The sequence below is a fragment of the Amborella trichopoda genome, chromosome 6 (assembly GCF_054954075.1).
Source record: "Amborella trichopoda isolate Santa Cruz 75 chromosome 6, AtrichopodaSantaCruz75HAP2 v2.0, whole genome shotgun sequence".
NCBI lineage: Eukaryota > Viridiplantae > Streptophyta > Magnoliopsida > Amborellales > Amborellaceae > Amborella > Amborella trichopoda.
In genome coordinates this window covers 10,523,419-10,588,172 of record NC_142341.1, presented here as the reverse complement: position 1 = coordinate 10,588,172, position 64,754 = coordinate 10,523,419, and the positions used below count along the sequence as shown (strand labels likewise).

At 35.1% G+C, this 64,754-nt stretch overlaps 2 protein-coding genes and 1 long non-coding RNA gene across 8 annotated transcripts; 2 read left to right on the top strand and 1 right to left on the bottom strand.

Annotated features, from left to right (window-relative positions):
* Positions 1–21,039: 21,039 nt before the first annotated feature.
* LOC18438066 (SUMO-activating enzyme subunit 1B-1) lies at positions 21,040–43,443 on the top strand. 6 transcript variants are annotated; one of them, XM_011626573.3, is made up of 11 exons: positions 21,040–21,127; positions 23,953–24,050; positions 26,984–27,035; positions 28,545–28,740; positions 30,442–30,521; positions 40,067–40,183; positions 40,640–40,690; positions 41,019–41,085; positions 41,251–41,354; positions 41,433–41,537; positions 42,964–43,443. In XM_011626573.3, the coding sequence occupies exons 2-11, from the start codon at positions 23,968–23,970 to the stop codon at positions 43,066–43,068; spliced, it is 960 nt and encodes a 319-aa protein (XP_011624875.1). In that variant the 5' UTR covers positions 21,040–21,127; positions 23,953–23,967; the 3' UTR covers positions 43,069–43,443. The 6 variants fall into 6 exon arrangements, with proteins under 6 accessions (XP_011624875.1, XP_088725835.1, XP_011624873.1 ...); XM_088869709.1 differs by having other exon boundaries at positions 21,040–21,172; XM_011626571.3 differs by having other exon boundaries at positions 21,040–21,200.
* Positions 43,444–54,032: 10,589 nt separating this feature from the next.
* On the bottom strand, positions 54,033–55,311 carry LOC148781559 (uncharacterized). Its single transcript, XR_016057733.1, has 2 exons — positions 55,181–55,311; positions 54,033–54,448 (listed from the first exon to the last, which is right to left on the bottom strand). It is a non-coding gene; the product is annotated as an uncharacterized LOC148781559 (long non-coding RNA).
* On the top strand, positions 54,286–62,667 carry LOC110007628 (uncharacterized). The gene is made up of 3 exons (XM_020669865.2): positions 54,286–55,463; positions 59,599–59,670; positions 61,770–62,667. The coding sequence occupies exon 1, from the start codon at positions 54,286–54,288 to the stop codon at positions 55,387–55,389; it is 1,104 nt and encodes a 367-aa protein (XP_020525524.1). The 3' UTR covers positions 55,390–55,463; positions 59,599–59,670; positions 61,770–62,667.
* Positions 62,668–64,754: the final 2,087 nt, after the last annotated feature.

Sequence of the window (64,754 nt, the reverse complement as noted above, 5' to 3'; positions counted from 1 at the left end):
TTATGTAATCCATGATCGAATTTTATGTAATCCATGATTGAATTTTTTGAAAATTTGTGATTTTTTTTTTTTAATCCATGATCGAATTTTTTTTTGTAATCCATGATAGAATTTTTTGAAAATTTGTGATTTTTTTTTTAATCCATGATCGATTTTTTTGAAAATTTGTTTTTTTTTTTTTTAATCCATATTATTCAAAGAGAAAATAAGAGAGATGATGATTCTGAGGCCACCCTATCCCAGCCATATTATTCACATATCGAGTCCCAACAGCAACAGTGTAGGGATGAGCACGAAATACTGTAAATTAAATGCTGAATGGCGGTTCATGCAGGGAAAGAACGTATCAATATTCCCATATTCATTCAAAAACATGAAAATTCTTAATGGAGTACCCTCATTTTTTATTGAATTCCTAAAAAACAATATTTATAATGAATTTTAATAATTTTTTCGAATTTTTTTTAAGCTTTATTCTGACCAATTCACCAGATTTCCGATTCGGATCGCCTATTCGCCGATCCGGATCGATTTTTTGGAAGCCCGATCCGAGTCACCGATCCGTTTTTTAAACCATTGCTTTGTATAATCTAAAGTTATAAATATCTCTTACCTAATGATAGAGAAGTAGACATGCAACTTGGGCCATTTGATGTTCTGGTGGGTCCCATACATCAATTGATTGGATGGCGATGAGCTTATTGGAACCATGAATTATCTAAGGTCCCATGGATGGTTATGGATTATCTAGGGTCATACATACTTTGCACTCAAATTTTGGAGATAATAAGCTATTTTTGCATACAAAACTTTTGAGTTTCTTTTGGAACCTTTCGTGAGATGAATTTTCGGGTGAATTTTAAAACATTAACTAAAATTTCTTGATAGTATTTTGGAGGAAAAGAAACTTACTACGAATATAAAAGGACAGAGGTGAAAAGGAAAAAAGAAATGTACAATTAAAAGAAAATGCACCGTAGAATAATAATATAGTTTTTCTATTCGTCAAAAAATAAAAAAATTATAGTTTCCCTGTACTTCCAATAATTTAAGAATTTCCCATATTTGAAGTAGTTTTAAGTGTAGTTTTGCTATACTCCTAATAATTTAAGGATTTCCCACATTTGAAGTAGTTTTAAGTACGTAAATTTAGATATATACACCCTTTTTAACATAATACATGATAAAATGTCGAGCTAACCTTAGTAAAGTATCAGTTTTCTCTTTCATATCTCACCACATGTTTGCATAAATTTTTAAAAATAAATACACAAACTGGGTTTGACAAGGACGACATTGTTGCTAATAGTTAGGGTGGCAATGGTACTACATCATAACGTATTGAGTTTCTTGTTAAAAATAAGAAACCTCTTCCCTGCTAAATCACATTAAAAAATAAAAATGCAAAAAATAAGAATATGCCCGAGAACCACAAATATTCCTTGGGGAATAGAATGACATGGACACTCAATGGCTCTAGGCATATCTTCAATAGATGAATCATGTACTACTACCATGGCTAATACTGATATCGCTAGTGGTATTGTCGAATCGTACCATGGCTAACACGGATATCATTAGTGGTATTGTCGGATCGTGGCTCCCACCCAGATAGTCCCTATGGAAAAATTGGTATATATATCAATTTTCCAACTTAGTTGTAGCTTGGATGTCCACATAATTATAAAAAATTTGGATCTCATCTAATCAAGTTGCAAAATGCATGCTTTGTATTGTTTGAACAACCACAAGCCCTTCACTTAAAGAGCAAAAGCTTTTGTACTAAGGCAGACCCAACAATGCCACCCCTCTCTCTTATCCCTTGCCCACATGACAAATATGTGATCCACCCTGATAACCCATTAATATTACCTCGATGAATGTATCATGGTTTTGGAGATTTTGAAGATGAGATTTAAAGGGGAAAAATGGGCCAAGAAAGATGGGGATGAGGAATTGAAGTGTGAGAGAATTTTGATCTCTTAATGATGTATATTTTCTGTGAAACTTAAAAAATCGTTATGGACATATTTGGGGATCAAAATAACAAGTATGTGAGCATTGTTGGGTATGTGTGGCCATTAAATGCCCTATGAGTGTTTGTAATTAAACTTTTGATATAAATGAACATGAACTCAGTAGGAATATAGTTTTTGTGTAGATCATACTAAGCAAACGATGTTTGCTGTTACCCGACTGATCTTGACGTGCTAAGCCAATCAGTTGGAAAAAACCCATGTTACTTGAGCATAGAGATTAAATCAATAAGAGTTATAATAAGTCATCACTTATAAGGTCGAAGTATGCCCAAATGAGTGAGCCGAGGGACTGTGTAGCTCTTGTGTGTGACGAAGGCCTTCATAAACGGGGGCCAAAGCCTCATTCGCGTACCATCACACGGCATGCATATATGATGGCCGTTTTAGGAAAGCGAATCACCTTTCATAGTGAAGCTTGTGCATGTGCGAGATATTACCCGTATACACCATGGAGCTGTGGTTGCATCAAGTCTAGGTGATATTGATATGTATATAGGGGAGAATTTGAAATCTACAACTGAGATTACGACATCTTGCCTATTTGTTAGACTTTGGTGACTCACTAATAAGCCACTACATAGACTGTGGGGTCATGGGCAATACTGGGTCGGTTTGAGAAAGCAAGTATAGACCGTAGTTCATAGTAGAAGGTGAAGTGCCTCAATGTTTAAGTACTTATTCCTAGACCATATGAATCAATTTCTCATCAAAAGTATTGAATTATATTTGTTATAATGATATTTGATTTTTAGAATTGTTATTTGAATTTTTTTAAACATATCTAGGTATTTTATTTTATGAAAATTGAATTTATAAAAATAAAGATATTGATTTTATATTGATTTAAATATTTAAATGAGATTTTATAAAAATTTTAAAATCGTTATTTTTAAATAATTTAATATTGCATAGGATGCCCAATATTACATATGAGCCCACCATAGCAATTCGGTGGGGCCCATGGAAGCCACCATAGTGGGGCACGCCCCACCCCATTCACTTTCTATTTTATTGAATCATGGCTTGAAGAAAAAGATATTATATTTTGGAAAGTTTGATTTTATATAATGTTAAAATCAAACTGCGGAAAAGTGTGGGGAGGTTTGCATGTGAAAGTTGCAAGTATAATATTATTATTCATATTTGAATTAATTGATAGGAAAATAGTTTAAAAAATTAGAGATAAATGGTCTAACACCTTCCATATGATCTTGATGACATATGTATGGAATTGAAGGCTCATATCTCTCATCCCACAAGTCACCAAGATCAATGGTACATGTTCAATCTTATAAGAAAATGCAAGTCATGAAAAACCCTAAGAAACCTCAAACCCCTTGAAGCACTATGAAAAATGAGATGCCCTCTCTCATATCTCTACACATTAATCTCTCTCTTCTCTCTCTCTTGTCTCTCTCTCTCTAAACCCATAGAGGGGCACACCTCACCTAGTAGTCTCCCTCTGAAGATCACAAGAGGGGCCACGCCCCACATATTGACTGTCTCTCTCTCTCTCTCATAGCTAAGATAAGGGGGCATGCCCCAAATAGTAGAAGATCTCTCTCATTTCCCATCTCACACATAGCTTAAAGGGTTAAGGGTTTAGTAATGTGATACAGTCTCTCACAACCAGGTTATCAATGGGTTAAAGGCTTAGTTTGAGATCTAAGTTTTGAAATAAGTTATCGTTCCATTTGAGGGTTGGGCCTAATTGCTTTCCCGTGTTTAAGATTGAAGGTTGAGTATTATCACATGGCATTGAAAGGTGGTGACTCGGTGCAAGATGTAATAAGCCCGATTAAGGTAATCTCCAACACTCTTTTTCTTGTTTCTCACCATGTTTATTTCTTATATATTTTGTTATTATCAAGAATCTTACTATGTTTTTTTTAATTGATAAAAGAGTAGTTTTAGTGACATCAAGTTTTAGATCCAAAGTTTGTTTTTCTTTTTCTTTTTTTTTAAGTCAATTTATTATAATGGACTACTTGTGAGTGTTATAAACCGAAAAAGAAAAAAAAATGTGAAGAAAAAGAAGGAAAACAGATAATATATACTCTGGCTAGATCACATAAGTCGCACTTTCAAGTATAGAAGGCAAACATACTGAATTAGAGATATGATGAATTGCTGGTGGAGCTGAATGACGGGTCATGATTTATATAATCCACCCCAAACATTTAAAAAAAGGCTATGATGATGATGATGATGAATTGCTAGTGGAAGATTGTCGAAACAAACCATATGCATCAACACTCAAATTTTATCTTGAAAATCAAAACAATACACAACTGCATGAAGGGTATAAAGCAAACATGATGAATCGTTTATATAGTTTAGAAAATAAAATGCGTGGGATTGGAAGATATAAGTAAATATCTTGTCTATGCCATGGTTCATTACTTCAGTAGGGCGCAGATATATACATTTCATCCTTTTAGATACTTTTCAGACCCATTGCCGATACTACAATCCTACTAATCTAGCGGCTACTTAAAATTATATAGAAAGAAAAAGTAAGATAAATTTTGGGCTTTCATGTATAAAACTCAGCTGCTGGAGGAGTAAGTTTGCCTTTTTGGATTCTGAAACCAATTTTAATTCATTAATTATTTATTTATGGATTAAGATGTCTTTTTGTCTTACTAAAATCCAAAGGAAAAGCCATTTAGGAGTTGGCGGATGCAAGAGCCTGTTGATTCACTAACGTCCATCTCTATGATGGGCGTTGTAAAAAACTCACAAGGCTAAATGAATTTAAACGGTGTATAAATTTTTCATAAAAAAATCACATTTTAAATATTGAAACTTCTATTTTATTTTTATATTCATGATCATCTTAACCTAAATCATGAACCTCTAAAATTTTAGATGAAAAATCTATTTTTAAGGTAGGTTTAAGTGGCAGCCTATATATGCATAATATGAGTCGGCTAACTCATAGAAACCCCAAAATACAGATATAACAATAGATTGTATATTAATTGTTGCAAAATATGTAAAATTTTATTGTAGGAAAAGACTTGAGAGTTGAGTGAAAGATTAGAGTGTCTTATGAGTTTGGTTGGGAGGAGGCGTTTTCATCTCATTTATAAAAGTTAGAAGGGGTTCACGGGTTGTACACAGACCCGAGGGTCTAATGGAACTATAATATGCGTAGGAGAGGGTCTACGTTCTATGTCCCTCTAAATATTTAATTAAAAGTAATTTAATCAAGAATATACTTTTTTTTTTTGTTTCATTTTAATTTTATTGAGTATTAATCTTATAGCTAGTTAACATTCTGTGCATCATTTTTTACTTTTTGATAAGCGAAATACTAATGTATAAATTTTTATTTTAATATTTCCTATTAGGCATAATTAGAATATTAAAGCTCTTTCTAAATTTTTATTAAGTCTTCTTTATTTTTTGTTGACTCCTATTTCTTATAGTGTTTTCTTGAGTACAACTTTTATTTTTTTTGGTCTCACCAGTGGGGAGAGGGCCCTAGGAATTGAACCTGGGACGTAGCGTTGCAAATTGTAAAGCGCTAACCAGTTAAGCCCGGGCTCTTTTTCTCTTCTTGAGTAAGACTTGTCTTTGGATAAATTTGAAGTCATATATTAGCAGTTTGGAGTGTAAGTGAGAAAACCTGCTTTATATAACTCCATATGCTGCTGGACATTTGAGTAAAGTCTTGTATTTTGAGTCATAAGTGAAATTTTTTTGTATTCCTATGCCTTGGACAATGCATCTATATGCTCCATTGCAATAGAAAAAGAAGAGGCTAAAAGGACTCGTGTGATCTAGCCAGAGTATACAATACTTTTTTTTTTTTTTCAATTCTTTTTTTTTCTTCATGGCATAGATCACTTACAAGAAATCCTTTTACAATATATCAATTTCAAATAAAATAAAATAATACAATAGGATCTCAAGAACTTGAAGTCATTCAAAACCATACTTTTCATTAGCAAATAAAAGACATAACCTATGCCTGAAAATAAAAGATATAATAAATAAATATAGAAGAAACAAAAGAGGATGTCAGAGATTATGTCAACCAGGCTTCTTACACCCCATACCGAATCATCACCTTCCTATGGCACGGGGATCTAATGGTCAACCTTCAATCTCAATCGGGAAATCAAGTTTGGACAAACCACACAATTGGAACATAAATTTCTTTGATCACAAACTCAAACTCTAAGTGAATCCCCTTAGCAATTTAGTTTGAGAGAGATACTTCTCTTTTTTACCACAACTCTAGTTTAAAATCCAAAAGAGATACGAGAGATCATGAGAGAATTGAGAGAACCACCATGAGATAACACAAATCCTTCTCTCAAGCTTCAAAACTTGAACACCAAATAAGACATACGCCATAGGTGTGGGGTGCCACCCATGATGGCACATAATGGGCCCCACCAAAAATGCAATGGTGGGCCCAAAGACCTCTCGAGCCTCCCATGTATTTTAAGTTATTTTTTATAATTTAAAAAATACACAACATTATTATTTGAATATTTAAATCATCATAAAATCAATATCTCTATTTTTATAAATCCAAATTTGATAAATAAAATATCTAGATATTTAAAAAATTTAAAATAATAATTCCAAAAGTAAAATATAATTAAAAAAAACAAAATTAAAACCTTGATGGGAAAAAAATCCATACGGTATAGGAATAAATATCCATTGGGGCACTCCACATCCAACCGCAAACTATGAACCACACATGCTATTTCAAACCGACCCAACATTGCCCATGACCTACAATTTATGCAGGGGATAATTAGTGGTTCACCAAAATCTAACTAATGAGCAAAGGATCGCAGTCCCAATATATGGTTTCAAGTGCCACTGAAGACGAAACACAAGGTCATCCTGACCTGATGCAATCCATAACTTGATGGTGCACGGGGGTATCTCTCGCACCTACCCACGCTTCACCCTGAAAGGTGATACGCTTTCTCGAAAATGGCTATCGATAGGCATGCCGTGTGATGACACAAATGATGAGGTTTTTGGCCCTGTCCCTGAGGGCCTCCAACATAGATAAGGGTCACGCAGTCCGTCAGCTCACTCATCTAGGGGTACTCCAACCTCATCAAGGGATAACCTATATAACCCTCATTGATACGATTCTCAGAGCCCAGGCCACATGGGTTTTTCCCAACCAAATCGACCTAGCACATCAAGCATGTTTCAGTATCAGCAAGCATTGTTTGCTTAGTATGGTTCACAAGAGACCATATTCCCACTAAGTTTATGTTCCACTGTATATTTTACAAGCACTCATAAAGTCTTTAATGGCCACACTCGCTCAACAAATACTACATTAGTGTTCCCTCTATCTAAAAAAACATGTCTGAATTATATAAGGGTGCGGTTTGTAGAGGGTCTAGGCTCTAAACAATCAAATTAGGGCCTATCTTCAAATAATGTCGAGAAATGTAGTTTCAACACTGGAAATCTTTGTGTTATACTTAAAATATATTTCCATCATTATTTATAAAGTTTAAAGCTTAAAAAATAGTGTAGATCGACATGTCTATGAAAACTTTGAAAATCTTGAAAATTGACGGTCAAAAAATGCGTTACAAAATACACTATTTCCAAAATTTTAAATCCATTTTTTTTTCATGTCCATGTATCTTGATGTTGAGATGATCAACTTGAGGATATTTGGGCATCAAAACAACCTCTTCTACTTAAAGTTTCGAGATAGGCTCTAATTTGATCGTTTAGAGCCTTGGTTCTATATAAACTTTTCCCATTATATAATTGTTCAAAACTTTTTGAATTAACCCTAAAGAACTTAGGCTGTTTTAGTAATATATCCCACTTATGTAGCTCAAGCCTAATAATAATAAACCTGGTTGTTCAGGGATAGGTCAAATTACCAAAATTCTCTTACATGTTCAAGTTTTGAGCTCTCAAGGGTAATTGCCTGTGATAATTTTTCAAAATATTTTACAAACAGGTGTATTGATGAAATGAAACTTAAAATAATTTATGCTTATGTCCCCTTAAGGTACTGTTAACACAAATCCCCTAAATATTTGCTTTTTGTTCATGTGCCTTTTTTTCCCTTTTTATTTTCCCAAATTACCTCTTGACGCAGTATAAAATTACCGGCAAATATCACCCAAAGAAATAATCGCGTTTAAGAGAAAAATAAAAATCATAAAGGAAATCGCAAAAAAAAAAAACAAAACGTGTTGATATAAGTATTTTGATATGGTCCCACAAACAAATGAGAAGAAAAAAACACCCACAAAGAGCCATCTCTCTCACTCTACACGAACTCAAAGATCAATTTTTTTTCATTCATCAAAAATCAATTTATTTACAATGGCATCGTATAAAAAGGATTTCGTACTGCATAACTCCTTTATTTCCTAATAGAAAAGGAAAACTCCTTATCCTATATTTCTTTGTTCCAAATCATAAACCCATCATAATCTCTATTCCAACCCAAACCAAATAATACGTACTTATCCCTAATAGAAAGATACCATCATCAACCTTACACACCCTATTCCAAAGCAAAATATAAACCTTCCTAAACTAACTTTATCTATATATTAACAACCTAATTAACTCCTATCAACAAAGACAATAACCTCCTTATAAAAAAACGAAATACCACCGTACTTATCTTTTATAAAAGAAAGGCTCCAACTTTCCTAAATAAATCCCCCAACTAAAAAGTGTGAATATTTTCCTAAATAAATCCCACCAAAAATATGGTTCTAATTTCCTAAAGAAATTGTACTTTATGATATAAAAAAAATATGCCAAAAAAATAGATTTAATCAAACTAACTTAAAAATCTTATTTTTAATAATTAACGCCAACAAATAAAAATAAAAAGTCTACCCAACCTCTAAAAATAAAGTTAACAAAATTAATAAAATTAAATTAAAATTTTGTAGCAACTAGATTTTGATCAGCATTATCTCTCGACTTATAGGAATTGAGAAAGTGTTGATTTAGGACTTTCAATGTCTATAGTTAAAACTCGTCAAAATCACTTCCGACGTTGATGATCTGAAGTCATTTCAATGAAATTTAGTTTTGGACCATGAAGGTCGAAGTCATAATAAAGGAGCTTGAGTTTAGACCTTCAAGGTTCAAAAGTAGCTAAAAATAATAATAACTTCGAACATTTATGGTCCAAAGTCAATCAAAAGAAAAAAAAAAAAAGGAACTTCCCAAATCATACTAAATGAATTATTCAATCATCCTAAAATCATGGTCAATTCAAACCTTGACGTGGGCATATTTTGGAAAAAAAAAATTATATAAATGTAAAATACAAAATTTTTAAAAATAACATGATCTCAAACCCATATTTTTATATAAGATTGCAGTAATCTATTTCGTCTATTTTATTTGGATGATATATACTCAATACTTGTTACGATTGGTGATAGTCAAAATCACCACACCTATATTTTATTTACGAAGTTAGGAGTATTATGAGAAAAGAAAAACGGGCTTCCCTGGGTAAACAAGAACAAAGCCCAAGTGATCTTAATAAAATATGGCTAAGGAAGACATAATACCCATCCTTTTGAGGGTCACTCTTTTGGGGGCTATGGGAATGGATTTCCAAAGATGGAGATTAGTCTTCGAAATATAGATAGTATTCCCATGAGTTTTGGGTTGGTAAGACTTCTACTTTTAAAGATAGATAAAATCCCTTCGTTGCACTCAATGTTATCTTTTTGGTAGTGGTGGGAAATAAGGTATTGATCGACGGTGTTGCTCGGTCGAGAAAGTGAGTGTAGAAAGGAAGATCAATGATGGCCTTTTACTGATGTTTAGAGATAGGTATCATCTCTTGTAACCCAAAACTGTAATCTTCATTGAGATAATGAATTTCTAATTGCCAAGATCGGGGATGTAGCCCTACGGGCTGAACTACGTAAATCGTGTGTTATGGTGGTGTGCATTTTTATGTTTGATTTATTTATCGCAATCAATTTATAATTGTATTCGTCTATTTCATATTTATACGATCTTGGGTGGGATCCCAGTACTTGGGATTCTCGATTATGTAAGCTAGGGTTCCTGAGAACTTTGTTGGGTTTATGTGGCCTTTAAAGGCATTATGAGTGTATATTGAAATACTTTTATTATAGTGCAACATAAACTCAGTGGAAGTGTGGTCACTCGAGGACCATACTAAACGATTGTTTATACCAGACTGTGCTTATTGATCTAGGCCAGTCGGTTGGAAAACCCAAGGTACCTGGGCATAAAAAATTAATCGATGAAAGTTCTGGGTTAGCCCTTAATGAGGTCGAAGCTTATGCCTGGATGAGAGAACTGAATGACTGTATGACCCTTGTGTGTGATGCTAGGCTTAATGAGGTGGGGGCCAAAACGTCATCCATGTTTCATTACACGGCATGCATATTGATAGATCGTTCGGGAAAGTCAGATATCCACCTTTCGGTGAAGCGTATGCATGTGCGAGAGATACCTCTATGCGCCATAAAGCCGTGGTCGCATCAGGTCGTTGTGACCTTGATTCGTCTTTAGGGGAGAACTTGCAATCCACAAACTGAGATTGCTACCCCTTGATTTATCGACCTAACTTTGGTGACCCGCTAATGAACCCCTGCTGGGACTGTTGGTCATGGAAAACACTGGGTAGGTTCGATAAAGCTAGTGTGGTCTGTAGTCCACAGTTGAAGGTGGAGTACCCCATTATTACAGATTGAATTCCTAAAACCATATGGATTATTTTCCCATCAAATTAATTTAATTGTTTTCATTTTATTATTGAAATGATTTTAGTTTTATTATTTGAATTTTTATAAATCTCTCAATATTTAATTATGATTTTTTGACATATAAAAATACAGTTATTGATTTTACAAAGTTGTAAAAATTCAAACATATATTAATTCGTTTTATTTAATTTAATATTTTTTTATATAGAATTCCATGAGGGCCCAAATGTGGGTGGGGGCCCACATGTGCCACAAAGGGGTGGCATGCCCCAGCCTTTGGATTCTCTTTAATAGCTTTGTGTTCAAGACTTTAAGTTAATGTAAGTTTGATTTGTAGCATGGGGTCAAATCGTGGAAGGGAAATATTGACCATGGCTTTATTTGTTTTATAGCAAGTTTGCTTTAAAGGGATATTGTCAATTTGAATAGATGGTGAATATTGACCTTATCTTTTTTATATTTGGTATTATTTATGTACTTGATAATATTTGACATATCTTTATGGAATATATGACATGGATCATGCAATTTTATGGAATGCATGATATTTATTTTATTTAAATATATTAATGGGAAAATGGTTTAAGGAAAGGGCGATAATAGTTCAAACACCTTCCATAATGTTGATGGCCCATCTATGGAATGGATAGCTCAGATCTCTCACACCACGAGTCCCCTTGATCAACGGTTTGGATTCAATCTCATGAAAGAGGCAACCTATGGGAAAACCCTAAACCTAAATATCTACTATAAATAGGGGTGCTCTACCCCAATCTCTACACACCACCTCTCTCTCCCCCCCATAACCTCTCTCTCACCTCTCTCTCTCCTAGTGGGGGCACACCCCACTCTCTTTCCTCCATATTTCTCTCTCTAAATTTTTTCTCTCAAATACCTTAAGCAGTACTCTCTCTCCTCTCTAAAACCTAAGTTAATTTTAAGGGTTAGAAAAATTAGAGGGGGGCCTAAGTTGGGGATTAAGGTTTAGTAGAGATTTTAAAGGGTGGTTACCTAGTTTGGCCGAAATCAGCTATCCCGGTTCGAGGTTGAAGCTAGACCACAAACCCCGCGCCATTGGATATGGTGACTCGATACGGGGTGTAAAAAGCCCGGTTTAGGTAATCTCCGACATCTTTTGTTTTGTTTGTTTATTCTTTTATTTTATATTCTCAAGCACAATATTAGGTTGTATGAATGACATCAAGTAATTGAGATTTATTTTATTGATGAGTTATTTATTTTTGGAATTTCTATTGTTTGTAATAAGATCATCTATGAGTGATCTTATTGCCAAAATTATAAAAGGTGATTATTATTATTTTTAAACAAAAGTTGCATTTCCCTTGCAAAAGATCACATAGGTCTTTCTTTCATTGGTATCTAGTTTTACTTGATTGCCATTAGGAATTTTTTCTTATTTTTGCTTGAGAATAGAAATATATGGCTGCTTGTACTTCATTTTTGAGATCATGAAAATTGAAAGGTTTTATGGGACCAACTTTGCTTCATGGAAAAGAAAAATCAAATTTGTGCTCTATGAAGAAAACTTGCATGAAATACTCTTTGAGGACTGACCTCGTCGTCCAACTAACGACTCATCTCAAATAATCAAAGATGAGTGCACCAATTGGAAGAGGAAGAACTTGAGATGCAAGCAAATTCTTTTATGTGCCATGACTGACATGTATGCTTCTGAGAACGAGTTAACCTATACTGCAAGTGAGATTTTTGATAAACTTGAAAAGAGAGTATGTTGAACCCTCTCTCACAAAGCAAACTATGGCTATGAGAAGGTACAATGATTTAAAAATGGTAGAAGGTACCAAATTTGCAGATCATGTGCACGTATTTCCTGCGCTAGTCAGAGATTTGAAAGATACAAGTATGAAGCCCAATGAATCTATGCAAGTGATTCATTTAATGAATTCTCTTTTTAATTTAATGGAGCAAAGAGAGACTCAAACTTGTTTTATTTGCAAGAAGGTGGGTTACATAAACAATAGTTGTCGGTTCAACAAGTCTTGTGGAACTAACAATGAATTGACATGTATGGTTTTCGAGTCCATGCTAGCTGACCTCAAGGGAGCTTCTTGGTATATTGACTCGGGGGGCTATGACCCATGTCACAAACACCAAGGAAGGTTATCGTTCTTTCACTCCCATGGGTCCAGGACAGTAGCATATTTATATGGGAGGACATTAGAAGATTAATGTACTTGGAGTTTGAGATTTTGAGCTAAAATTGAAGAGTGAGAGCACCTTAATCCTAAAGTAAGCACTTCATGCTCCTGATATGAGGAAGTGCTCGTTTTCGATTCTTAAGATGTCTATGGCTAGATTCATAACCACATTCATTGGGGAAAAAGTAGTGGTCAAGAAGGGAAAAGATGTGATCATGACTGGACGACTTGTATAAGGGTTATTTACTATTGAAATAAAAGAGAACGTTGCTTATGTCTCGTCCCCTAAGGAATTAGATACTACCCTCTGACATATGAGGTTAGGACACATTAATATTAAACGAATGGAAAGATTAAAAATGGACAAGATTCTTCAAAATTATAAGGGAGACTTATCGAAAGTGTGCGAGTCTTGTGTTCAAGGAAAACTAATAAGGAATAATACCATCAGGGCAAAAAGAGCTACTAGCATATTAGAAATCATTCATAGTGATATATGTGGACCTATGAATGTGACCACTAAAAGTGGAAAAAGATATTTTATCTCTTTTATAGACGACCACTCGCGATATGACAATGTGTACCTTATTCATGCAAAATCAGAAGCCCTAGAAAAATTCAAAGAATATAAGGCCCAAATAGAGAATCAAACCAACTTGAAAATTAAAATCCTTAGAACCGATAGAGGGGGGGAATATTCATCTGACCTTTTCAAAGAATTGTGCATTGAAAATGAGATCATCCATCAGTACGTCATGCCTTATAATCCTGAACAAAATGGTGTAGCTGAGAGAAGAAATATGACCTTAGTGAAAATGGTAAGGAGTATGATGGGGCATGCAAATCTCTCATTGGAGTTTTGGGGAGAAGCCATATTAACGGCATGTTATATCCTTAATCAGACTCCCACAAAAGCTGTCCCACTTACACCTCACAAATTTTTCATAGGTCGTACTCCCTCCCTTGAACACCTGAAAGTTTGGGGTTGCTCAGCCCATGTCCTTATCCCACATCAAAATAGAACCAAATTGTAACTTAAACTGCCAAATCCATTTTCATTAGTTACCCAGATCATGGTAAGGGGTATCGATTCTACAACCTTGAAACATGTACGGTTATTGAAAGCCGTGATGCTCATTTTTTCGAGGAAAAGTTCATTGAAACAAGGGTGAGTAGAAAACAAGCCAACTTTTATGAGGAGGCCAATAACAAGGATGTAGTTCGAGATCCTGAACCTAAAACTTCTAAACCAACCCAAATTGTTCCTGAACTCCCTAAAGAAAATGAACTTTTACCTGAACCAAGACGAAATAACTGAGTCAGTAGACCACCTCTTTACCTATAACATTTTGTCTACCTTGGAGAATATTTTGATAAGGTTGGGGAAGATCCAGATGTAGAACCTATAACTCACCCTGAAGCCTTGACTTGTCCTGAAAAGGAATTTTGGGTAGAAGCCATAAAAGATGAGTATGCTTCCATTAACCAAAATCATGTATGGGAATTAGTACCTTTACCTCAAAAATGTAAGGCCATTGGTTGTAAGTGGATTTTCAAGAAAAGTTGAACTCTAAAGGGAAAATAGAAAAATACAAAGCTAGGTTGGTTGCAAAGGACTTCACCCAGAAAGAATAGATAGATTATGAGGAAACTTTTTCTTTTGTTGCCAGATTTCCATCCATCTGAATCTTTATAGCTGTAGCAACCCATTTTGACTTTGAAGTTCATCAAATGGGTGTCAAAACAGTCATTTTAAATGGGGATTTAGAAGAAGAAATTTACATTACCTAACCTGAGGTATTTGAGGAGAAATGGAAAGATAACTTAGTATGCAAGCTTAATAAATCCCTTTATGGCATGAAACAAGCATCGCGATAGTGGTATATAAAATTTCTGGAGACCTTTGCTTTTGCAGGGTTCTCCACAAATAATGATAATTATTACATATATCAAAAGATCAGTGGGAGTGATGTGGTCTTTATATCATTATATGTAGATGATATGTTAATTGTTAGTAGCTCAATTGCCCCAGTAGTGAAGACGAAAAATTTTCTTGCACAACATTTTGATATGAAGGATCTTGGATAAGCTTTATATGTATTGGGCATCAAGATAATAAGAAACAAGAGAGAGAAGACTATCAAACTTTCCCAGGCAACGTACTGTAAGAGAATTATGAAAAAGTTTGATATGAGTATGTGTAAGCCCATGTCTACCTTAATTAACAAAAAGACGAAGCTTAGTAATAAGATATGTCCTACCGAATGATTGGATATAAGAACCATGGAGAGAGTGTCATACAAGAGAGCAGTTGGGTCCCTTATGTATGCCATGACGAGAACAAGGCCTGACTTGTCCTTCGTCATGAGTCTGGTGAGCAGTTTTCAAAGTAATCCAGGAGAGGAGCATTGGAAAGCTGTAAAAAGAATTATCAAATATTTAAAAGAGACCATGAACTATGCGCTCACATATAAGGGGGGAACTGAAATAACAATAGAAGGATATTCAGATGCAAGCTATCTCGTGGATCTAGATGATGCGAAATCTACATCTGGGTATGTGTTTATGCTTGGAGGTGGTGCGGTTTCTTGGAAGTCAAATAAATAAGATATTTGTGGCCTTGTCCACCATGGAATCCGAGTACGTGGCATGTTGTCTAGCAGTCAAGGAGGCCGTGCAGATTAAGAAGTTTATTAATCAACTTAATTTTCATCCAGTACGTTGTGAGGCAGTGCGAATTTTTTGCGATAACACTGCGACTATTTGTGTCTCTAAGGAGTCTCGTTTTCATAAGAACATATTAAGCCTTACCTTTATCACTTGAGAAATGAGGTGAGATTGAAAGACATCGAGATCAGCTACATATCTACATATTTGATTATTGCAGACCCTTTAATTAAGGGAGTTTTTCCTAATATTTTTGTAAGACATGTGAGAGAGATGAGAATTAGAGAAAGTGAGGAAGAGATAATGTAAGGCCTTCAAAGGCCAAGTGGGAGATGTTGGATTTATGTGGCCTTTAAAGGCCTTATACATGTGTATTGAAATATTTTTATTATAGTGAAACATAAACTCAGTGGGAGTGTGGTCCCTTAAGGACCATACTAAACGATTGCTTATACCAGACTGTGCTTATCGATCTAGGCTAGTCGGTTGGAGAACCCAAGGTACTTGGGCATAAAGAATTAATCGATGAGGGTTTTGAGTTAGCCCTTGATGAGGTCGGAGCTTATGCCTAGATGAGAGAACTGAGGGACTGTGTGACCCTTGTGTGTGATGGTAGGTCTAATGAGACGGGGACCAAAACCTCATCCATGTTTCATTACACGGTATATATATTGATAGATCATTCAAGAATGCCAGATATCCAACTTTAGGTGAAGCGTATGCGTGTACGAGAGATACCCTTATGCGCCATAGAGCCGTGGTCACATTAGGTCGTAGTGAAGTTGACTCGTCTCTAGGGGAGAACCTGTAATCCACAAACTGGGATTGCAACCCCTTGATTCATCGACTTAACTTTGGTGACCCGCTAATGAGCCCCTGTTAGGACTGTGGGTCATGAAAAATACTGGGTCGATTCGATAAAGCTAATGTGATCTGTAGTCTACAGTTGAAGGTGGAGTACCCCATTATTACAAATTGAATTCCTAAAATCATATTGATTATTTTCCCATCATATTAATTTAATTATGTTCATTTTATTATGGAAATGATTTTAGTTTTATTATTTGAATTTTTATGAATCTCTCAATATTTAATTATGATTTTTTGACTTATAAAAATACAGTTATTGATTTTATAAAGTTGAAAAATTCAAATTTATATTAATTCATTTTATTTAATTTAATTTTTATAGAATTCCATGGGGGCCCAAAGTGCACATGGGCCCATCATGTGGCATGTGGGTGGGGGCCCACATGTGCCACAAAGGGGTGGCATGCCCCACCCTTTGGATTCTCTTTAATTGCTTTGTGTTCAAGACTTTAAGTTAAGGTAAGTTTGATTTGTAGCATGTGGTCAAATCTTGGAAGGGAAATATTGACCATGACTTTATTTGTTTTATAGCAAGTTTGCTTTAAAGGGATATGGTCAATTTGAATAGATAGTGAATATGACCTTATCTTTTTTATATTTGGTATTATTTATGTACTTGATAATATTTGACATATCCTTATGGAATATATAACATGGATCATGCAATTTTATGGAATGCATGATATTTATTTTATTTAAATATATTGATGGAAACATGGTTTAAGGAAAGGGCGATAATGGTTCAAGCACCTTCTATAATGTTGATGGCCCATCTATGGAATGGATGTCTCAGATCTCTCACACCACAAGTCACTTTGATCAACAGTCTGGATTCAATCTCATGAAAGAGGCAAACTATGGAAAAACCCTTAGAAACCCTAAACCTAAAGAGACACTATAAATAGGGGTGCTCTCCCCCAATCTTTACACACAACCTCTCGCTCTCCCCCATAACCTCTCTCTCACCTCTCTCTCTCTCTCTCTTAGAGGGGCACACCCTACTCTCTCTCCTCCATATTTCTCTCTCTAAATTTTCTCTCTCCAAAACCTTAGGTAACACCCTCTCTCCTCTCTAGACCTAAGTTAATTTGAAGGGTTGGAAAAATTTGAAAAGGGCTTAAGTTAATTTTGGGGATTAAGGTTTAGTAAATATTTTATTTGGTGGTTACCTAGTTTGGCCAAAATCAGCTATCCCAGTTTGAGATTGAAGCTAGACCACAGATCCCACGCCATTAGATGTAGTAACTCGGTGTGGGGTGTAAAAAGCCCGGTTGAGGTAATTCTTCGGCATCTTTTCATTTATTTGTTTGTTTATTTATTTTATATTTTCAAGCACAGTATTAAGTTGTACGAATGACATCAAGTAGTTGAGATTTATTTTATTGACGAGTTATTTATTTTTGGAATATTTATTGTTTGTAATAAAATCATTTGTGAGTTATCTTGTTGCCAAAATTATAAGGGGTGATTATCATTTAAAAAAAAAAAATTGTATTCCCCGGCAAAAAATCACATAGGTCTTTCTTTCAAACTCTACATGTGGTATCAGAGCACAAGGTATGTACAGGGCTAATATTTGTATTAAGAAAATAGTAAGCGGTGAAGTTTGATGGATGCATGGTTTGAGGTGGAGAAATATGGAGGCAAAGTGTTTGTGAAAAATTCACAATGGAGGCAAGCGAGAAGAAATCAATAAATTTATTTAATGAAGGTAAGTAAGATGAACTTGGTGATTTTTCTATCAAGGTGGAGATTGTTAAGCTTGGTAACAGTCAAAATCACTACACCTATATTCTATTTACAAAAATTGAGAATATTATGAGAAAAGAAAAATAGGCTTCCTTGGTAAACAAGAAAGAAACTCAAGTGATCTCAATAAAAGAGGGTTAAGGAAGACATAATACCCATCATTTTAAGGGTCACCCCTTTGAGGGTTATGATAATAGATCTCAAAAGCTGGATATTGGTCTTTGAGATAGAGGCGGTATTCCCATGAGTTTTGGGTTAGTAAGGCTTTCACTTCTAGAGAGGAAAAAGTGATTTTTTTTTCTGTAGCAGTGAGAAAGAAGGCATTGATTGATGGAGTTGCTCAATCAAGAGATCGAGTTTAGAAGGGAAGATCAGTGGTCTTTTACCGATATTTAGAGATATGTATAATCTTTTGTAACCCAAAGCTGTAATCTTCATTGAGATGATAAATTTCTACTTGCCAAGGCCGTAGATGTAGCCTTACGAGGTGAACCACGTAAATCTTGCGTTGTGGTGGTGTGTTTTTTATATTTGCTGTATATAACGCACTCAATTTGTAGTTGTATTCATCTATTTCGCATTTAGCCAATCATGTACACGATATTGGGTGGGACCTCGATACTTGGGATTCCCGGTTCCGCAAGCAAGAGGTTCTCGAGATCCCTACAACACTATCTTAAAAGATATGTCATGTTTTGTTACTATTTTAATATGTAAAATCTATAATATCTAATTAATAATATATAGTACATAACTTTAACCTTGCTTTTACAAATATGGTTGCAACCTAAAAATCAAGCTTTGGTTTAAATGTTTAGTAGTTCACTTTAACAATGCTACATTTCAAGTTCAAACATTATTAAAAAAAAGAAGAAGTGAGTACGTAGCATCATAAAAGCAACACTATGGGGAATTGGGGAAAACTCTTTCCAACACCTATAGACGAAAATGAATAGTGATTTCGTCTACCCTCTTTACCATCCAAATTTTATTGCACGGACACAGTTGTTCGGAGTGTTTTAATTTTCAATTTTTTTTTACAAATCTAAATTACTTGACTTTTGGAGCGTATGTACATCTTAGTGAGGCGCATTTAATAAAAATATGAAAAAAATAATTCGTAAAATATAAATTAACCAAAATACCCTCAAAAATTTATAGGGGTATTTTGGTTAATTTATATTTATGAATTATTATTACTTTTTTTTCATATTTTTATTAGGTGCGTCTCACTAAGATGTACACACGCTCCAAATTTCAGATCATTATGTTTAGTAAAAAAAAAAGAAAAAAAAGAAAATTGAAACACTATCAGACAACTATGACCGCACGATGAACTTTGGATGGTGATGATGGTATGCGAAATCACTGTTTATTTTCACCTATAGGCGTTTTGTTGTATCCTCTGGGGAATTGGGGATTGTAAACTGTGAGACCATTTTCCTTAATTACAAAAAGGGCACAAATATCTCTAACTCTCTAATTTCAAATGTCTATGATTTTGTATAATGTCGATGCTCTAAACAATCAAAGTAAAGCGCACATTTAGATAATGTTGAGAAATGTAGTCTCAATAGTGGAAATTTATAAAATGAAAAAAGAGTGCAGATTGAGCAGATCTATGAAAACTTAAAAATCTTGAAAATTGACGGTCCAAAAATGCATTACAAGATGCACTATTTATAACACTTGAAATTCATTTTTTTCTCATGTTTATGCATCTTGAGGTTGACATGATCAATTTTAAGATATTTGGGCATCAAAACCACCATTTCCAGTGAAATTTTTTATGTGTATTCTAATTTGATTGTTTAGAGCCTTGCACTTATATAAACTTTTTCCATTGCAAATTGTACAACTTGGGGTGAGTCATGAACTTCAAATTTTTGAATTTTGAATATAATATATGTATAACTACTAGATTGAAATTTGATGGAAAAAAAGTGATTGTGACCTCATTATACCAAAAATTGAAATAAAAGCCTACAATCAAATTAGAGACTACCTTAAAATTTCATTAGAAGAGGTTGTTTTGATGCCCAAATATCATCAAATTAATCATCTCGACATCAAGATGCATAAACATGAGAAAAAAAAAATAGATTTATAGTTTTGGAAATAGTGCATCTTGTAACACATTTTCGACCAACAATTTTCAAATTTTCAAGTTTTCATAGATCCGCTCGATCTACGTTATTTTTGAAGGTTTAGATTTTATAATTAAAGATAAAAATATATTTTAAGGCTATCACAAAAATTTCCAGAATTGAAACCATATTTCTCGATACTATTTGAAGGTGCGATTCACTTTGATTGTTTAGAGCCTCGGCTCTTTGCAAACTGCACCCAAAAGTAAATTGTACCTTTACATTATTCCAATAAGGTTGCAGGTGGCATTAAGATGCATCCCTAGATGTAGAGGTAAGGCATACCTTCAAATTTTATCATGGTATATAATTTTGATGTAAAATGTTCTTAGGATTATCTCAAAATCTATTTTTATATCTAATTATAAAATTTTAAAATTAAAAAATGTTTAAAATCAAGTAGATATATAAATATATAAAAATCTTGAAAATGAACGGCATAGATAATATGTTGTAAAATGTATTATTTTTAATATTTAAATTTATTTTATTTTTCATAGTGACATATGTCAATGTCGAGGGGTTTTTCAACGTGAAAACACCTTTTTCGATAGATTTATGGATTTTTGAGGGGCATCCGTAGTTATACATTAGGTACTAAGGTAGCTCCTGAATTAAACTTTTTCCTTCCAATAAATATGAGCCCTTCTTTGTCGGAGCTTGAATTATTAGGCTGCAAAGAGAGTGAGAGAGAGGGGCGAGAAACCATGGCAATTCAAATGTAGCCATGAACAAATATCGTAAGTGCCCAAAAAAAGTTACTCTCTTCCCGCTTTGCTGAAACTGTAAGAGCCTCCTTAATCTTGACTGCAAGTGAGTAATTGCTACTGAGTGTTTTCTTTTTTTTCATCTTTCTCATTCCTCTTTATGTTATTCTAATTGATGGTTTCTTTTTTCTTTTTCGTTTCTGGTTGTGATTACTGGTTTTCCATTATTCCTTTTTGTTGGCGGATCATTTTTATGGTTGATTTACAGGGTTTTGATGGTTCCTTTGATATTTATGCACCAGTTGTGTTTCATAAGGAGGTGCTTCATGCTATGGAATTAATAACTTCGGGTTTAGCGTTTTATTTTGATTAGTTTAATTTGTTTGCTTGAGAAAATGCCTGCTTTTATTGTGGGGATTAGTTTTGAGGGAAGTTTGTACCAGAATAGTTCATCAATTGTTCAATTCATGGTCCATATTTTATTTCTCTGTGAAACTAACTTGGGTAATGTATTGTTCAACTTAGTTTATTCACTATTCAGTTGTGAGTTTTGGAAACGGATGATGGTTTGAATTTGTCTTCTATTACTATCCATATTTATCAGGGTTTAAATAACAGGGGCTGCCCAGTTGTTTTATCTAGGGTTTCTAATAATCATAATTAGTCTTATGCATCTGAACTGGTATTAACTGTACCTGCATACCCAATTGCATTTGGTTAGACTTATGGCATAATTATTGAAACTTTTATTGAGAAAGCAGTTAGATCTTGGTGGAAGAAAGTCATCGCAGATTTTACATTATATTATCTGATTCTTTCGGAGGTGGCAGATGGGTCGTGGAGTTTTTTTTTTTTTCTTATATAGGTCTAGTGCGTAGGAGACTGGTAGTAGGAGCGTCTCATTTCTAACTTGTGCTTTTTGCAGTTGGCTTCTTTTCCTGAGTAATTTATATTAGATAAATATTATTTAAGGGGGTCAAACCCCTTAACAAATTCATTAGAGGGGTCAAAAGATCCTAATGACCATTAAAGGATTTATTTTTTAATTTTCATTTCACTCAAATACCTCATCAAAGCCCTCATTTAGAGTTGGAAACGCTGAACAAGCATGAATGAACAAACGGGGTAACATGTTATTTGGTTGGGTTCCTATATAGGTCAAGTTACTCAAATGCCCGTGCTTGTTCAGGTTTCCCAACCCCACCCTAATTAGGGGCAATTAGGGTATTTTGGGGACATTTTTTGAGGAGGCACTTAAGTATAGTGAAAATTAAGAAGTAAATTGTCTAGTACTGATTGGGATATTTTGACCATGATTTTGTAAGGGTTTATGGCTCCTTAAATGATATATTTGCTTTTTATTACCTATAGGTTATAAATCATATTATTGAAAGCGTTGGTGGGCTCCAGAAGGAGATGCAGAAAGCAAATGTTTCTTATGCAAGACATTGTTGTTTGGGAGTATGATTAGTAGCTTCTGCTTGTCACTCATCAGTATAATATTAGGATTCAAACGGTTGGCCAACTAATTATAAATAATGTTACTCTTGAATCATCATCATTTGAGCCTTTTCCCAACTATTTGGGGTAAGCTAATGCTACTCTAGAGTGATTAATTTATATTGTATGAGTATTGATCAAAAAAGAAAACCTATATTATATGGATTTATACTTATTTCCAGCATTAATACAACGGGTGGAGTATCTGCTCAAGCCTCTCGCTAACTCAGCAAATGCACACACACATACACATGCACAATAGTTTCATCATAGAAATCATTGTCATCCATTTGTCTGCTGTCCTTCAAAATTATCACAATCAGCGTTGTGGATGCTGTTCGAATTCCAAATCTTCTCACTGTGAATCGTGAAGAAAAAATTTACCCTCTATGTTGTCTCTTCAGCATCTAATCATTCCTAACCAGCATTCTATGTTACATGCATTACTTCTTTAATTTTTTCTATCGCTTTCAGTCTCAACACAAAAGATTCTCCTAGAACACTTTGAGGCTGTGTGCATTTATTTGGTTCAAATTGGAGAGTTCACTTTCCCTGAATGATTTTGTTTGTGTAAGCAGATAGCAACAGTTCTATGAAGTCTGGACATAAGTTATATAAGTTGGTAGAACTACCAATCAAACTAGGATTCACCAATCAGTTAGCATGAATTTATTCTAGTAACACTAAAATGCTTATGCTTAATAGGGATAGTTCTCCATATAAAGTTTTGAAGTAGTTATGGCCTTTATCTAGGTATTGCATAGGCATTGGAGTACGGCGACATTTTTACCTTTTTTCAGTGTGTCATTCTGCTTTCGAGGCATGGATGTTCTGCTGTGGCCCCCAACACCTGATCTCAGAGCCAAGAGTCTGAACAGCTAGAATTTATTTAATATAATATAGGGAATTACTATGATTTGTTAATCTACAATGCTCTTTGTTTTCATGTTAGAAAATTGGCAATAAACTTGCAGATTCATCTGTATGTGATGTTTTTTATTTATGAATAGGCCATGTTCTGTATATTGCACAATTTTGTTTTTTTGTATCTTAAGCTTGCTATTGTGCTTCTTTTCCGATGTTATGGTGCTTTAAGTCATAGGCACTAGGATTTTGTTTGTTTATTTAGATATGCATGGACTAAGTTTTTCCTTATGCACACTTTCTCAAACTTATATCCTATCAAAATCTTTGTTCCTCATTGGAGTTGGTTTTTTGTTTTTTGCATTGAAATATACTTATTCCTTGCTGGAGTTTGACCTTCTTTTTACTACATAAAATTCAATTTCTTTATTATCCAAAACTCCCTCTTGATTTTCCTTTACATCATAATGATTAAAAATATGAGTTGATTTCAGGTACTTGGAGTCATTATGGGCAAGGAGGAGTTGACTGCTCAAGAAACTGCATTATATGATCGTCAGATTCGTATATGGGGGGTTGATGCCCAAAGGAGGTATGTTGATGTTCTCTGTTTATGCCATAATATTGAAACATTTGAAGTAGTCGACTGTAACTTACCACTTCTAGATGGCATTTGAACTATACATTTTACCTTAGTTGGGTGATGTGGGAGCCAGAGTGGGACACTGTCAGGTTCCAAAAGTTTGAAGTTTTGAAGCGCTTAAAAATGGGTCAGACATTGCATATTTGTATGTGTGTTGTATGTGTACAGAAACTCAAAGAGAGCTTGCTTGGCTCAACACTTTCACAACTACCCTTTTCAACTCTGCTGCGGATTCCATGAAGTTCCTCCCATTTAGCTGCTTCAATCAAGAATTTAATTTTTGAAAGTTGAAATTTAAAATTATAAAACCCGAAAACTTCGGCTGCTATGAAATATATAAAGTGAGTTGCCACATCCATGCTTTAATACCCGAGTGCATTGGCAACTTGGCATCTTCATCGTGATATCTACTAGTATAGGGGCCTGATTCACTGCTACTTCTTTCCCATTCATCAATTTTGAAATCAAGTTCCAACCAAGGATTTCTTATCTAGTGTTGGTTGTTTGATCTTGATCAACCATTACTCAACTGTGCATTGTTGCTCATATATTCCATGTTGATTGGGTCTTCCTTTGTTAGGGGCCGTTTGGGTCCCTGGAAATCTATTACAGGAAAATAGATTACAAGGAAATATGAGATTTACACTGTTTGGGTACACTTTAATAATAAAGAAATGAAAATAGATTACCCGAGATTTCCCAGAAAATCATAACCCATTACTAGCAGACCTGGTAAGCCCTACTCTCTTTCTCTCTCGCCTCTCTCTCTCAGCCCCTTCCCCCGAACGCATGAAATTGCCTCGCCCCTAATTCCCCTTGTTAGGGTTTTTAAGATCCCTTGTTTCTCTGCAACTAAAAGCTTGAGCTTTGCATCCATGGCAATGTTCTTCCAGAGCCAGAACCCTTACTGCTTCTTCCCAAATCTCCGAGCTCTTGGCCGCCATTAAAATACTAGAAAGAACAGATATAACCTGCTTTAACAGGGAACTCTTGATTTCTCTCTCTTTAGCAAATCGATCAAGCTTAGTCAAGATTTCAGAAGAAACCATGACTCCAACAATGCCTTGGATCTAGCGTGATTCGACAAGGCCTAAACTACAAATAAGATGGTTCGATTGGATTAGGGTTAGGGTTCCGATTCGATTCCATCCAAATTTTAATAAGGCATTTAAGAATAACCAAAGTGACAGGGTATAGCCATTGTTACAATTTTTTAAAATTTTCACGCACCAATATGTCACAGTCTCCAGCTATTCTTCGTGAGAACTATTTGTACTGAATTTCAAAGAACCCATGTTTGGAAAATAAATATTTGAGATGATTTACCACTCACATATAATCCATGGTTTTGGATGCAACACATCAATGTTCGATGGTCAAATAATATAACATGGGACATCCATTTTGTGGTCCAGATGACAGACAATGGAGATTTACTGTGGCCTCGGCAAATATCCGGTTGTATTTTTTGTTTGAAGGACTTTGGTCAGTTGCAGGGCAAGTATTGTTGCCATTGTCGAGCCATTTTTGGATGCTCGATCGAGTGTAGGTGACGCCAGTGCATAGGCTCATTGATGATTTCATTATATCCAATGAAATTGGGCGATTAAAGAACGTTGGGACTGTGATGCGTAGGTTATTCTTCGTCGCCACTGTTCCAGAGAGAAGATTATGAAGATGGGTGCTGTAAAATTGAGATAGAAATAATGGGTTATGGTCAGAGAGGGGATTTTGGTGATTGGTTCATGCAGATTTTAGAGAGAGAAATTGGTTGGAAGAGAGAAAATTTGAAGATGAGTGCCTATAAATTTGATGATGAGTGCCTATAAATTTGAGAGTTTATGGTTTGCAGATTTTAGAGAGAGAAATTGGTTGGAAGAGAAAAAATTTGATGTGCCTGTAAATTTGAGAGTTTATGGCCCGAGTGAGAAGGAATAAACTTTTAAGATGGCAAAAAAACCGCCTTACTGCCCCAATAAAATTAAGACAGTATATTTTATCCAAAATAGTGATAATGCATTTCCCATATTTCTTCTAGACATAGCCAAACAGTAGCAATGTATTTTCCAAGCTGCATCTAGATACTACCCAAGCAGTAACAATCCATTTGCAGGTAATATATTACGTTAGTAATATATTACGCCAGTAATATATTTCCTAGACAATATATTTCCAGGTACCCAAACAACCCCTTACAATTCTTTTATAGTCATCTCATCCCTAACCTATAGTGCATGAACCTGAGTGTTCCAATTTCCTTGACGGAGGCATGTCTCTGCTGCTCAAATGAATGAATTGGAAAGTGCTTTAGTTCTGCTCTTTATTGGACAATGGACATATCGCGCCGAAGATGCTTTGACCTTTAGGGGTTTGAAACTCTTGCACTTTTTTACCGTTTTTTGTGAAAACCTCAGGGGCAAATGATCAAGAAACAATGGATAGGCAATGTAGGATCTTTCAAGCTCCTGTGATCTGGATATGCATTCTGATTTAGGAATTAGGAAACAATAAAGAACTTGAAATTCAATTACACAATTATCTAATTGTATGTACTTCTGGGGTTTGCGGAGTTAAAAGTCTTTTGCTGCTCTCTCTTCATATGCACTTACTTAAAAGTCTTTTGCTGCTCTCTCTTCATATGCACTTACTTGTGCTAAGGTGGGCACATAATTTTCCATTGAAATTTGTTTTATTTTATGCTTTTTGGGTAATATTTTTACCTTGGGAGTCTCTCATGCCATTATTGCTAATCCCATAACATTTGTGTTAAATGCAACCCTTTCTTCGAAGCATTGCTCTTTAATTTTGGTTTTATATCTCTATGGTATTTTATCTGTTTAGTTTTTGTTCATTTTGTTGAATTATTGGCTGTTCTTTTTTAGACTAAGCAAGTCACATATCTTGGTTGCTGGGATGACGGGCACGATTGTTGAGGTAATTACTTGCTTTGAGATTTTTACCTTTCTTCAATATAATGCAAGCTTTTACTTTTCAGCTGTCCAACTTAAGATATACTGTTGGTTCGATCAACCATTTTTTTATTAAGTTCATTCTCATTTTAAGAAGGTAATAGAATGGAGATGGAATGTACACCTATGGTGAGAGGATGATTCCAATGCTACGAGTTTAAGTATTCCTTTCAGTGATAGGAGGGGTTTGTTTTTTTTCCCCTCCCATGTAAGAATCGTTGTTATCTTCTGCTTAAGCTTTTCCTTCACAGTATTCAGGTCGATCCATTTTTCAGTAGTAAGTTTCAGTCTTGTTTACCTACATGGTGGCTGTTGTGCACGCTTGATTATAACTTGTGCTGCAATCCCCTTTTCCGAGTTTCATGTCTTAGTTCCTTGATGAGTTCATGTTAGGTTTTCTGCTGAAATGCAAAGCCTTGTTCATTAAGGTTGTCTGAGGATTTTAGGTCTTAGGGTGACACAAATAGCCCAATCGCCATCATCAGTCCCAACTTGTCGACTCCTGGAGATTAAAGAAAAAAGTATCTGCTGCCTTCCTCTTTGGGTATCTGTATGTGTTAATGTTTTACTGTGTTATACTGGGAGAGCAGTCCTCCTTTATGCTTAATGGGATGATGTGGTAGTCTTGGAGACTTCTAACTTCTGAAGTAAATCTCTTGCCACATCTTGCCTATATGACACTTGGAAATAGGGAAGAGATCACTGTCCTGGAGTTACTTCGATTACCCTTAGATGGTTGGGAGTTACTAATGGAAGCACCATTGTATTGAGCATCAAGGACCCCTTTGGCAGCTTAGTTCATAGAGTTCCAGTTCATAGTTTCGGAACTTTACCTGATTTGTAGAACTTCCCCCCCTTCCCCCAGTTGATAATCTGGACTCAAACGGATGACAGTTTGGCGGGCCTTGCATCTTAACCAGAAGGTGAAGATATCAAATTTTCAGAAGCATGAGGCAATTAGCAACATCTGTACTTGTTATGCATTATTGCATTATTATAATTAATCCAATATCTGTCATAGAGAATGTAAATCATTGTGGTTTATTGTATTTCTCCCATTCACTGTTGCTAATTCCATTATTTGTTTGGGTTTTCCCTGGAATCACTTCTGTGGGTGGAGATGAACTCATACTTTGGTCATTTAATACTGTGATAAGAAATGCAAAACATTGTGGTTAATTACATTTTTCCTGTTTGCTGTTGCTTGTTCCATTGTGGGGTTGGTTTTGCCTAGGGAACCACTTCTGTAGAAAAGATGAACTCATTCTTTTTGTGGCTTAATAGCTTGATATGTCTTGACTATTGATATAACCTTCTTGATATGGATAAGTACTTCATAATATATTTGAAGTAGCATCATCATAATATATAAAAAAAAGAAAGGAAAAAGGTTATCATCAGCTATTTATTCCAATTAAGTCATCTGAAAATGTATGTAAAGTGTTCCTGCTGTTGCCTTCTTTTGTTCCTGTAGTTCTGCAAGAATATTGTCTTAGCTGGAATTGGCAGTGTCGTCTTGTTGGATGACCGCTTGGTCACAAGAGAAGCACTCTCTGTGAACTTCTTGGTTCCGAACGACGAGGAAAAGTTAAAGGGGAGGTCGCTTGCAGAAGTTTGTTGTAATTCTTTGAAGGATTTCAACTCGATGGTCCATGTTTCAGTGGAGAAAGGTGAGTCAAAGTATATTACTGGGGGCTCATCCCCATATGGACACAAACACATATGCACACACTAGTATACCTTTTATATGAGGAGGCTGTGTGGTCTTCTGTTGATCCTGTTTTGTTTTTAATCTTATTGTTTGTTATATTTGTTTTTTCCCACCATTCCTGTTCATTTAAGTAGTTGGTCAGTGATTGCTATAGCACATTGAAATAAATATTCCATGGTTCACCGTAATTTTATCTTTTGTCCCGTAAAACATTCGTTACCAGAAATCTAACCCTTTAATAAGTTTCTTGGGAATTGGAAAATTGTTTCATTCGGGCTGGACCGCATGACTTCATATGCAGTCCAAAAAGTGTAAAGCAACCATCTTAAAGATGGATGCAAGTAAGTGTTCCATCTAAAAACAATGGAAACTAACCGTCCAATTGTTTTCTTACTAGAATTATTATTTTTAGTTTTAAAATTTACTTATTTTTTTATATTCATGGTCTCCATGTTAGAGATTATATGTACTTAAAAATTAAGTCCAAAAATCCATCTCAAAAATAAATTTATTAATAGGCCCGCATTTCTACATATGCGGGTTTGGTCGCATAGAAACCAGGTTCAATAAATTTATTCGGAATTTCAGACATTTCAATGCAGACCTGTCTTTAATAAAGTTTCAGTTGAATTATTGTTTCACACAATTTTTGTAGATAAATTGAGGTACTCATTTTCCTTTTTTGGTTTGATGTGAGTGGATCCCAACATGTCGAATTGATAGGACCTTATGAGGTGGCTCTACCATGTTACCTTCCACTATTCTGTCTGAACTATCCAGATTTGTGAGTGCCGTGAATTTTCAGTATTTTCATTGATGATTGTGACATGATGCCCGTGTTACTAAGTAGTGCTGTGCGTTTTCTTGATCAATTTACATATCAAGCTTGTTTAAAATGAGTATAGAAGTTCTTTCATTTGTGAATGAAGGTAGGTGGCTATCGGTTAAAAAATGTGTGGGAATAGGTTTCATTTTCAAAAAAAATGGCTAATGATTCAGATGAAGGGACTCTATATGAGTAAGCTACCTTGCTAAAGATACTGGATAGGCATCTGTCATGTGCTAGTGTGCATACACATTTCTATTGCATTATCATCGAACTTTCTTTCTCATAGACTGTTTTTCTCTTTGCATTGATGGTGTGATGAGTATTTTTGCTAAGAATTGTGTGAATTGAGGGTTGTCTCGAGGAAAACCTTTAAAATGGAAGATCTAGGTCACTTAAGTATGTTTTTTTACAACATTGAGATATCGAGAAGCTGGGATTGTATAATCCGTTATTTCATCAGCAGCAAAAGTAATGATCTGCTTGCTAGATTCCGAAATGCAGGATTCCCAGTCTGTCAATCTATGCAAGCAAGGACCTTATTTATGTGAGGCGCTGTTGTACCACATGATTTGGATATGCTTCTCCCACTGGTTCACGGGGGGGCCACAATATTCCACTCTGTTTTGTGTGTGTGTGTGTGTATGAGAGAGAGAGAGAGAGAGAGAGAGAGAGAGAGAGAGAGAGAGATGCAATTCAAATGTGCCTTTTCACTTTTATAATTTTCAATAATTTACGCTTTCAAATTTATAATTTAGGCTTTTATCTTCCACTACTATGGGGCTTGTATTAACAAGAAAATAAGATTATAATATATTTGAACCATTTTGTTAGGGGATTTGTCAGCTTTGGATGGAGAAATTTTGGACAAGTTTGATGCTGTAGTCATTGGACGTGCCTCATTTGCAACAAAAGTATGGAAAATTTGTTGTCTTTTTCCTCATTTGTATGCATCTATGATGGTTTTATATGCAATCAACCTTATCAAGGAAATTCCTATGTTGACATAATATGCTTGGAATCTGTGCCTCTTGCAATTTTTCATTTTTTATGTTCCAAACATAAATATAATCTGGTTCTTGATTTGAGTTCATGGTAGGATGGTTGGTCTGACATTATTGTTCATCCTTGTAAGTTGTAATTTTACACCTTTCTTTGGACATCCCATTGTATCTGTGCATGACATCATATCATGGTTTAAGGCAGTCATACATGTTTCTATTGGAACCTTTGGTTGAAATACTTAATCTTGGTTCTTGTTTTTCGAAAATTAGGAAGTCCTCTTTCTTTTCCCATTTTAATGGTCATTCTCCCTAAAGCAATTGGGTTTAGTTTCCTACATTTGGAAGCTGGATTCTGATGTGAATTATTTCTCTTGACACTTGGTGCCAATGTTTTGGAGACCTTTATATTATTTATTTATTTAATTAGTTGTGTAACATCCAATGTTTAAGAAGGCGGATGCGGCTGCCTAGACGGGTGCCCAGATACAAAGGCGGCCTACATCGGGTGGAGGGGCGGTCCTTGCAGTTTGATGGATCCCCACACCTCCCCCCTTCTATTGTATATAGAATTGGCATTTTTTTATTTAATAAGTAAGTTTTGCATATATGTATTAATATATGTGTGTGTCTGTATATATATAGTATCTTATTCTGGAAGAACCATTGTCAACTGGAATATTGATGGAATGTCGGATCATCAAATATTAGATACAATGCGACATATGACTATGTATGCTACAACATGCAAAGTTTCTGGTAGTCATGATCAAGATGTTGCCAAAGCCATTATTTGTGACTTTACAGGTTGGTTGAGAGGATGGTAGGATTTTCACATGAATGAAACCACCAAAACCCAAATTCTTCATGCTACCCGCCAATGGGTAGTAAAAAATGAACATAACCAAGATATACCTCACAGCGAAAGTGATGCTGTGAATACATTAGTATATATTATAACACTTCATTTCGTAGGAAGTACATCCTTATTAGAGGCTAGATCTGAAGATCTACTCTCAAATCTAAGATGCCCCACTCTTTCTCATTATAAATGGTATAAGGATGTCTTCTTCTCAGGACTCTTATTAAGAGAAGACAACAGTGTAGACCATTGGAAGGAAAAATTTATAGCAGGTCTGCCTTACCTTTTTGCTGAAAAGGTTAAGAATAGACTAAAAAATAAGAATAATGGAATCATTCCATACTCTCAATATACTCTAGGAGAACTTTCTGCAGAAATCTGTGCAGAAGGCTTAGCATTATGTACAGACTTAAAACTTAAAAAACAATTGGATAAACAGAAAATGACTGGAAAGAAGGAATTAGGTGATTTTTGTGAGCAATTTGGATATAATATAAGCCCCTCTTCTAATAAAGAATTCAAGAGAAAACATATACATAAGAAAAATAAAACAATAAAAAGAGAAAAACAAAGTTATAAGTTTACAAAGAAATTTGTGCCCAAAGACAAATTTTAATCAGGAAAACGAAAATTACCAGTCTGTTATAAATGTGGCAAAATAGGCCATTATAAAAATAATTGCAAAATAAAAAAGAAAATCAATGCACTTACAATCTATAAAGAAATAAAAACCTAGCTCTACAATATTATTCAAATAAAAGATGCATCAGATAGTGAATCCTCAAACACTGATTATGATTCGTTAACAGGACGAATTGAGTATGAAAATCTAGTATGGAGCAGTTCTGATTCAAAAAAAGATTCAGTTGATGAAATACAAAAATGTTTCTGTAATGTGCTTACTAAAGAAGAAAATTTAATTTTTCTGTAATGTGCTTACAAAAATGTTTCTGTAATGTGCTTACTAAAGAAGAAAATAAATGAAGTAAAGATTGAAGTTCAACAATTAAAAAATAGGATTCGTATATTAGAAATGGCAACAGATTTTTCTGAATTTGAATCAAATGAAGAAATAGAATTTGATGATTTAATAAATTCTAACCAAGAAATTTCATTAGGAGAAAAACCTGAATCCTCTGGTACAAAACCTGAAATACAAGAAGACCATCTAAATATTATTGATAAAGTAATAAATAAAAAATGGTACACCTTAATCCGAATAGTAGTACAAGAAGAATATAGTTCTCAATCTTTAACATTAATGGACTCTGGAGCTGATTTAAATTGTATAAATGAAGGCTTAGTACCTACAAAATACTTTGATAAAACCACCCAAATTCTAAATACTGCAGATGGAAGTAAACTTATAATAAATTATAAATTGTCTAATGTAGCTGTATGTAATAATGGTGATTGCTTCCAAACACCTTTTATAATGGTAAAAGGTTTAAGTCAGGCAGTAATATTAGGTACCCCATTTTTAAATCTATTGTATCCCTTAAAAATAGATAATACAGGGATAGAAACTGAAATAAATGGCCACTAGGTCAAATTTAATTTTATAAATAAGCCAAAACTTAAAGAAATTCATAGTATGAAACAATCAATTGAAAATAAACAAAAATTTCTATGCCAATTAAAAGCAGAAATAAAATATAAAACTATAGAAGATAACTTGGCACTTCCTGAAATAAAAGAAAAAATTGACCAAATTAAGAAACAAATAGAACAAGAAGTGTGTAGCGAATTACCTAATGCTTTCTAGAATAGAAAAAAACATATAATAATCCTTCCATATGAAGAAGGATTTACAGAAAATAAAATACCGACAAAAGCAAGACCAATACAAATGAATTTAAGATTATTAGAAATATGTAAAAAAGAAATAGATGAACTCCTCAAAAAGAAATTAATCCGTGAAAGTTCGTCTCCTTGGAGTTGTGCAGCCTTTTATGTAGAAAAGAACGCAGAAAAAGAAAGAAGAGTACCACGACTAGTAATCAACTATAAGCCTCTAAATAAAGTATTAAAATGGATTCGCTATCCAATACCAAATAAAAAAGATCTACTTAATAGATTATTAAATGCTTGTATCTTTTCAAAGTTTGATTTAAAATCAGGATACTGGCAGATACAAATAAATGAAAATGATAGATATAAAACAACTTTTAATGTCCCTTTTGGGCAATATGAGTGGAATGTCATGCCTTTTGGACTAAAGAATGCCCTTTCTGAATTTCAGAAAATAATGAATGATGTTTTTAATCCATATATCAAATTTATGATTGTATATATTGATGATGTTCTGATTTTCTCAGAAAGCATTCAGCAGCATTTTAAACACATCAACACTTTCCTTAATGCGGTAAAGAATGCAGGTTTGGTTGTTTCTGCCAAGAAAATTAGCCTTTGCCAAACTAGTATAAGATTTCTTGGACAAAATATATTTTAGGGAACTATTATACCAATTGATAGAGCAATACAATTTGCAGATAAATTTCTTGATATCATATTAAATAAGACTGAATTACAAAGATTCTTAGAGTGTTTAAACTACATAGCTGATTTTTATAAAGATTTAGCTATTGATGCTAAACCTTTATATGAACGGTTAAAGAAAAATCCACCCAAATGGACGGATGAACATACTTTAGCCGTCCAACGCTTAAAAAGCAAGGCAAAAGAATTACCATGCTTAGCATTATCAGATCCAACTGCTTTTAAAATAATAGAATGTGACGCTTCTGAACTAGGCCTCGGAGGTATCCTCAAACAAAAGCTTGGTAATGATAAAGAACAACTAGTTCGCTTCACTTAAAAGCCTGGAATAGTACTCAGCAAAACTATTCTACGGTAAAAAAAGAAATACTTGCAATAGTTCATTGTGTTACGAAATTTCAAAGCGATGTTCTTAATACAACTTTCTTAATTCGCACAGATTGTAAAGCAGCCTGCGATATTTTACTCAAAGATGTTCAAAACCTCGTTTCTAAACAAATTTTTACCCGTTAGCAAGCCATTCTTTCCTCCTTAGATTTTTACATTGCGCATCTCCGTGGTTCTGCTAACTCTCCCTGATTTTTTGACTCGTGAATTTTTGCAGGGGGTGCCGAGAAGAGGTTAATAATGACAACAAGCCAGAAAATTCTGGTAATATATATGGGAAAATATGCTGTGCGCCCAAGCGTACTGCTATAGTAAATGCCCATGGCCCAGATTGAATCTTGGTTGATGTGACGTTCACGCATGTCCGAAAGTATTTGAATTTTGATTTTTTTTTTACAAATCCAAATCACTTAAAATTTTAGGCATGTGTTCTTCAAAAATAGGTATCTACGAAAAATATCAAAAAAAAGAAAATTACATGAAATAAATTGACCAAAATACTTCCGAAAAGTTTGGAGGGCTATTTTTGTCAATTTGTTTTTACAAATTATTTTTTTTAATATTTTTATTAGGTGCGCCTTGATGAGAAGAACACACGCCTAAAATTTCAAGTGATTTGAATTTGTAGAAAAAAAAAGTAAAATTCAAACACTATTGGACATCCGTGAGCGTCAGATCGACCACAGAATGGGCCAGATTCAATCTGGCACATTCACGTATGGGCGTATAGCAGTGACTCCCTATATATATATTGTTCAGAAGTTAGTAGTACATATCAAACATAAACATACACGACTTTAGACTGTAAATGAAATAGTCTAAACTCAAAAGCAACATAAAAAGATAAAAGCAACTCGAGATGTCCATTAAATCTCGCAAAGTCACAATAGATACTCATAAATCATAAAAAGAAGTCACATCCGACCATCAAAGGCCATAAATTACAAAAAGTAAGCTTCTTCACCTTAGAAATATGATGAACTCAATTATGATGTTGAGTTTCATCATCACTAGCAACATGAAGCCGACGTCAGAGTCACCCTCCTCCACATAAAAACCTTATTCCCTTGCCTGCTTTGAGTTTGCATCCTCATCCTTCTCCAAGAGCGTCCTCCTCCTCTTCATGTGCACCTTTCTTCTCCTTCCCCTTTTTCCTTTTCCTGGGCCACTTCCTTTCCCTTTCTCTATCTTTGGGATCCAGTGGCTCCCATAGGGCTCGATGTCAAACTAGCCGCCTCTTGCACTTGGGTCTGTGTCAAGCTCTCTTCCTCGAATACAGGCTCATCCCTGGCATCGGCTCGACCAACTATTCGCTTGTTGGATCTAAATCCTTCATAAGTATGGGGTGTTTAATTTGAAACCACTCTAGATGGTGCTCCTTCAACCTTTGATTGTACTGAACGAAAACTAGGTCATTTAGTCTTTTTTGCTAGAGTCTATTTCTCTTCTTTATGTGTACTTCTTTCATAGTACATCATTTCCCTATTACAATTCTTTACTTAAAAAAAAAGTATCGAGAAAGTTCTTGTAGTAAATTGATAGGAGATGAGGGTACATAGAATATTCACCATCTCGAGTGTGCTCAAGTTGTGCTCACAGCCGGACGATGTACAAGTCAAGTTCAAAATCTGATGTGTCATCCTTTGCAAGTTGGGGGCAATTTGACCATGGTTGGCCCACCAAAAGGCTATAATACATTAATTGATAAAAGTAAGTATGAGTACACATATATCTGAGTAAGATTTGAATTTAGAAAAGTAGAGTCAAAGCTAAATTTAAATGACAAATACATCTTCAACTTACATGGCCTTATTGCGATGTCTGTCCCAAGTGTCCCTACTCCCCATATAGTAACGATATAAGTTCTATAAATACTTTGTCTTGGACATCTGAGTTGGGGTGGAGCCTCACATTGCACTTGTTAAATGCTTCCATGATAGAGTCCCTTCTCTCTATATCAGGATCAAAATAGAAATATGCAGGGTTGAGAAAATTACCCTGCTAGGTGTTAGGGTCTCTTCAGCTGCATATCCTACTTGTCATCTACAATTTTTAAGATGGGGCCATATTTTTTTCGTCTTGTTTTCAGTTCCGCTTGATTTCTTCTCTCACAACTTCTATTGCTTTGGAAATATGCCCCATTGTTGGTTCCTTTTCACTATCAACAAGGCGAAGAACTTTCACAAATGGCTAAAAAATATGGAGGCAAAACTGAACTCCATTCCAAAACTTGGGTGTCATAACAACGTCACAAACCTTTTTCCCCTTTGCGTCCATGGACCACTTGCTCCCCCTCCATTCTTCAAAGACAAACATTGTTCAAAGCTTGTCTCTTAGCTTATTCAAAGAATCCAAAGACAAGAATGAAGTGGCAAACCTGGTAGCCCCTGGCCTCACCAAGTCACTCACATCTGTAAACTTCCTTATCATCACCAAAACATGGGCATGGCTATAAGTAAAAATTGTTGTAGCTTTGGCCTTTTCAAATATCTCATGCATTGCTTTCATTGTGGCAATTTTTTCAAGCATGAGGTAACGACAATATATATTTCTCTCTTACAGCAAGACGAAGTTAACATTATCATTTTTTTTTTTTCCAAGCATGAGATCTATACAATGAGCCACACAAGTCGTCCAAAAAATGTGCGGCCTCGAAATCTCCAACAATCTACCAGCTGCCAGATTGGCCTGAGCCATATCTGTGATCACTTCCACAACATGTGCCTTCCCCACCTCTGCAATTCTCTAATCCACAACACTATATATGAAACAGGCACCATGAATCTTATCGGATGCGTGGACTTCAAAAAAATAGTTCCCATGGGGCAATTAACTAATAAATTCATAATAATAATACTCCTAGACCTCCTTTCGGTCCACAAATCTGTCATAATAATCACCCCACATCTGCCCCAAGTATTGCTATGGTTCTTCAGGTAGTAATTTGTTAATTCCACCCCTTTCTTCAACAGAGACCACTTGAGCTCATAAGGTGTAGGGCCCCTATATCCTAGGCCAAATTGCGCCACTGGCTCTAACATAGCATGAAAACTCCTCAAAGTGGTAGTATTAAATTATAGACCTGCTTGAAAGTACCATCGAGCCACATACTAATTCACCTTTTCTCTATCTCACTTCTTCACCCTCTAGACTACTCTGTACCAGCTCCTTTTCACGAACCACCACCTCGAGATCGGGAGGCAGGAAGAAAGTATATATAGAGCCCCTTCTTCGAGGTCTCTTATGCCCAATGGTAGTTGGTCTACATATGGACGCTCCTCCCTCTTTCTCTTCATCTTCATCTTCTTCATCTATTCCATGGATATTTATAAAGGACCTCATGTCTTGATATTGTTTCTTGACCTGTTCTTTTTTCTTTTGGACCCCTTCCAAATGATCCAACATCTCTTTCTTGACCTTTGCAGGGGTTTGAGTATATGGTGCTACTTCCCCTCCTATGCCGTCCAAATGCTTTTTCAATTTATTATTGCCAACTTTATACTCCTTTTTGCAAAACTTGCAAGCTACTTTATTCTTGTTATTAGGGTTGGGACAATGTCTGTATTTACAAACCGGATCACTTTGTTTGCTTGAACTCGAGGAATACATTTCACCTACAACCTTTAGCTATCAAGTATCAATTTATCACCTAAGCCTGAAAATTACACAAAAACAACAAAGTCAAACTTGAAAACATTTACAAAAAGTGTAAATTGTAAATACATACACAAAAGCAAGATTAATTTACAACTACTAGTTTAAATATTTGAAATTTCAAATTAGGCATCCAACAAATATTAAAAAATGGTCATCTAAAAAAAATACAAATAGGAAATGAAGTAGAAATAATTGTTACATTGACCCTTTAATATCTTGAGGTCTTAATAATCCAAGGACAAAGTAAAGCAAGCATGATCAAGGCAAAATAATAAACCTAGGTAAAATCTACACATCAAAATTGCAATGATATGACACCTAAAAATGAAAAAGCATATTACTCATGCAATTATTTAATAAACAATTGTTAAACTAACTCATAAAAAAAATTATGGGGATAAAAGTTAAGGTTTATGAATTAGACAAGTAAACTCATGTATAAAAAAAAAAAAAAACAATTTTCATTTGGTTTGGGGGCAATGTACTTTTTCCATTGAATTGCTTTCTCAAAGACCCAAACAAACTAATTATCAAAAATGGCAAAATTGTCCAAATAGTTTTTTTTGGTGAATAATAATCCAAATTGTTGATAACATATCAAATATATATCATAAAGTATCAAAAAGAAAATACAAAAAGCAAAGAATAACATCACAAGACATAGTAAAAATAAAAAAAAACATAACCTAATAAAAAATATTGAAAATGGATTTGTTTTCGCCCCAAACCGAAAAGTTTTGGATTTCAAATCCTCTTTTACAACCACTATGAGCCTAAAAAAGATCGGGGATGTACCTTTAATTTTATGGGCATTCGAGGAGATTGAAAAACATTTCGATCTCTCTACAAATCTTCAAATCTTCAAATCTTGTTTTTTTCAAGGTTTTTCTCACTCTAAACTCTACTAAAAAGCGTTTTTGGGGACAAGAATGGCCTCCAAAACCCTTTTCCCCCCTTTTTAGGGGGGGAACGACTAATTTACCCAATGGCTGAGGGGCATTTTCCGCCCTCACCCTCAATTGGTCGAGGCAGTGCCTAGGCGGTCGCTTTTTATACCGCCTAGGAGGGTGCCTAGATGCACCCGCTTTTAGTATACAGCCTGGTCCATTCCTAGGCGGTTTGAGGAAATGGCCGCCTTGGCGGCAAGGGGCATTTTCTGCCTTCAGCCTCAATTGGTCCAGCTGGTGCCTAGGCGCCCGCCTTTTATGCCGCCTTGGCGGGCGCCTAGATGCACCTTTAATATACCACCTAGTCCATACCTAGGCAGTTTGAGGAAATGGCCACCTTGGTGGCAAGGCAGCTGAGTTTTCGTTCATTGGTACCATCTAATTTTTGGCCTTGTTATTGTGGTGGTTCAGCTTCACATTTTTTTTAATGATTTATATTATCTTGATCTTTTCTTGAACTTTTTGTTTTTCTTTCCTTGTTCCTGTCTTTGTATTTGTTATCTCATTTCCATATTTCTAATTGAAAAAGTTTTTGGCTGATTTTTTAAGCACAATAGGGCCTAACAAACTGATCCACCTTCTGTTGTGATTCTGTTGACATCGACTATTGTGGATGTTATTGGCTGGTTCATTTATCCCGTGAGAGCCTTGGTCTGAGCTTTTCGCCTTCAGCTATCTTGTGGAGGCTATGGAAGGTCCATAGTGGTGAAAATTCTCTGTTGTAGAGAGCCATTGGATTTTGTGTTTGTAAGAGAGTCAGAGAGATCATGCCTTATTTATGTATTGAAAAGGAAGGAGAGCTTAAAGAAAGACTAGAAATACTTGGTTATGACTAAGTACCCTGTTATAGATGGAGTATGCCCGGCTGGATTGGGCAACTGAGAAATGCTTGCTGATTCTTGTTAATACATTAGGTGAACCCTATTATTTAAATCCGCACAATTCCCCCTTCATGTATGGTTACCTGATGCCATGGAGGGACCAACTCCTATTTCGGCTCTTATGGGTTCATCTTATGCTTCAGGTTGTATGATAAGTGCTTCTTCTTTCCAACTGTTGCCTGACTCGTTGTGGTTTTTCTTTTTTTGTCATTTTGTTGGCCACAGAAAACCATTGATGGAATCTGTAGAAAGAGATCCAAGAAGATCGCATTTTTTACAGTTGACTGTCGGGATTCGTGCGGTGAAATATTTGTTGACTTGCAAAACTATGTCTACAATCAGGTTTCTTTCTATTGCCCTGTTCTTGTTAGCATTGATTTTGTCTGAAAGGATTGGCTCAATTGTTAAGCGAATCTAAATCTAGGTTATCAAGAAAAAAAGAGGAATCCGTATGTAGGTGCAAAAGTTACTCCGTATGCTCAAATGGTTAGCCGATCCTCTGTGCATGAGCTGGCGCCAGGAGCATAGTGCGGAAGAGTGTCAATAGCATGTTCTCTTGCACACTTTCTTTTTTGCTCCATTTTTTTTTTTTTAATTCTTTTTTTGTTCCTATTGAATTTTCACAGTTGTTGGATGACCATCATATATTGCAACAGATAGAAGTTAGTATTAAGAGCTAGTATGGATTGTGCTCTGTCTAAAAGCAACTCAAATTAATTGATTTAGATGGTTTTTTTTTCCTCTTCTATGTGTCTAAGATGAATGGCTCAGACAGTGACACATGCATTAATTTGGCAGAAAAAGAATGATGATAATGTCGAATGCCAGTTCCATTATCCAAGTCTTGAGGTATTGTGATATATACTGCACATTGTTTAACTAGTTAGTAATTTTGTTATCTGATATCTTACTATCACATTCCTGTACTGCTCTTTGACGGCATTACATTCCTAGTGGAGGGGTTCATTGATTGCCTATTTCTGTTGTCCTGATGCATTAGAATATTCTCTGTTTAAGCCTACTTTCAGCTTGGTTTTATCTTTCTAGACCATTCGGATGCAATTGTTTGAAAAGTTTTAGGTATTTAATGATCAATATTTGATATTTCCAGGATGTGGTTTGAGGTTTATGTTTACATCTTTACAGCTACTTACAATAGTGTCATTTCACTTCCCAGGAAGCAGTGGCTGTGCCTTGGAATAGACTTCCTAAGAATGTCACTAAACTGTACTTTGCTATGAGAGGTTTGTAGTAGCACGCACGCACTCACAATAATGTGCGAACATATGTATCCTCTTTCTTTAGCTTGGTGGACCATCTGACTTCCCCTCCCCTCCCCTCCCCACCTCCACCCCACCCACCCCCCACCCCCCCCCTCCTTTTTTAACTCAACTTTCGCCTTTGCACAGTGATAGAAAGGTTTGAAGCGGCCGAGGGCCGAATTCCTGGTGAAACCACTGCCGCAGATATTTCATCTGTTCAACAGTTGCGAGGCGAATTGTGTAAAGCAAATGTAAGTTTTGATTGTTTTAAGTAGATTTTCTTCATCAACATGCTTACTCATCTCCTTTTTAATGGTAAATATGGACAGTCAATCAATGAATCCCGTATCCCAGATGAGCTATTAAAGAGATTACTTGAGGGTACTAGAGAGCATCCACCAGTCTGCGCCATTGTCGGTGGAATTCTTGGGCAGGTATTTCTAGAAATCAGAGCTTCCTTGACTATATTTCACTAAAAGTCATGATCTGAGAATGGTTCTTCTCGGTAATTATTGTGTCTTTCATGCTAGACCCAATTTCATATTGCTCTCATTTTACTGCTACTGCTTGGTTCTTTTTATTTCTTATTCTAATTTCACTAATGTTGATTATTTTTTAAATCTCTTTCTTTACTTGTTTTTTTTATTAATTTAATGATTGATTCTTTTATTGAAATCAATGTTCAAAAACTCGGAGGCCTCGGTCCAGGAGCAATGGCGGGCCTGGCCACCCTGAATGGGTTCAGGCCCCAATGGTGTTCTTAGGGGAGGGGTTTAGCCCCCTAGGGAATTCGTAGGGGCAGTTTAGCCCCAAAATCCCTGAAAATAAGAAAATAAATAATCACAACATCATCATTCATCACAATATAAAAACTCACATAGTATGTGGTTTTCCAATCTAACAAAAATGACATAATTTAATCTAAAAAAGAAATCACATAATGTCGCATAACATAATATCCTTTTTTTTTTCTGTTGAAATTGTTAACTGCACGTAACATAATATCCTTGTGATTTAGTTTTCCAATCTAAATATTCACAAAATATTTATTTAGTTCGAACTATTCACAAAGTATAGGCCCAAACTGGTAAATATTCACAGAATATTTCAACTACAAACATGTAAAAATATCACAAAAGAAAAACAAAAAATAACAGAATATCAAATCATAACACTTTACATGAAAAAAATACCAGCCCTAATTCAAATATCGTAATGCACTAAGATTTTCAAAATGAATTTGACATAGGCCTAAACCGGTTAATATTCAGGAAATATTTCGGCTACAAACACGGAAAAAAATCACAAAAGAAAAGTAAAAAATAAAAGAACAAATCATTAACACTTTATACAAATAAAAAAACCAAACCCTAATTCAAATATTGCAATGCATTAACTTTTTAAAAAACCGATGATCTTTGGCAGCCAAAAGTCCTCTTATGCAACCATTGCGAGCTCTAGAAGTATCGGGAAATATATCTTTCGAATTTGCAAGAAATTGAAAATGTTGATTTTGTTTTTTTAATCTTGATATAAATCTAAAAAGCTTGGATTTTGGTGAGTTTTTCACTCTTGAAACACTCTGAGGGCTTTGGGGGGGCTAGAATCCTTCCCCGCCCCCCCCAAACTTTTTCCCCCTTCTAGGGGGGGCCCTTGACCGATGGCCTATTTACACCCTCGGCCAGGGTGCAGCAAGGCACGGTCTAGGCTCCCGCCTTGAGGCGGGCAGGAGCCTAGACACAAGATGCCTAGGAAGCCTGCCTTAGAGGTACCCAAGCGCCTCGGTGGCGGGGCGGCCGAGTTTTTGAACATTGATTGAAATATAGATCTTTACCCTTCGCCGCTTGTTGAATTTTATAGGAAGTGATCAAAGCCCTATCAGGAAAGGGAAATCCATTGAAGAACTTCTTCTTCTTCGATGCGAAAGATGGAAAGGGGATAATTGAGGATATATCGAGCCTCTGAATAGAAGCTGAAATTTTCAGGCAAAGGGTAATGCAGGGGTATAGAGAAAACCAAGTGTAGCTTCCCAGAGGTCAGCATACTGTGATGAATAGAATACAGCAATCCTGGCATTATTTGTTTCTGGTTTTGCTGATAATTATAATGAATTCTGCTCTCGAAATCAGAGGCATCTTTTGTCTTCACAGTTTGTGAAATTATTTTAAGTTATACTGTTCTCCTTGTGAGCTCACATACTCTCGCCAACTGTGAAATTATTTTAAGTTTTACTGTTCTCCTTATGAGTTCACATGCTCTTGCCTTGATTTAAAATGGAATATTGGTGACATTTAAGCTGAAGCATGAGTTTATTATAATGAAGTAATTTTAGTGGATGCATATTTTAGGAAAACAAGGGGATTGTTTAAATTTTCGGAATGTGCGTTTTGTTACACATGTTAAGTTGGGTTTAGCATGCTCGGCGAATTGATATTGAAGTATCTGTTCACTTTTAAGAATATAAAATATCAGTCAAGAGGCTTGTAATGCAAATACCATTGGCTACTTTCCAGAGCAATGTATTGTTGGGTGGTGTCTGGAACGATTTAATTGGTTGTTTTCTGGTTTAAATCATTTGTTGTGATGGACAGTAACATGACCATCATTTGATTATTGATAAAACTATATAATACTTTATAGGGAAATTGATCAAACAACACATAAGATTTGAACTATTTAACATCTTATCCATATATTTTGATTTATTTTTAAATTAGCCGTCATTATTTTGATTAAATCTCATGCAGCCCATCAAATGGCACATCAAAAAGATAATTTATCAAATGACACCTAGGATGAAATGTTAGACAGTTTGAATTTTAGGTGTATTTAGCTAAATTTCCCTTAATAGTGAATTCTATGCTGATAAAAATGTTGTACAAAATGCTAACCTGTTCAGATGCTTGAATTTTGGATTGAGTAATTAACTTCCATGAGATTGTGGGTTCATGTCTCCTTGCTACTTTTCTTTAAAGGGGTGTAATGTAAGTGATGTCTCCTTAGTGATCACTGAAAAATAGGTTTTGATTAAAGTTTTTTTGAAATTTAAAATAGGTTCTGATCAAATTCTTTTCTCATTTGGACAAATTTAAGATTTTGGAAACTGCTAAAGTGCGGAAGAAGTAACCCTTACCGAGGTTTAGTATTCATGCAAGAGTCGGCTCATGTATCCAAGAGCTTTTTGGCTCAAGAAGAAATTTACCATTATATTTGATAAGATTTGGAAAGTCTCTCGCACAACCACACATAAACACATTGAATGTTCTCAATCAATAACACTGGTGGAATAGAAGCCGGAGAATAAGTCCGCACCAGATCAGCTGTGCAGATTGGTCCAGCAGGCGAACAATCCAGGTTTTAAAACACTGTGGTCCAAATGGTAATCCAATTTCTCATGATAATACAACTATCAGAGTAGCGTCTCAAATCCCTGTTGGCAAAAAAAAATTAAAATAAAATAATGAAAGTACTTGGAAATCCTTTCATTTATGGGCCGTTGAAATAAAGGCAGGCCACATAACCCAAGAGATTTTAGTGCATCTCATTTCATTTTGTTAGTAATTTTGGTTTGAAAAATACTTATATGTATTTCAAAATAACACTATAGTTTATTTTTTTCTAAATTGCTCTACCTTTGGTTTTATTTTTTTGTTCTAAATTGCTCTGCCTTTGGTTTTATTTTTTTGTTAGAAAGATGTGGGTTTTGAGTTCCATATTGAAGAGGACAGAGTTTGTTGAGTCATATTTAAGAGCATAAGTACAAAAGAGAGAATACACATGTGCGGAGCACGCGAAGCGTGTGACGCTCACGTGCACATGCGTGTGCGGGGTGCAAGGGCACTTGATGGCGCATTACGCACTTTGCGCACATGAGGCGCCCCTTGCCTTAGCACGTGTTCACTTCGCACATGAGGCGCCCATCGCCAAGTTCGGGTCGGGCTCGTGGCTCGTTATCTTTTTGTGAGCCCTGTGTGTAGGGGGATCCAACGGTTATCTAGCCGTTAATGTGTGTGTATGTAACTACCACAACATTAAATGGGCAGCCTCTTGGTGATCTATAACTAGAGCCCTCTTACCCATACACTTGAGTTTTTACAGCACACTTTTGAGCCTCTTAATGCACATTTTCTCTGTAATTCCAGCAAGCAAATCAGTGGACTAACTCTCTCTCTTTCTACTTGATTTTTTGTTTCTCTCTTTAATACAACAAGACTTTGATGTCTATTGTGTGGGTTCCAAGCGCGAGTGCATACAGCTTAGGAACATTGTTTTACGACCTCTCTGTGCATGTGCGGGGCGCAAAGGCGCTTGATGACGCACTTTGCACTTTGCGCACATTAGGCATCGCTAGCCTGAGCACGTGTTCACTTCACGTGCATGAGGCGCCTCTCGTCCCAGCACGTGTGCGGGTCGGGCTCGTGGCGCCCTATCTTTTTATGAGCCCGACGCGTAGGGGGATCCAACGGTCATTGCTGTTGATGCGTGTGCATGTAATTTCCACAACACCAAATGGGCAGCCTCTTGGTGCTCTATAACAAGAGACTTCCTACCCATACGTGTGAGTTTTTTACAGCACACTTTTGAGCCTCTTAATGCATATTTTCTTTGCAGTTCCTGCAAGCTAACCAGCGGGCTCTCTCTCTCTCTATATAATACAACAAGACTTTGATGTCTATTGTGTGGGTTTCAAGCTCGAGTGCATAGAGCTTAGGAACATTGTTTTAAGACCTCTCTGTTTTCGTGTATCTCGATGACGAATTACCCTTTTTATGCATAACAAATACTCAATCGAAGGGGGGCAACTATCATCGTGAGATAACACTCCTACATGCTCGAAAACAAGTAGAGTTTGATATCCTATTTTTGTAAATTGTATCATTTTTTGCTCGCATTTCACCCAACCAAATCCAACAATTTAAGGCTATATTTCATGGCTGAAAGAAAGGAGACTGCCATGACTTATTTGAAGGTCATGAATCATGACTTTCCTCGACGAGAATGCTTCAACAGGTTGAAGTCAAGAAATGGCAACGCAAAAGTCTGGTAACAAAAGAATTCTTATTTCTATTTTTCGAAACTTTAATACAGGTCAATTCTATTAGATTGTGGAATTTTTTTGGATGGAATTTCCTAGTTGGCTCAATGATTCATAAGTTACCCCTTTATTGGAGAGAGTACCAAAAGAAGATGAAACACAAGAAAGTTGATATTGCTTTGATTCAACTTCAAAGATCAATTTAAATTGGAAAAAGAAAATATCCTTAGGAAAAAGAAAGATGAATATATTAATTTTCACCCCAAGGCAAACTTTGTTGAGCAAAAATCAAGTCCTCCATATAACAAGAAGCCTTTATTTTCTAAAGGTCCATAATGAAAATTGTAAGGACCAAAAGTATAAGGCCAACAAAATGACGTATTTGGTGGCAAATGATACTCTTATGATGGGATGATTAAAATTTGATTTTGTTAATGAAATGAAAAAGTCTTCTGCGTATATTGTTACTTCTTGTAATTTATGGCATGGTAGATTAGGACATGTTAATTAAGTTTATATTAAATCTTTGGTTAAATTAAGATTAATTTCTAATTATGATGAATTAACTAAAAAAATGTGAAGTATGTATACAAGCAAAAATGACTAGAAAACCATTTCCTTCAATTGAAAGCATTAGTGAATTGTTAGGACTTATACATAGTGATGTATGTGATCTACATAATATTCTAATTAGAGGTAGTAAAAGATATTTTATTGCCTTTATTGATGATTTTTCTTTATTTTCTTATGTTTATTTGCTTAAACATAAAGATGAGGGTTTTGAAAAATTTAAAGTTTTCAAAACGGAAGTTAAAAATCAACTTGGTAAGAAAATCAAAATTATTAAAAGTGACAGAGGAAGATAATATTTATCAAATAACTTTAACGAATTTTGTGAAAATAATGACATTATTCATCAAGTAACTGCTCCATATCCCAGCAACAAAATGGACTAGCGAAAAGAAAAAAATAGAACTTTAGTTGATATGGTGAATTCTTCTCTTCTTTGCCTTTGAACTTGTGGGGTGAAGCTTTATTATCTGCATGTTTTATTTCGCATGGAACTCCATATAAAAAGTGTGATAAGACTCCTTATGAGCTTTGGTTTGATAAAAAACCTTCTTCGAAAATTTTCGAAGTATTGGGTTGTCTTACATATGTTAGACTTCCAGATCATAAAAGAAATAAATTGGGGCCTAAAATATCTAAATGCGTTTTTGTGGGATATTCTCATAATAGTAAAGCTTATAGATTTTTGGATCTAAATTCTAACACAATTTTGGAATATAGAGGTGCTGAATTTTTTGAAAATCTCACTTGTAAAAGTGAAGTGAATGAATCAAGTAGCACACAAAATGAAAATAATCATAATGTTGATGAAGAACATGTAGAAAATAATGATGATGAAATAATAGAACCAAGAAGACGTAAAAGAATTAGAGGTGATCCATCTTACAACTTTGGACCTTACTTTTATATTTATCTTATTGAGGCTAATCAAAATAATATTTTGAGTTCACTGCCTATAGTCTCAAATGTGGAGGAAGATCCTACATCTTTAAATGAAGCTTTGACATCTCACGATGTAATTTTCTGGAGAGAAACTATTAATAATGAAATGGATTCCATAATAGCTAATAAAACTTGGAAGTTAGAAGATCTTCCACCAAGTTCTAAACCTATTGGTTGTAAATGGATTTTTAAAAGAAAAATGAATTCTGATGGTTCTATTAATAAATATAAAGCAAGATTAATTACTAAAGTTTGTAAACAAAAAGAAAGCATTGATTATTTTAACACATGCACTAGTAGCAAAAATTACTGCTATTAGATTGCTTCTAGTGATAGCCTCTTTTAATCATCTAGTCATACATCAAATAGATGTAAAAACTACTTTCCTAATGATGATTTAGATGAAGAAATATATGGAACAATCAGAAGGGTTTGTAATGCCAGATCATGAGAATAAAGTTTGTAAATTGATTAAATCTCTTTATAGACTAAAACAAGTATCTAAACAATAACATAAGAAATTTGACAATGTGTTGATGTCAAATGGTTTAAGAGAAATGCGGTTGATAAATGTGTGTAGTAAGAAAATGAATTATTTGTGTCATTATTTGTCTATATGTAGATGACATGCTTATCTTTGGCTCTAATCTAAAAATTATGGAGGAAACTAAAAAGTTTATTGCATCTAACTTTAATATAAAGGACTTTGGAGATGTTGATGTGATACTTGGTATCAAAATAGTGAGAAAAGAAAAAATATTAATCTTGACTGAATCTCATTATATTGAGAAAATGCTAAATAAATTTTAGCATACTGACCCTCATAGATCGTCATATTAAGTTAAAAAAAAATGATATAAGATGTATATCTCAACTTGAATACGACAGGTTAATTTGTAGTTTAATGGATACAATGACTAGTATGAGGCCTGACGTTGCATATGCTGTGGGAAAACTTAGTAGTTATACAAGTTGCCCAAGTATATAATATTGTGGTGCTATATCTCAAGTATTAATGTACTTGAAATGAACTATCAATTATGGCATAAAATATGTGGGTTATCTTGGAGTGTTGGAAGGGTATATTGATACTAATTGGAATAATGAAATCTAAGATTCGCTATCAACATTTGGATGGATATTTACATTAGCGGGTGGTGTAATATCATGGGGGTCAAATAAACAAACGCATATTTCATGCTCTACTATAGAGTCTGAAATTATTGCTTTAGACTCTACTAGCAAAGAGGCTGAATCATTGAAAAATTTATTATATGACATTCCCACATGGCCAAAACCATTACTTGCAATAACAAACTATTATTGCGAGAGCTTATAATGATGTATATAATGAAAAATTTATACACATTACAAGAATGCATAACTCCATTAAAATGTTAATTGGGGATTGAGTGATTAGTATAGAATATGTAAGATCAAAGGAAAATTTGGTTGATCTTTTGACTAAAGGCTTTACAAAGGATGATATTAGTAAGATGTCAAAACGAATGGGGCTAAAGTCCATTGAGTAATCATCTATAGTGGGAACCCAGCTTATTATTTTGGAACTTCAAAATTCTAGGTTCAATATGGTAAAAACAAACTGTATGTATGGTTAATTTGGTCACTAGACGACAAAATATAAGAAACACTCATTCTAAGAAAATCCATACGACGGATAAGTCTAATGATGACCTGTATGTTAGTAGGATGAGCCTGCTCTTAATGTTGCCTATGGACTATATATAAGTCGGGGTGTTTTATATACATGGGCACTCTTGATAAACACACCTATATAAGTGTGGAAGTGAGGTTGCTTCCCATGAGAATGACTCGTCTCTAAAGCACTTATGAAATCAAGATATAAGCACAAGGCCCAAAACGTGCTGGTTGCTAAAAATACACTAGAGTTGAATATGGTTTGTGAGTTATACTACCGGTCTGTTAGATAAGCAACCTGGTTCAAAGCTTTACGCTATCACGGTATTTGATGGACTTTGTAGTCTACACTTTAAATGAATATTCAAATCAGAAGATACTTCATGGTATGCAAATAATATGTTTCCTATATTTTGTTTTGTTATTTTGAAATAGTGGAGGAAATTGTTTGTATTTTTTGATTAGAAAATACTTATTTGTATTTCAAAACAACACTATAGTTTATTCTTTCCTAAATTGCTTTGCCTTTGGTTTTATTGTACTTTTCAAAAATGCCTTTGTTGAGAGAGGAAGGTGTGGGTTTTGAGTCCTACATTAAAGAAAAGAGAGTTTGTTGAGTCATATTTAAGGGCACGCCTTCCCATATAATATATTCTAAGTACAAAAGAGAGAAAGAACATGTGCAGAGCACATGAAGCGTGCGATGTGAGTGTGCAAGGATGTGGGCATAGGTGCAAGGACGCTTGATGGCGTAACGGTCATCTAGATGAGATGGACATCCAACCCTCATCTAGCTGTTAATGAGATGGAGGTTGTATCATGTACATGTAACTCATGTAACTTATAACTGTTGAGGTGCATGTAACCACATGTAACTTGTAGCAGTTGGGTGGTGCATGTAACTTGTAGCTGTTGGGGTGCATGTAACCACATGTAACTTGTAGTAGTTAGATGGTGCATGTAACCACTACAACACTAAATGGACAGCTTCTTGGTGCTCTATAACAAGGGCCCTCCTACCCACACAAGTGACTTTTTTACAACATACTTTTAAGCCTCATAATGTACATTTTCTCTACAATTTCAGCAAGGAAACCAGTGGGCTAACTTTTTCTCTCTCTCTACTCGATTTTTTCTCTCTCTTTAATATAACAAGACTCTGGTGTCTATGGTGTGGGTTCCAAGCTTGGGTGCATAGAGCTTAGGAATATTGTTATAAGACCTCTATGTTTTCCTGTATGCCGAGGACGAATTGTCCATCTTATGCATAATAAATACTTAATTGAAAGGGGGCTAAATGTTATCTTGAGATAGCATTCACGCGTGCCCGAAAACAAAGAGAGTTCGAGATCCTATTTTTGCAAATTGTATCATTTTATGTCCCTATTACACCCAACCAAAATCCAACACATTTGTGACTATGCACATGCATGAAGCATGTAAGGGTTTCAATCTGTGTTGGAAAAGTCAACTCGGGCCGGCTACTTGGCCCATGCCTAGCTGTGTACTCGCCCGGTCCGAGTACTGTAGCACTTGAAAATTATTTAAAAAATAAAAAATAAAAAAAAAAATCCAAAAAATAGAAAAAAAAAATTGAAGTAAAATTTAACAAAACGCAACGAATTGTGGTTAAAAAAGCAATGAAAATTAGATTACAAAAAAATGAGTTTGTGATGGGGTATTTTTGAAATTTTTCAAAAAAGATGGAAAAAATATACAAATTAGTATTCATGGCCAAAATACTTTCTAATCTTTGCCAAAATGATAAAAAACATAAATAATAATGTTACAAATATATTTCTTATTTTTTAAATTATATATATATATATATATATATAGGATAGTGATCTCATGTAATGGTCATATCATAGTATAATGCAACAATCTTCAACAACCATGTTAAGACTAGTTGTTTGATCTAAATTTTGAAATACACAATATTTTCATTCTAATGAATAATCACAAAAAAAGAAAATTTTGAAAACACAACCTAGAAAATATTTGTTTAGCCCAATTAACATAGGCCGTCCATTTTGACCATTTTGATAAGATGTTTAGATCTAGGCTTTAGAAGGAATTTTTCTTTTTCAAATTTTTAGATGGATTTACTAACATTAGATGAACAGTGTTAAAGAAGAAAAAAAATGATTGTGTCTGTAAAGGCTAAGATTTTTAAATTCACCAATTGAATGGTCTAGATTTGTTGTTAAAGGGGGACTCATTTTGACCATATCTAGGATTCAACTCGAAATTTTTATTTTTAAGATTCATTATTAAGATGAAAAGAGTGTGTGTCCAAAATTTTGGATCTTACAAATACCACAAACAACGTTTTTAAGAAGTATGGTTGCATTATACTAAGATACAACCGTTGCATGAAATCACTGCACATATATATATATATATATATATATATATATATATATATATAGGGAAAAGTTTCTATGCTCCGCCTTCTCAAAGTATTTTATTTTTTGTTTTTTTTCATACAAATTATATGAATATGAAATTTGGGACGCGCCATCTTCTCATTGGGGGGCACCTATTAAAAATATTTTTTTGATAAAATATAGTGATCAAAATACCCTTTGAAAATTTTAAAGGTATTTTGGTCATTTTATTTTATTGAAAATATGCTTTTTATATTTTTTGCTAGTGCGAGTTTAATATAGGAATGAACATCCAAATTTTGGTGTCAACATAGTTTATAAAAAAAAAATTAAAAATAAAATAGTGTGATTGAGGCAATCTTAGCCCTCCATTTAGAATGGACGGTCGGATAAGGGGGAGGATAGAACTTCTATGCTATAGAAAAAACATAAAAACTTGCCCATATATATATATATATATATATATATATATATATATATATATATATATATATATATATATATATATATATTATTATTATTATTTTCAAGATCTCCAAGTTGGACGATCAGCTCAAGACAACTTGGGTTTGGCAGGGACCCGAGCCCAAGCAACTCGGTCGACTTTTCAAAAGCTGGTTTCAGGAAATTACATGTAATCCGTAGTGTATTAAACAGAAGTCGAATGGTGAACGGGTTACATCTTGATCTCTTCAGCATTTACCCTTGGTTTCTTGTTTGTAAAGAACCTACTAAAACATTTTTTTTTTTTGTATTTAAATGATAAACATCATTTGTTATACAAGTCAAAATTAGTTTCTTTAAATATGTGTGAGAGAGATAAAAGGCATGCGAGGGAGAATAGAGATGATAGAGGAGAAATTCGGGCTTGGGCTTGGGTTTGGTTAATAGCTGTTGAAGATTGCAGAACTACTGGTTCGATTCCTATAGCTGAAAGCCTGAAATACTAAAAAACAGAAAACAAATATATCTTTCTGCTAAGGAGCATACAAGGTAGAACATGTATAGTGTGCTTCTCTGTGTGTTGTTTCCTTTTTACAATACCTTCATTTTTTTTCTTTAACGTTAGACTCAACCATGTAAAAAATAAGGAAATCTTGAGGGTCAAATTGGGGACATCTGCACAACGGGAGCATCTAACCAATTATACTCTTTGACATAAGCAATAGAAAATGTACATATTAGGAGATCATTTGCCTTTGATATAAGGTTACAATTATTTATAACCATCCGATGTCAAATTTGCAATGGGTGTATCACAAAGTTCAAATATTTAAAATATTGAGCTTAGTCGATGGAATAAATGTAGCCACCCAATTTCAAATCCAATGTTCAAGATTAATTGTGACCTCCCTATGCCAAACATAAATGGTTTCATTGTATATATTATTTTTTGTTTTTGTTTTTGTTTTTGTTTTTCTCATCTGGGATGATCGACCCCATTTATCCGTTTTCCAAAACACTATATCAGACTGTGCACTTGCTCCCTTGGACAAAAAGTGAGGGATTGTTTTAGTTTGAAATTTTTGAGATCTAGTTTAGGCTTAATATGGGATTTTTAGATCTAAAATATTAAGACTCATTTTAAAATGCCTAATGACTTCTTCTTCTCTTCTTTTTTTTTGAAAAAAAAAACACTTTTGAGTTCCTAAATGCTTATATTTATCCATATCCTTTAGTCAATCTCAAGACATTATTTTCATAGTTTAATCAATCTCAAGACATTATTTTTAGAGGTTCGTGTAGAGTGTGTCTTATAGTTTAGAACAATCATGTATATAAAAGGGCTAATTCTGTTGCTGATGACTTGCCCAAGAAAGGGACTTTATCTCGTAATTTAGGCACAATCATGTACATGAAAAGGCTAATTCTATTGCTGATGACTTGACCAAGAAAGGGGTTTTATTAGGAGGACCCCGTTTCTTGACCAAGAAAGGGGTTTTATTGGAAGGACCCGGTTTCTATGCAGGGCAAGCCGTATATGTAGAAATACAAGCCTCTTAATAAATCTATTTATGAGATGGATTTTACGACTCAAATTTTAAGGACATGTAATCTCTAACATAGAGATCATGCATCTATTTATGAGATGGAATATAAGACTCAATTTTTAAGGACATATAATCTTTATCATGAAGATCACGAATATAAATAAATAAATAAATAAATTTTTAAAAATAAAAATAATAATTCTAATAAAAAAACATTTGCAACGTTAGTTTCTATTATTTTTAGATGAAACACCTACTTGGATCCATGATGTTTTGCACGAAACAATTTCCGTAATATTAATTAGCCTTGTGAAAAAAAAGGGGTGTAAATAATAAGAAAGAGCTCTAAGAAACAAACAATCCCATAAGAATCTCCCTCTCAACAACAATAATATAAACGTGACGTGGTGCATGCAGTTATGCAACAAACACCACCCCACTTCAACTTCAAACTTTCCCTCCCATTAGCCCACATTCCACGCCTTCTCTCTCTCTCTCTCTGTACCCATACGCCCCCGCTCTTGGCTCTCTCTGTAGCTATACGGCCCCATTGGCTGAGCAACATGTTTTCGTCTTCGTTTTCGTCTCCCACCAGATGATCGACATGGGCAAGAAGTCGCTCTCAGAAATGGCATCACACACGCATAGCAACAGCACCAAAGATTTGGAGCACAAATACAATTCCCTCTTCAAAGACTGGTCCAATCACCAATCTCGCCATCGCCGCCACCACCGCTGTCCGTCTTCGTTCCTCCTCCCTTCCTCGCAGAAACACCACAACAATGAAAACATCGATGAGAGAGGAACTTGGGGCAAAGAGGAGGAGAGAGAAACTTGGAGGGACGAAGAGAACGATAACGACGAAGAGGATGACGGGGAGGATTGGGAGGTGAGAGAAAATGGAGAGGAAAAAGAGGAGGAGGTTTGGCATGTGAGAACAAACGACATCGCGGTGGAGGAAATCATCAGAGAGAGGAGAGAGGCGGTGGTTTCCGGCAAGTTCAAGGGCCGCCGTCTCCTCCACCTACTCGACAGCGTCGCCGGAGAAAGAGATGAGACCTACGGCTTTGCCAGAAAAGGGGACGAGAACTGCTTGGTGAGTGATCTTCCCAGAAAATTGGATCAAGACTGTATTTTGGTCGGAAAACTTGCCGATATAAGGGATGAGACGTTCACCATTGCGAAAGAAAGGGAAGAGATTGGAGATTTTGCCAGAAAGATGGACGATTTATGCATTGTTTGCTCCTCTGTAATCCATGGAAGCGAGCCTGCTATGGAGGGCAACTTTTCCATTGAAAGGAGAAAAGGTATTAAAAGGATCTCTTTTGATAGCGGAAATAACAGGGAAAATGGTGGAGCCACTTCCATCGAGAGTAGCGGCAGCGGTAAAAGCAGTGGATTAGCCACAAAACAGAGTTGCAGTGACCATAAAAATGGTGGATTGATTGAAAATGAGATAAGAAATAGCGGAGAAATGAGCTGCGCCTCACCATTAGAGAGGAGAAGCGGTGGTGGAATTGGGGGAGCCGCTAATTTTAGTGGAGGAGTTGGCGGCGCCGCTGATTTTGGTGGAGATGGGAGGTGGCTGGTTAGCATGGGGTTTCTGGCGATTGTGATGCTGGTTTTTGCCCTATGTGTGATTTCGTTTACGAGTTTCGATGCGGATGGAGGAGGCCAGGTGGTGCTCCGCCCTACGTGAGTCTTCAGCCGTTGGATTTAGACGCATGGATTCACCGGATGCATCTGAACCGTCAGTTTTGGTTATCTGTGGGGGTAATCATCATCGCACATTGATTTTCTTTTGTTTGCTTTTCCTTTTTTTCTTTGTCATGCAAGACTCCGAGTATAGAGTTTATAGGATGTATAATTGAGAAAGTGCTTTCTAAGCTTTTCCTAGCTTTTATTATTAAGGTATGAGAAAGTGGCGCCCCACCCCATTTATTTAGGTGAAAAGCGCTATACTAATTCATATGGTAAACAAACTTTCCAATCAACTTGGAAAAGCACTTTCTAGGAAAACAAAGGGAAAATTACATATGGACCAGTTTTGGAGCTCATTATTACAGTATGCTCCATATTTTCCCAAATGTTAGGTTGAGGTGCACACCTCAGCGTGCCTTTTTTCTTCTTCCAGTTTTGACCCGTCAGTCTTAAAATTTTCAACATCGGACTGGTGGACATTTTTTTTTTTTTTAAATTCATTTTATTTAAGGACATATTAAAAATATTGAACAACCCCATCTCTCGGTTTATTTCATATTCTAAATATTAGACCTTCCTAAAACTCAGTCCCATTAGTATATTCCACATCAAAGGTATTGCATCACTCGAATCTTTCACTTCGTTTTTTTTAAGTTTCAACCGGTTATATATTTACGATACGGGACCATTTCGAATCAGACCCACCCCCACCCTCTCTCCCATTATTTTTCTTCAATCTCTCTCTCTTCTCTCTACCATGTGCAATTTGCGAAACCTTTGAATCAGACTCACCCTCTGTCCCCATTATTTTTCTTCAATCTCTCTCTCCTCTCTCTCTACCATGTGTAATTTGCGAAGCCGGGGAGAGGAGTTCTAGTTTTAGGCCAAGATCTTTGGAATTCTTTAGTGCTCTGTTTGACAAAACATAATCTGGTTATTTAATTTATTTAAATTTGAATAAAGGCAGTGCCCCATTTTCATATATTTGACTTATATATTATTGTGATATTTGGGGTAAAATTCAAATCTCATGCGATTCTGTTAGGCTCTATCAAACGTGGCTTTAACTATATTTTGTTAAAGAATATCTAAATCTTGCAATATATTGGAATATCTGAATATTATGCGCTTGTCAAACATATCCTAAATAAGGTTTCAAGATTTATAGAAAGGGTTTCGGTGTGAAGCTATATAGACGTCACCTTGATTTGGATTGCAAACAAGGTCCGTCGAATTAAAACCTTGAATCAATCTCAAATAGACATCAACCTTATGCAAATCTTTGGTCGTGCTAGCTGGTCTCCCACCAAAACCAAAAGTAATGATATAGAACAAAGGAATAAGAAAATAAATGACAAATAGAATAATAAAAATGTAGGATCAAAGAAAAGATGATTTATTACTAGAAGCCCAGCCTGTAGGTCTGGAACCCAGTAGTAGAGCCTGAATCAGATAGCTTTTGTATGTTCTCTTTTTTGAACTAAATCTGTCAAAAGAAGGGGCGAAATCCGTCAAAAGAACCTTTAGGAAATCTATTACTTGACAATAGAAACATTTAGGGGCATTTGGATACATGGAAATATATTACTTGACAATAGAAAATATGACATTTACTAATGCGGCTATTATGAGATTGACATGTAATCTATCGTGAAATCCATAATGCGGACATGTAATCTATCATGAATCCATAACGCGGATATGTAATCTATCATGAAATCCATAACGCGGCTATTACGAGGTTGACATGTAATCTATCGTGAAATCCATAACGCAGACATGTAATCTATCATGAATCCATAACGCGGACATGTAATCTATCATGAAATCCATAACGCGCTAGCGGTGAAAAATCTAGTTGGCAAGTAATATTTTAAAATCTTTCTCGTGTCTCTCTTCTATTTGATAAGTAATATTTGAAAATCTTTCGCGTGTGTCTCTCTTCCCTATCCTCTACTTAAAAAACATCTATTTGACAAGTAATCTTTGAAAATCTTTCGCGTGTCTCTCTTCCTTGTTTAAAAAACAAGTGTGAGGACAATTTATCTAAATTGATTTGAACAAATGTGAAGACAATTTTCTATTGCAATCATAATAAAAAATTTCTACATCCCTCTGTACCCAATTTGGGTTGTAGCCCTCATCTCACTCTCATATAAAAACAATTTTTTTTAATTGGGAGGTGAAAGTAGGGGAAAATCTAAATTGATTTGAATAGTGGTAGAATGGACAATTTTCTATTGCAATCTTAATAAAAAAATTTCTACATACCTTTGTCCCCAATTTGGTTGTAGCCGGCCATCAGCTCCAGTATAAAAACAAAAATAATAAAAATAATAATTGATAATCGATGAGAAATTACACAACACATCATAATAAAAAATTTCACACAACATAATCTTCATAAGAGATTAGTAAAAGCTCAATTGAAATAAGATACTTCTTTAGTCTCCTCCAATGCTTCAAAATTTTCTACTGCAATTACCAAACCTTCTAGTTTACTAATCAAACTTCTTCCCATTTTTTAAGTTGTATCATAAAGATTTTGATTTTGGTATAATAAATTTATTGCTCATTTGAAATTATATATAGATAGACATTTGAAAGACTTCTATAAAAAGTAAATAAAAAAAAAGTTTATCATAATAAAATCATGTTATTCCAATCATATTATTCTAATGGCTTATCATGTTGAAACCAAAGTCTAATCATGTTAGCCAAACATAGCCATATTTTTCATATTTGGATGGTAATGCATTTCTCATATTTCTTCAAGACATAACCAAACAGTAGCAAGGTATTTCCTAAGTTACATCTAAATACTACCCAAACAGTGACAATCTATTTACAGGTAATGTATTACACAGTAATGTATTATGCCCGTAATATATTTGACTGACAATATATTTTAGGCATCCAAACGGCCCCTTAGGGCCGCATGTGATATGTGGAGTTTTTTTTAGTGGAAGGGAGTCTACCACAAAATATGGAAGACAACCCTTCCTTCATTTTTTATGAAGGGAGGTCTTCCAAAAATAGACCCATTTTGATGCTAAAAAAATACTTAGAGGAAGGCCGCCCTTCCACTTTGCAGCTTCCGCAATGTAATATCAAACATGCAAGTGGAACGTTCAACTCCCACTTCCAGAAATTCCCACTTATCAAACACACTCTTGGATTTGGGTTATGTGAAAGAGTGTTAAGATCCTATACTCTTAGGCAATGCATTAAGACTTTCTTGAATGTTTATCCAATGTTTCATGACTGAAATGACTTAAAGTTGTAGGAACATGGTTTAGTGTCCTATATTTAGATTAAGGTTTTTGTCTATGGCTCTAAGCTTGTGAGGAAAAATATCCTTGAGGTGATGCTTCAAAATTCAAAAAAATGTCATTGAGGAAGTAAAAAATGACCTAAAAATGCCTTAAGTCGCATTACCAGTAGTGCGATTCAATCTAGACTGTACACTTTGTATTGCTGGGCTATTTGCCATCAATGGCGTTGGTAGTGCCACTAAAGCCTGTCTGTGACGCAAAATCCTCTCAGATCAGATTTCGCATAAATTTCTCCATACATTTCATGAGATTTTATGTCAGTCAATGTATGGCTCTCCACCATTTCAAATATCTTCTTCCTTTTGACATGTAAAACTTGCCAAATTTGGATAACTCTTAGCCTAAAGTAGGATATTCGGAATATTTAAGAAATATTTTATGGTTGGACTATGGTTCAAGTGCGAATTACGGTCTATTGTGTCCCATGATTCACTAGGCTATCCCTGCAAAAATTAAGCTAATCTCAAAAGAGGTTTCTACATCTAGGCCCAAAGTTAGTATGTTTCTTGACTCTCTTACCTCGGCTAGGTTTAGATCTTCAAGAATATATTTTTCATCATGCTTATGTTATACACATTTATTTCCATATTTTTTATCAGGCCCCTGAATGAAAATAATTTCTAAAAATTCTGCATCTCCAAATCACATTTAAGTCTAGATCTATTAATCCATAGGCTTGGACGTACTTAGAATATCCGACAAAAACCCGTAGTGTCGTCTTAAATCCCACTTTAGATATCTTAAAATCATCACATAACAAAGACAACCCCAAAACAATGAGGAATCCCATGTAGGATTTCCTGTATTTTTAAAGCTCATATGTATAATATTTGACTTAGAAACTTGAACTCTAATTAAAATGTTATGTGCAGATGTTATGGCCTCCATCCACAAATTCGTGGGGATATTGGAACTGATGAGAATACCATGAGTCATCTCTTTAAGTGAGTGATTTTCCCTTTTGACTAAACCTTTTTGTCATGGTGTGCATGGCATAGTCACTTGGTAAATGATTCCATCAAATTCACAAAAGCTAGTGGAAGAGAAGAACAATATCCACCAACTTTCTCACTTTTACAAATTTTGATTTTCAAATTCAACTATTTTCAACTTCATTTTGTAATCCTTCCATTTTTCAAAATTTTTCAAATATTTTATCTTTGTTTCTTATTAAGTAAAACATGTGCAAGTATTACTTACCACGATAATTTTGTACATCTATAAATTCACCAACATCATTATAAATTAATTCCAATAACGTATAATTTATTTCTACTTCTTGTGATCTTGGATCATATTCACATACATACACACCACAGAGGGCATTCTTGATGATCTAAAACTTAGGAATTAAGTCTAGGCTACTCATTTCGTATGAAAATTTACATAGTCTAATCTACCATTTCATAAATTGAAATAGTCAATTAGGTAAGAAGAAGATGATATGTCCATTTCATTTATGAGATTTTGTTCAAACATGCAATCACCGACATATTCCCTATCGACGAATACTCTATTATTCGATAAAATAATTTAGCATACCCGATAACAAGCTTAAATAAGCTTATTTGAAAGGTAAAGTCATATCAAGTTCTTTTAGATTATTGGGAGTAACATATGTCTAGAAGGGTAAGGATCTTCTTAGACATAAACTTCACTCCATTCATCCTTTTACTAACTAATTTGATGTGAGGAGGAGTTGCCTATGTAGAGCACATGCCCATTACACCATTTTGTAAGTTTTAAACATGCTTCTATCATTTGACATGGTTGACAAATATAGAGTCTAACCACTAATCGCTCGTGCCCCTAATAAGTTTATCTCAGAGACAATGGTCACATACCTTTAAAAAGTTTATCTTTAGGACAATGGGCACATAATTTCTTCAATCAACTTGTCTTGTAGAACTTTTGAATTTGACTGGGTCTGCAACAACTATAATAAATAACTTGGTTTTTGCCTGTTTTTAATTCCTTTGCCGTTTTTCTCAAATCTTGTTCTATAATTTCTTCTCGCCAATCTTGATACTTGGTTAATCCTTCATATTCTTTATATTATATTATAAACTCTATTCTCAACAATTAATTCACCTGCTCCTCATGGGTCATCTTGGCTTATACTTGAAGATGTTTATGTAATACTTCCGAAATGCCGGTAGTTTACAACAAACATTGTCCCTTGGAAGCCTTGTTCAATTTTATTCTATCCAAGATTATCTTGTTGATAACTAACTGCAGGTCATGCACAACACATGAATGACTTCAGCTTACAAAATAGAAAGAAAAAGTTCTTAACTAAGCTTAGAGTTGACAAAGAAATGAATCGATCAAAATCATTTTGCAATTATTTTAAAGCCATTTTCACATAAAATTCCTTCAACACAACCAAAATGCGAGACAAAGTTTAGATCCTTAATTTTTAGAGCAGTAAGCTCCAAAATCAACTCAAGCTTAATCAAAATGATGAAAATATTATTCCAGTGTGAAAATAGACATTATAATATTCAAACTACTTAAGCTTAAAAAAAGTTTTTTTTTTTTTGGGGGGGGCGGGGGAAGGGGTTGGTGTAAGATTCAAATATTTGAAGGAAAAAGCTTTGAAATCGAAACAAATATGACCATAAAAGTCCATGATCATATTAGATTCAAACAACGGTAATATATTGCTTATTTGAATTAAAAAAAATCAGAGTCTTTATAGCTTAAATGTGCTTAATTAATGCAAAAATTGATACACAGTTTCAAACTTCAAATTTCGATAGATTTTCAATAAAATCAAGTCCAAAATTACCCAAATATGGTGTCATAAAAATCACAAAAATATCATAGAAAATTGAACAACAAGCTCACTAGTCCATGCCTCATTGCAACTAAAACAGAGATCTACCATTTCCGCATCTAAAATTCATGAAGGCATTTTTGTTATAAAATAGAAAGTATTGATTAGTAAAATGATATAAATGATACAACTGAACGTTAAAATGATAATTTAAATACTCTTGATGTGTATTCATATGGGATTAACCTAGTTTTATTTTGGCAGTCAGATTAAAAAGCCCCACAATCCCCTTAGCCGCTCAAGTTAGATCAGGACTCACGACTGTTGAGCTAAGAGCGATTCAGAACCACAGTGTCCCGACGCCACTCCCTATCGCACCGAAGGGGCTCCCAACAACGACAACAAGATGACATGAAGGCTAGAAGCAGAAGTATTTCACAAAAACAGCCCAGATGGAGAGAGAGAGAGAGAGAGAGAGAGAGAGAGAGAGAGAGAGGAGCTCAACATCATTCTCAATGGCGTCGATGCACTTCAGACTTTTGCTAGGCCATGGACAACCCAAACTGATGGCAGCCTATAGAAGTGACCTAATGCTGAGAAATGACATGTGTCAATACGAATTTACACATGTCAGAATGTACTGATGTGTCCATTGTGTCAGTACAGAGGTTGGTTGTCGACCTAGGATTGGTCGAGGAAGTGTCACCTCAACCGCCTGCTTTATGACGAGCAAAAACCACAGTCTAACACAGTCGCCAATCGAAATGTAGCTGGAGGGATTAAAAAACATGACGCATCTCAACCCTTTATGGCAAGAAGCTCAGAAGACGACACATGGGGAATTTTCTCGTGGAGGAGTTTGGAAGGCATCGATGCCATTGCCAGTGGCGCTAAGACTCTGACACTCGCTCACACGTACAACTGTACCCTATCTAGACTGCATGATTAGACCGCATTAAATACAACATTTATTTCAAAGGACTGCACTTAGTGCTAATTAACTGTGAGCTCTGGGCCATTAGCAATGGCGTCGGAAGAAATCCAAATGGCGACAAGAAATGAATGATCATGATTGCACTAAAAAACAATCCAATAGTGGTTTTGAACTTGAGTTGTCTATAAATAGGCCTTTCGACCTTGAATTAAGGGTCGAGATTTTGCGCATTAAACGCGTAAACTCTGACAAATTGAATCTAGCTGAGTTTTGTGTATCAAGTGTGTAAGCTTCATCGGATCAACTTGGACTAAAACCAAACCCTTGAAGATTAGAACTCCTAAAACCCCCAAAACTACATTTTAATTCGAAGGCAATTCGGATAATCAGACATTCCCGGGTCCCCGTCCTCTTATATTCACCGGTCCTGTCTAAAACCCGGAAGATCGGGATTGACCGTGCAATTACTTGTTTTGAATCGGCGCCGACTCTAGGTGTCGGGCGTAGGGGCCTAGCCTAAGGTCCCTCTTCTCTCTCTCTGTCTCTCTCTCTCTCTCTTTGATTTTACCCATGTTATCTTGTTTTCCTCTTTACTTTCACTTAATAAGCATTCATAGACTCTTGAATTCTCTCTCTCTATATCTTTGTCTCTAATTAAGACCCTCCATTAAGGCTTAAATCTCTCTTCTCTCCTCTTCTTCTCTCGCTTTAAATTCCGATCATTTAGGGGCCCATTTATCTCCCATCTTAAATGCTTTTGATGTTATGTAAGAGCATAATTTAGAGCTTTTTTAGTCTAATTTTGATTTTTTTAGTCTATTTGTTTTTTTTTTCATTTTCTTCTATTTCTAAAAGTATATTTTATTATATCCTCCCCTCTTCATTAAGAGCCCCTTTTAAAATCTCCTTTAAACTCTAAGGCCAAGGTCAACAAGAAGCCGGCTATGCCGGCAGCTCCAGTGGGATATGGCCTCATAGTCTGATTCTCGTCCCGAACGTAATTTGACATAACCCTCTCTACTAATTTTTTGATATGTTGTTTACGATGAAAATATTACAGATCTTCTGATGAAGATCTCTCGGATTTTGACACCTTAAACTAATAAAAATGCAATAAAAGAGTGGTAAAGAAAGTGAGACAACTCGAATTTAGATTTGAGGCCAGATCTGTCAGGAAACGAGCAGATCTACTATCAGATCTGTGGCAGAGCTAGCATGATCCAAGACACGAAAATACGATTTTAAAGCAAATAAGCAAATCAAAATGAAATTAAAACAAGAAAAGAAGATTAAAAAAGAAAGAAAGAAATGACACCGAACTAGGCCGGATGGCTCAGAACTCCCGAGCCTTCTGGGACTCCCCCATATCAGAACCAGTCCTCTTTTGTCTCTTTGAGTCGGATGTTCACCAAAAAGTCTCTAGTTGAAGAATGATGGTTATGCCCTAAGGGTAGATCTAGGGGGGTTGTGCCCTACGTCTAGGTTTTTTCAGACTTAGGTTTTCTCTCAGGAGGCTCGAGTTCCTGAAGCAATTTTTAGGGTTTTCTCTAATCTCTTATAACTCTCTCTCTAGTTTTTTTTCTCTCTGATCTCTATCTGTTCTCTTCCTTAGGTTCTGGTCTCTCAGATTTTTGATCTCTATCTGCTCTCCCCTAGGATTTGGTCTCTCTCCCCCTCCAAATGACCACAAAATGAGGGGTTTATAGGGGTCAAAATCTGTTGAGGAAGATATACTCACATAATCAATACATACTTATCCAAAAAAATGGGTTTACTAGGTTAAGTGTGATCCTAAGGGTTAAAGAAACCACGGAATTTACCAGATTTAAAATGTGTGTCTACACATGTTTGCACCCGAAACCAAGGCGCGGAACCGAGTTCCCTACCTGTATTTTCGAGTATAAACATATATCTATTAGTGCTGTGGAATTGATTTTCTTTAGATTAAAATAAAAATAGCCCAAAAAGGGTGAATTTCTTTTGGCTTTGAATTGTTGCCAAATAATGTTATCCCTTTTGAAAAAGCATGAATGGATGAATGACATAGGTCATCACACTTGTGGCTGATGTTGTCACAACTTCTCCGGCAACATCGACACAAGTTAGTCATGCACAAGAAAGCTATGAAATACTGTGGCAATTCTCTAATAATAGGAAAACCAGGGTGTCATTATTCACCCTTGCAAAGATGCAAGCATTGTGCTATGCTGTGATGATAGCTCCCTACTAGTACAATAGAAAATATTGTATGGGTCTTTTGACAATTATATAATTTGTGTTAATACACCCTAGGAATTGCTTTTGCTCGAACATTG

Bases quoted from the DNA above. Each gene is read 5' to 3' on its own strand.
- LOC18438066 (XM_011626573.3), top strand. From the start codon at position 23,968: ATGGGCAAGGAGGAGTTGACTGCTCAAGAAACTGCATTATATGATCGT. The intron at 24,051-26,983 runs GTATGTTGATGT...GTTCTTTTTTAG, and splicing joins GGGGTTGATGCCCAAAGGAG to ACTAAGCAAGTCACATATCT. The intron at 41,538-42,963 runs GTATTTCTAGAA...TGAATTTTATAG, and splicing joins TCGGTGGAATTCTTGGGCAG to GAAGTGATCAAAGCCCTATC.
- LOC110007628 (XM_020669865.2), top strand. From the start codon at position 54,286: ATGATCGACATGGGCAAGAAGTCGCTCTCAGAAATGGCATCACACACG.